This window comes from Fundulus heteroclitus, chromosome 3 (assembly GCF_011125445.2).
Source record: "Fundulus heteroclitus isolate FHET01 chromosome 3, MU-UCD_Fhet_4.1, whole genome shotgun sequence".
Lineage (NCBI taxonomy): Eukaryota > Metazoa > Chordata > Actinopteri > Cyprinodontiformes > Fundulidae > Fundulus > Fundulus heteroclitus.
The window spans coordinates 25,658,416-25,712,291 of NC_046363.1; the positions used below are offsets into that span (position 1 = coordinate 25,658,416).

The following is a 53,876-nucleotide window of genomic DNA, read 5'->3' on the forward strand; positions in this document are numbered from 1 at the left end:
GAGAAAATATTAAATGGGAGAAAAGGTAATAAAAATAGAGTAGAGGAAAAAGAGTACAAGATAACATCCTCGGAGTCTGTTTCTACACCTGCAGAGAGATATATAAAAACAACAGCAAAAACCAACCAATAAAGTATTACAGGTACAAACAACTAATGCCTTGATAACATCACTGAAAAATATGCAGTATTATCTAATTCAAGGTGTATTTAGTGACAGCCAAAGCTAATGATAGGGGTTTTCTGTATCAAAGTGACTATGTCTGTGTGAATATGCCCCCCCGTGGGGCGCCGACAGAGCCATGGAGCCCAGGCACCGTGATGCAGCCACCAGGAGTGAGTCAGCACACACCCAGACCTGGACACAGAGGACCACCAACGCACCAGCGGGTCAAGGCACCAGCCAAAAAAGGGGAGCAGGACAGGAGAGGGGGCAGTCCAAAACCCAAAAAAGACAAACAGAAGACCAGGTACACATTTCCACCCTAGTGCTCCCACATGCAAACACTCTTAACAACTAGGGATTGGTATTGAAAACCGGTTCCTGTTCAGAACCGGGTCCATGTGTTCTAATTCCATGGCACCGTTTGGCAGCTCGCTTAACAATTCTCTTATCGATTCCAGGCAGCACCAGAGCCGAGGGCTCTGGGCAGCACGACTTACGTCACGTTTTTTACGCAAGTTACGCACACGGCATTCAGTAAGCAAGTACGATGTGACCAGGCGTAAGTCTAGAAAAGCAAAACAAAAAATGGCGCCCCATAGACCAATTCACGCGTGACGTCATGAGCTACATCCGCGCTACATCCGTGTCCCGCTGGTAGGCTAAAACAGTACTGTTCTCACCTACCACCATGACAAAACGGGTGAATTAGAGCATACTTTTAGTTAGTTTATTTTTGGAATTTAAACAATGCCTACGACTTGCTGTGCTCCCGGTTGCACACAAAGGCATTCCAAGTCTTCGGATCTACGTTTCTTTCGTTTACCGAAGGATGAAGAAAGACGAAAGAAATGGATAATTTCAATGAAAAGGATGCAGGCAGACAATCCCAATCGACTGTGGGAGCCATCATACCACGACAGAATTTGCAGTCTACACTTTATCTCCGGTAAATACAACTTAATTTTGGACTAGTCATTGTTCTACTTAAATAATTATATAAATAAAAAAATAGGATATATACTTAAGACGTAAAAGTTTGTTTCGTAATAATATATGTACATGTACAATGTAGGCAAACCCTCTGGCATGAGTCTGTGAAAAGGATTAATAAGACAAAAACACCAAAATAATCCTTTGTGAACAATGTTTTTTTTTAACCTACCGGTGGCGGGTCTTCCTCTTTGCTGTGGCGCTGTCTGTGTCCGACTCCGCTTTTGTATGTTACACAAACATGTCTGAACATGTCCCGATATAAAATAATTGTAGCCGTCAAGTGATTTCATGGCTTTCATGCTCTCTCGTGTGTACTGGCCTGGCGTGTTGAAAAGGTAGCTGTATATGTTGCCGTACGGAACACTTGGCCAGCATTTCACAGACTCGATCCATCCCTGTTAAATTAGTATTACTTTAAATTTAAATGCTTAATACCATGTCTATCTTTGTTTAAGAGGTTGGTTTAAGAGAATCGATAAGGAATCGAATTGTTGCACAGAATCAATAAGAGAATTGTAATGGTGAAAATCTTATCAATTCCCAACCCTATTAACAACACATGAAAAAATAAAAAGGAACGCTGTTCACACATTTGCACTCACCACACACTTTCTATACTCCCAGATCCAGGGACCGGCACCCCAGAGGGATATCCAGACCCCAGAGCCGGGAAGTGATCCCCATCATCAGGCTGGGGGTAGGGAGACACCCCAAACCCAACATATCCGACCTACCCGGTTCATACTACAGCCTCAGCCCGACGACCCAGGATCCCATTCACCCGGAGATGGGATGGTTGCCAACCTGAGCCCATCCTATTAACCCGGAGGCGCTGCCTCCCCCACCCCCTACCCTCCATACTTAAGACTCACACCCTATTCTGGGGAAGAGCAGGTTTCTCATCTTCCAACACCAAAGCCCCTAAGGGCAAATTTAACGGGTTTTTTTGTCCTTCAAAAACAAATGTCAGAGCTGTTTTTCAAAGCAATTATTCTTTACTTTCACAGTGTTCCTGTCTGAATCAGATGAGGTAAAAAGATAAAAAAGAAGTCAAAACTTATGTTGCTACACATATATTCTGCTCCTATTGTTTGTGACAATTTCCATCTCGCTCTTTTTTTTGCAAACGCACTGCTCTAACCACTAATACACCACTCCCCACAATACTGGAAAAAGGGTGACAGAGTGATTAATTTCAGTTTTCTGAAGAAAGGTTACAGAAAAGTGTTATTCCCACCTCCACATTACTTTCTAGCAGTTTAGTTTTTCATGACTAGTGGTTGAAATTTATATTTTTATATTGGGTAGAGTTGCACATATTCACTTGGTTTCTGTTGTTTTTAAAGGGTCCTGTCTGGCAGTGTAGCATTAAGAATTGATGTCTCAATGCCAAAGAGAGCCTAACAGATTTTACTTTCACAAGTGGAGCATTACTGCTGTCGCAATAGTGCTCCACTTGATATATATGCAAAAAAGCTTTTGTCAGATATTATGTTGGGATTATTTTAAGATCACTGGACACAGAAACGTCAAGGTAAAAAGAAAAGGAAGAGAAAAACATGAGAGAAAATATTAAATGGGAGAAAAGGTAATAAAAATAGAGTAGAGGAAAAAGAGTACAAGATAACATCCTCGGAGTCTGTTTCTACACCTGCAGAGAGATATATAAAAACAACAGCAAAAACCAACCAATAAAGTATTACAGGTACAAACAACTAATGCCTTGATAACATCACTGAAAAATATGCAGTATTATCTAATTCAAGGTGTATTTAGTGACAGCCAAAGCTAATGATAGGGGTTTTCTGTATCAAAGTGACTATGTCTGTATGAATATGCCCCCCCGTGGGGCGCCGACAGAGCCATGGAGCCCAGGCACCAAGATGCAGCCACCAGGAGTGAGTCAGCACACACCCAGACCTGGACACAGAGGACCACCAACGCACCAGCGGGTCAAGGCACCAGCCAAAAAAGGGGAGCAGGACAGGAGAGGGGGCAGTCCAAAACCCAAAAAAGACAAACAGAAGACCAGGTACACATTTCCACCCTAGTGCTCCCACATGCAAACACTCTTAACAACTAGGGATTGGTATTGAAAACCGGTTCCTGTTCAGAACCGGGTCCATGTGTTCTAATTCCATGGCACCGTTTGGCAGCTCGCTTAACAATTCTCTTATCGATTCCAGGCAGCACCAGAGCCGAGGTCTCTGGGCAGCACGACTTACGTCACGTTTTTTACGCAAGTTACGCACACGGCATTCAGTAAGCAAGTACGATGTGACCAGGCGTAAGTCTAGAAAAGCAAAACAAAAAATGGCGCCCCATAGACCAATTCACGCGTGACATCATGAGCTACATCCGCGCTACATCCGTGTCCCGCTGGTAGGCTAAAACAGTACTGTTCTCACCTACCACCATGACAAAACGGGTGAATTAGAGCATACTTTTAGTTAGTTTATTTTTGGAATTTAAACAATGCCTACGACTTGCTGTGCTCCCGGTTGCACACAAAGGCATTCCAAGTCTTCGGATCTACGTTTCTTTCGTTTACCGAAGGATGAAGAAAGACGAAAGAAATGGATAATTTCAATGAAAAGGATGCAGGCAGACAATCCCAATCGACTGTGGGAGCCATCATACCACGACAGAATTTGCAGTCTACACTTCATCTCCGGTAAATACAACTTAATTTTGGACTAGTTATTGTTCTACTTACATAATTATATAAATAAAAAAATAGGATATATACTTAAGACGTAAAAGTTTGTTTCGTAATAATATATGTACATGTACAATGTAGGCAAACCCTCTGGCATGAGTCTGTGAAAAGGATTAATAAGACAAAAACACCAAAATAATCCTTTGTGAACAATGTTTTTTTTTAACCTACCGGTGGCGGGTCTTCCTCTTTGCTGTGGCGCTGTCTGTGTCCGACTCCGCTTTCGTATGTTACACAAACATGTCTGAACATGTCCCGATATAAAATAATTGTAGCCGTCAAGTGATTTCATGGCTTTCATGCTCTCTCGTGTGTACTGGCCTGGCGTGTTGAAAAGGTAGCTGTATATGTTGCCGTACGGAACACTTGGCCAGCATTTCACAGACTCGATCCATCCCTGTTAAATTAGTATTACTTTAAATTTAAACGCTTAATACCATGTCTATCTTTGTTTAAGAGGTTGGTTTAAGAGAATCGATAAGGAATCGAATTGTTTCACAGAATCAATAAGAGAATTGGAATGGTGAAAATCTTATCAATTCCCAACCCTATTAACAACACATGAAAAAATAAAAAGGAACGCTGTTCACACATTTGCACTCACCACACACTTTCTATACTCCCAGATCCAGGGACCGGCACCCCAGAGGGATATCCAGACCCCAGAGCCGGGAAGTGATCCCCATCATGAGGCTGGGGGTAGGGAGACACCCCAAACCCAACATATCCGACCTACCCGGTTCATACTACAGCCTCAGCCCGACGACCCAGGATCCCATTCACCCGGAGATGGGATGGTTGCCAACCTGAGCCCATCCTATTAACCCGGAGGCGCTGCCTCCCCCACCCCCTACCCTCCATACTTCAGACTCACACCCTATTCTGGGGAAGAGCAGGTTTCTCATCTTCCAACACCAAAGCCCCTAAGGGCAAATTTAACGGTTTTTTTTGTCCTTCAAAAACAAATGTCAGAGCTGTTTTTCAAAGCAATTATTCTTTACTTTCACAGTGTTCCTGTCTGAATCAGATGAGGTAAAAAGATAAAAAAGAAGTCAAAACTTATGTTGCTACACATATATTCTGCTCCTATTGTTTGTGACAATTTCCATCTCGCTCTTTTTTTTGCAAACGCACTGCTCTAACCACTAATACACCACTCCCCACAATACTGGAAAAAGGGTGACAGAGTGATTAATTTCAGTTTTCTGAAGAAAGGTTACAGAAAAGTGTTATTCCCACCTCCACATTACTTTCTAGCAGTTTAGTTTTTCATGACTAGTGGTTGAAATTTATATTTTTATATTGGGTAGAGTTGCACATATTCACTTGGTTTCTGTTGTTTTTAAAGGGTCCTGTCTGGCAGTGTAGCATTAAGAATTGATGTCTCAATGCCAAAGAGAGCCTAACAGATTTTACTTTCACAAGTGGAGCATTACTGCTGTCGCAATAGTGCTCCACTTGATATATATGCAAAAAAGCTTTTGTCAGATATTATGTTGGGATTATTTTAAGATCACTGGACACAGAAACGTCAAGGTAAAAAGAAAAGGAAGAGAAAAACATGAGAGAAAATATTAAATGGGAGAAAAGGTAATAAAAATAGAGTAGAGGAAAAAGAGTACAAGATAACATCCTCGGAGTCTGTTTCTACACCTGCAGAGAGATATATAAAAACAACAGCAAAAACCAACCAATAAAGTATTACAGGTACAAACAACTAATGCCTTGATAACATCACTGAAAAATATGCAGTATTATCTAATTCAAGGTGTATTTAGTGACAGCCAAAGCTAATGATAGGGGTTTTCTGTATCAAAGTGACTATGTCTGTATGAATATGCCCCCCCGTGGGGCGCCGACAGAGCCATGGAGCCCAGGCACCAAGATGCAGCCACCAGGAGTGAGTCAGCACACACCCAGACCTGGACACAGAGGACCACCAACGCACCAGCGGGTCAAGGCACCAGCCAAAAAAGGGGAGCAGGACAGGAGAGGGGGCAGTCCAAAACCCAAAAAAGACAAACAGAAGACCAGGTACACATTTCCACCCTAGTGCTCCCACATGCAAACACTCTTAACAACTAGGGATTGGTATTGAAAACCGGTTCCTGTTCAGAACCGGGTCCATGTGTTCTAATTCCATGGCACCGTTTGGCAGCTCGCTTAACAATTCTCTTATCGATTCCAGGCAGCACCAGAGCCGAGGGCTCTGGGCAGCACGACTTACGTCACGTTTTTTACGCAAGTTACGCACACGGCATTCAGTAAGCAAGTACGATGTGACCAGGCGTAAGTCTAAAAAAGCAAAACAAAAAATGGCGCCCCATAGACCAATTCACGCGTGACATCATGAGCTACATCCGCGCTACATCCGTGTCCCGCTGGTAGGCTAAAACAGTACTGTTCTCACCTACCACCATGACAAAACGGGTGAATTAGAGCATACTTTTAGTTAGTTTATTTTTGGAATTTAAACAATGCCTACGACTTGCTGTGCTCCCGGTTGCACACAAAGGCATTCCAAGTCTTCGGATCTACGTTTCTTTCGTTTACCGAAGGATGAAGAAAGACGAAAGAAATGGATAATTTCAATGAAAAGGATGCAGGCAGACAATCCCAATCGACTGTGGGAGCCATCATACCACGACAGAATTTGCAGTCTACACTTCATCTCCGGTAAATACAACTTAATTTTGGACTAGTCATTGTTCTACTTAAATAATTATATAAATAAAAAAATAGGATATATACTTAAGACGTAAAAGTTTGTTTCGTAATAATATATGTACATGTACAATGTAGGCAAACCCTCTGGCATGAGTCTGTGAAAAGGATTAATAAGACAAAAACACCAAAATAATCCTTTGTGAACAATGTTTTTTTTAACCTACCGGTGGCGGGTCTTCCTCTTTGCTGTGGCGCTGTCTGTGTCCGACTCCGCTTTCGTATGTTACACAAACATGTCTGAACATGTCCCGATATAAAATAATTGTAGCCGTCAAGTGATTTCATGGCTTTCATGCTCTCTCGTGTGTACTGGCCTGGCGTGTTGATAAGGTAGCTGTATATGTTGCCGTACGGAACACTTGGCCAGCATTTCACAGACTCGATCCATCCCTGTTAAATTAGTATTACTTTAAATTTAAATGCTTAATACCATGTCTATCTTTGTTTAAGAGGTTGGTTTAAGAGAATCGATAAGGAATCGAATTGTTTCACAGAATCAATAAGAGAATTGGAATGGTGAAAATCTTATCAATTCCCAACCCTATTAACAACACATGAAAAAATAAAAAGGAACGCTGTTCACACATTTGCACTCACCACACACTTTCTATACTCCCAGATCCAGGGACCGGCACCCCAGAGGGATATCCAGACCCCAGAGCCGGGAAGTGATCCCCATCATCAGGCTGGGGGGGGGGGGGGGGGGAGACACCCCAAACCCAACATATCCGACCTACCCGGTTCATACTACAGCCTCAGCCCGACGACCCAGGATCCCATTCACCCGGAGATGGGATGGTTGCCAACCTGAGCCCATCCTATTAACCCGGAGGCGCTGCCTCCCCCACCCCCTACCCTCCATACTTCAGACTCACACCCTATTCTGGGGAAGAGCAGGTTTCTCATCTTCCAACACCAAAGCCCCTAAGGGCAAATTTAACGGGTTTTTTTGTCCTTCAAAAACAAATGTCAGAGCTGTTTTTCAAAGCAATTATTCTTTACTTTCACAGTGTTCCTGTCTGAATCAGATGAGGTAAAAAGATAAAAAAGAAGTCAAAACTTATGTTGCTACACATATATTCTGCTCCTATTGTTTGTGACAATTTCCATCTCGCTCTTTTTTTTGCAAACGCACTGCTCTAACCACTAATCCACCAATCCCCACAATACTTGAAAAAGGGTGACAGAGTGATTAATTTCAGTTTTCTGAAGAAAGGTTACAGAAAAGTGTTATTCCCACCTCCACATTACTTTCTAGCAGTTTAGTTTTTCATGACTAGTGGTTGAAATTTATATTTTTATATTGGGTAGAGTTGCACATATTCACTTGGTTTCTGTTGTTTTTAAAGGGTCCTGTCTGGCAGTGTAGCATTAAGAATTGATGTCTCAATGCCAAAGAGAGCCTAACAGATTTTACTTTCACAAGTGGAGCATTACTGCTGTCGCAATAGTGCTCCACTTGATATATATGCAAAAAAGCTTTTGTCAGATATTATGTTGGGATTATTTTAAGATCACTGGACACAGAAACGTCAAGGTAAAAAGAAAAGGAAGAGAAAAACATGAGAGAAAATATTAAATGGGAGAAAAGGTAATAAAAATAGAGTAGAGGAAAAAGAGTACAAGATAACATCCTCGGAGTCTGTTTCTACACCTGCAGAGAGATATATAAAAACAACAGCAAAAACCAACCAATAAAGTATTACAGGTACAAACAACTAATGCCTTGATAACATCACTGAAAAATATGCAGTATTATCTAATTCAAGGTGTATTTAGTGACAGCCAAAGCTAATGATAGGGGTTTTCTGTATCAAAGTGACTATGTCTGTGTGAATATGCCCCCCCGTGGGGCGCCGACAGAGCCAGGCACCGTGATGCAGCCACCAGGAGTGAGTCAGCACACACCCAGACCTGGACACAGAGGACCACCAACGCACCAGCGGGTCAAGGCACCAGCCAAAAAAGGGGAGCAGGACAGGAGAGGGGGCAGTCCAAAACCCAAAAAAGACAAACAGAAGACCAGGTACACATTTCCACCCTAGTGCTCCCACATGCAAACACTCTTAACAACTAGGGATTGGTATTGAAAACCGGTTCCTGTTCAGAACCGGGTCCATGTGTTCTAATTCCATGGCACCGTTTGGCAGCTCGCTTAACAATTCTCTTATCGATTCCAGGCAGCACCAGAGCCGAGGTCTCTGGGCAGCACGACTTACGTCACGTTTTTTACGCAAGTTACGCACACGGCATTCAGTAAGCAAGTACGATGTGACCAGGCGTAAGTCTAGAAAAGCAAAACAAAAAATGGCGCCCCATAGACCAATTCACGCGTGACGTCATGAGCTACATCCGCGCTACATCCGTGTCCCGCTGGTAGGCTAAAACAGTACTGTTCTCACCTACCACCATGACAAAACGGGTGAATTAGAGCATACTTTTAGTTAGTTTATTTTTGGAATTTAAACAATGCCTACGACTTGCTGTGCTCCCGGTTGCACACAAAGGCATTCCAAGTCTTCGGATCTACGTTTCTTTCGTTTACCGAAGGATGAAGAAAGACGAAAGAAATGGATAATTTCAATGAAAAGGATGCAGGCAGACAATCCCAATCGACTGTGGGAGCCATCATACCACGACAGAATTTGCAGTCTACACTTCATCTCCGGTAAATACAACTTAATTTTGGACTAGTCATTGTTCTACTTAAATAATTATATAAATAAAAAAATAGGATATATACTTAAGACGTAAAAGTTTGTTTCGTAATAATATATGTACATGTACAATGTAGGCAAACCCTCTGGCATGAGTCTGTGAAAAGGATTAATAAGACAAAAACACCAAAATAATCCTTTGTGAACAATGTTTTTTTTAACCTACCGGTGGCGGGTCTTCCTCTTTGCTGTGGCGCTGTCTGTGTCCGACTCCGCTTTCGTATGTTACACAAACATGTCTGAACATGTCCCGATATAAAATAATTGTAGCCGTCAAGTGATTTCATGGCTTTCATGCTCTCTCGTGTGTACTGGCCTGGCGTGTTGATAAGGTAGCTGTATATGTTGCCGTACGGAACACTTGGCCAGCATTTCACAGACTCGATCCATCCCTGTTAAATTAGTATTACTTTAAATTTAAATGCTTAATACCATGTCTATCTTTGTTTAAGAGGTTGGTTTAAGAGAATCGATAAGGAATCGAATTGTTTCACAGAATCAATAAGAGAATTGGAATGGTGAAAATCTTATCAATTCCCAACCCTATTAACAACACATGAAAAAATAAAAAGGAACGCTGTTCACACATTTGCACTCACCACACACTTTCTATACTCCCAGATCCAGGGACCGGCACCCCAGAGGGATATCCAGACCCCAGAGCCGGGAAGTGATCCCCATCATCAGGCTGGGGGGGGGGGGGGGGGGGGGGGAGACACCCCAAACCCAACATATCCGACCTACAGCCTCAGCCCGACGACCCAGGATCCCATTCACCCGGAGATGGGATGGTTGCCAACCTGAGCCCATCCTATTAACCCGGAGGCGCTGCCTCCCCCACCCCCTACCCTCCATACTTCAGACTCACACCCTATTCTGGGGAAGAGCAGGTTTCTCATCTTCCAACACCAAAGCCCCTAAGGGCAAATTTAACGGGTTTTTTTGTCCTTCAAAAACAAATGTCAGAGCTGTTTTTCAAAGCAATTATTCTTTACTTTCACAGTGTTCCTGTCTGAATCAGATGAGGTAAAAAGATAAAAAAGAAGTCAAAACTTATGTTGCTACACATATATTCTGCTCCTATTGTTTGTGACAATTTCCATCTCTTTTTTTTTTCAACGGTCTAGAACTATAACAGCGTTTCAGACATGGACTTGAGAATAGCCATGCCAGTTAAGGCTACGCTCTCTGTTAGAGTTCGTATAAACTTTGCAACAGACCAAGTTTACCAGGTAAACACTCACACGTGCTTTTACTGCCATGTTTTCTTGTTCATTGTCTCTGTCCCATGTCATCTGCTCTTCCTTTCCCAGGCTGTGGTGATGAAGCTCGGACCAAACTGTAGCTGTTCCCTTCCTCACCTATTGTTAGGTCAAATTGTCCATGACAATTGTTCTACTTCTGCCTCTTCGCAAGGGAAAAATCTCCCTTTCAAAGCAGAGTCATTCTGGCTGGTTTCATGAAACGAGTCAGAATTTAGATATATGGGTAGGAAAAAAAGCTAACTCAAACTGTACACATATTGCTGTAACTCCACTAAATGTCTTCTACATGATTGTGTAATGTTTGTTTCAGCAAAGATTACTTCAGTGTATATAGTGTGCAGATTTTAATGCTCAGACTCGTTTCTATTAGTAGGTGGGGGGTTGGAGGGAGTACTGTACTTGGAGATAAGGCGTGTCAAAGTCTGCTTTAAAAGGGCTGCATCTGTGCCCTTCTATCACATCCATCTCTTCTCCACAAGCTTGACAACATCTCCAAAAAAACTGGTAAGAATAGAAAATGCTTCAAGATTCTAGAAAAAAATATATTTTTTTGGAAAAAATGTGTTATCTTTAACAACTTGTTTACCCTTGTTACAGTTTATAATGGCTCAGGAGTACACCGGTTTTATCCTCTTTACATTGGCTACCTGTCAAAATTAGAATTGATTTTAAAATTTTAGTTTTGACTTTTAGAGCTTTTAATAGACAGGCCCCCCAATACATCTCAGACATTTTAATCTCTTATTCTTGATGCTGCGCTCTCCTGTCCTCGGGCCAAAACCTTCTGAAGGCGCCCAAGACCCAGTTTAAAAGTCGAGGGGACCTGTCCTTCCCAGCTGTAACCCCCAGACTGTGGAATGCCTGACCTTAGTGTGGCCGACTCTGTCGAATCCTTTAAAAAGCAGCAGCAGAAACTTTTATTTAGACAAACGTTTACTTAAACATACATAGTTTTGATGTTATCCTAGTAAGCTGCTCTTGTGACATTTCTATTTGGTATTTATTACACTCTGTAACGCACTTTGTGATTTTTATCTGTGGATGGTGTTATATAAATAAAGTTGACTTACTTACTTACTAATATTTATTACTCTTTAGTGGGCTGAGTTTTATTATATTACAGTATGTGCAGCCTGAAAAAAGACTAACGTTATATGCAAATTCATTGGAGGACACAGTCAAAACTAACCCTGTCAGGGCTGTTTATTACAGTTTATGATGCCCCAAGATCTTTAGCTAAAAAGCTGCATGTATCTCAGGGAAACAACTAACATTTGTTAAGGACAACAAATAAAATCTTTAAATAAGGCAAAGTTAAGCCCAAATCTAACCTCAAAGAAAACCTCTCATTTTCATCTCGTTTTCAGTTGTGATAGGCAGTGTCATTATGTATGGATAAAAACTGTTTCAGAAAAAAGTGGTAAATTTGAAAAGAAAGACAAACTTAAACAAGCAAACAGGACCTTTTTATTGGAGTTTTAATAAAACCACACTGCAACACATTTAACAGTAGAAACCTGTAAATTAGTTGCACTTCAACAAGTGTGCCGCTGTATTGCTCATCTGGTTAAGAAAGTTTTCTAACCAAAAGGTCATGCATTTGAGTCCTTGCTTATACCATAACATTAAAATCCTTGACCATTTCTGCTAGAACTAGATTTGGATTGCGAATGAATGAAAACCACATATAGATAATGTGATAGTCTTTGGGTCTGTGTTCCATCAGGGGGAAAGAATGAGCTAAATCCCTCAATAATCTCCTTTTTCAGCCACCATGTCTGGGATTGATGATGCAATCAAGACTCTGAAGAAAATCTTTCATAAGTACGCTCAAAGAGATGGAAAGAAAACCACCATTTCCAAGCGGGAGGTTGCTAGACTCCTTAAAACTGAGTGTCCTGGATTTCTAATAACGGTAAGTTAAAAAAAAAAGTATGCACTTTGCAGTATAGGGTCATATTTCTTTCAATTTGCTCAGTAATGAAAACAATTATTTCATCCAACAGAGGACTAAGGCCGAAGTGACTGAGCATTTCAAGGAGATGGATGAGGATGGCGATGGTGTTGTTGATTTTGCCGAGTACATGAAATTTGTTGGTAAACTTGCTGAATTCAGTAAATGTTTTGACCTGGTTTGAAAGCTCTGCTTTCTTCTCTATTTTCCTATTAATGATTATTCTTCAGTGTGAGATAAAGCAGAAAGCTGTGACATGCAGAATGTCTGCAGTTACCCATAACTGTATAACATTGTGAAAAAATGGGAAATTAAATATTATTGGCACTTCAATATGCTTTTCTGTGTGGTTCAATGCTCTTCATATGTTATATATTCAGAATAAAGAAATATATACAGAAATAAATAAATGCCCCCTCCCTGGGCTGCCACTTTACCGTGGTAGAGGGGTTTGAGTGTTCCAATGACCCTAGGAGCTATGCTGTCATCAGCTTTATGCCCCTTGTAGGGTCACCCAAGGCAGACAGGTCCTAGGTAAGGGACCAGAAAAAGGGCAGCCCAAAACCCTCTTAAGATCAGTACGGACGTCGTGCTCCCTTGCCCGGACACGGGAGGTGGGGCACGTTGGCAAGCGCCTGGTGGCCGGGCTTTTGCCCATGGAGCCCTTCCAATGGGCTCACCAGCTGTCGGAGGGGCCAAAGGGGTCGGGTGCATTGTACAACGGGTGGCAGTCGAGGGCGGGACCTTGGCGTTCCAATCCTCTGCTGCAGAAGCTGGCTCTTGGGATGTGGAATGTCACCTCTCTGGTGGGGAAGGAGCCTGAGCTAGTGTCAGGTCTAAGCACCTAAAACAACATCATACAACAAAGGGAAAAAGAAGGCACAAAGACATTTAGTTTGGTTATACTCGTGAGGAGAGTAGCAGAGACCGCACAGTTACAATCTCCAAACTACTCTGCCGTTCTCAGCGTTCTCCTCTCGATTTTATTAAGTTTGGAGCGTTTCCCTAGTTACATGACTGAGGCTGTACTGAAGGGTGGGGAAAGCAAGATAGTTTCCAGCCTTAGTTGTCAACAGAGATACACAGCTAAGCAATCACATTCAGTTAGCACATAATCTTGTAGCTGAGTCTTCTTGTTTGCTGAAGCGAGTGTCTTCTGTTTCTTTGCACAGACATGATTAAGCTATCATGTGAGTAATATGATTATATCAGAAGCTTACATTACTACATCATAACAAGATAAATCGGTTAATGAAGTATAAACATTAATCCAAACATTTCCCCCCCGTTTATGGTGTATAATGTCAGATAAAAAATACCATTACAAATGTCATCACGTACACTCGGAGGGGTTGTGAGTTTGCACCTGATCGATAAATAAAGTTTCTATGTTACAATTGTCTTCTTCTTCCTGGTCGTCTGCATAGTCAATGGGAGCCAAAAGAGGATACTGTTCCTGCGGAGGAACAATTGCATTTGTTATTAACTGCTTAGTCCTGGCCAAGATAGCGGCAAAAGATTACATTACAATTGAAATGTAATGACTCTTTCTATGAAATAGAAAGAGTCATTAGTCCCACGTCCGTCCGTCTGCGCCTGCCTCCACATTCCCGTGCATCCAGACCCATCCAAACAGTTCTCTCTGGAGATTGATACCTCGGACTCCGGTGTAGGAGCTGTTCTCTCTCAACGCTCTAATACTGACCAAAAGCTACACCCTTGAGCCTATTTTTCCCGACGTTTAACCCCTGCTGAACGCAATTATGATGTTGGCGACAGAGAGCTGCTGGCCATAAAATTAGCCTTAGAAGAATGGACGCATTGGAGGGAACCGAACAACCTGTCCAGATCTGGACCGACCATAAGAACCTGGCCTATCTGCAAGCCGCAAAACGCCTGAACTCGAGACAAGCCCGTTGGTTCCTATTCTTCTCACGTTTTAACCTCTCAGTTTTCTATCGCCCCGGTACTAAGAACATCAAACCTGACGCCCTCTCTCGCATGTATTCTCCCGAGGAGTTCCCCAAGGAACCTGCACCCATCCTCCCTCCCTCCTGCACAGTCGGTTCCCTTCATTGGGAAATCGAAGACCTCATCTCCCAGGCTGCACGGTCTGAACCTGACCCCGGAAACGGACCCCTTGGCAAGACCTATGTTCCCAGCTCCGTTCATCCCCAAGTACTACATTGGTTCCACTTTGCTCACTCCGGCTCGAGAAGAACCTCCACCTTGATCACCTGACGTTTCTGGTGGCTGTCCCTGTACAAAGATGTTTGCGAGTACGTCCTCGCCTGCTCCACTTGCGCCCAAAATAAATCCTCAAACCGGCCCCCTGCAGGCCTTCTCCAGCCACTCCCCCTTCCTCAGCGCCCCTGGTCACACATTGCCTTAGACTTCGTCACAAGTCTTCCCTCCTCCCGAGGTATGACCACCATCCTGACAATTGTAGATCCTTTTTCTAAGGCCTGTCACCTGATTCCCCTATGAAAGCTCCCATCAGTCTTTCAAACCGCTCAACTTCTGGTTCGACATGTGTTTCATCTCCATGGCATCCCCCAAGAGATCCGCGGCCCCCAGTTCACCTCCCGCGTCTGGAAGGAGTTCTCCACTGCTCTCGGCGCAAAGTGCGCTCTCACCTCTGGTTATCACCCGCAGTCTAACGGGCAGACAGAGCGCCTGAATCAGGAGCTTAAGTCCTCGCTTTGCTGCCTCACTTCTACCAATCCGGGGAAAAGCCCCCGCTTTTTCCCGCAGACGAGAAACAGATCACGGTCACGTCTGTAGCCCACCACATTTGCCGATGCAAGCAGATTTGGGACCAGACCATTCACTCCCTCCGCTGCTCTACGGAGTAGATTCACCGATTTGCTGACCGGCGACGTGTACCAGCCCCCCATTACCATCCCGGTCAGCGGGTCAGGCTTTCCTTTAAGGACCTCCCTCACAGATCCACTTCCCGGAAACTGGTCCTCCCTATGTCATCGACTCCATCGTTAGCCGCTCTGCCGTCCGCCTTCGTCTGTCCCCAGGTTCCCGTATTCACCCGACCTTCCATGTCTCCCAGCTCAAGCCTGTTCGCTCCAGCCCCTTATGCCCCCCACCGAACCTCCTCCTCCTTCCACGGATCGTGACAGGCGCCCGGGTTCCCCGGTCCGACGGATCGTGGACTCCTGTCGTCAAGGTCGTGGCTGGCAGTACCTCGTCGACTTGGAAGGCTGCGGTCCCGAGGACCGGACCTGGGTGCCTGGATCATCCATCCCCGATCCTTCCCTCATCTCCAACTTCTGGTCCTCTCGTCCCTCCTCCTCTGGGCCGCCGGGTGGCGACCGTTGAGGGGGAGGGGGGTTGTGTCAGGGTTTCCGATCAGGGTGCAATCCTTTTCCTCCCTCTCCCCTCACAGGTGGCCTTGATGAGCGGGGAGGCGTGCTGTGGCAGGTGTTCGTTGTTAAGCGGCGCTGGGTTGGACTACTTAAGCGGATGCCTGCCAGCACAAAACCGCCAGAGTGTTGACTTAGTGTGGTATTTTACATCCTTATGTAAGCGGTTTTTGCTTCACTCCGCTGTAACAGGTGACCAAAATAAATCTCTCAACTCTGCGTTGTCTTGTTTGGTTATGCAAGACAAGATGTTGTTTGGAATCCTACAAAACAAAACCATGTTACACCTTCTTATGTTTCTTAAATTCAAATAAAATGCATCAAAGTAAATGTTGTTTTTTGTGTTTGGAAATCAAAAATCATAAGAATGTTTAGTTTTGATGTATTTAATGAAAAGAAAAAAGCACTAGATTATTGATCTGAGCCAAATTGGCCAATTATAATCTCACAAATTAAAGCTCCTTCCTGTGTATTTGGAGTCCTGCAATACTTAGCGTTTTAATTTAACTTGTCGCTTATGTAGTAGGTGAACTGGACATGCCATTTTTCTTGGATTAAACATAGTTTCATATAGATTAAGTCATTAAAGAGGGTTATAAAGTGTCTTAATATTTAATCATATCATATTTAGGCATTTTAAAATGTCTCAAATATGGACAGATTTCTCACGCTAGGTCAAAAGTCAAGTTAGAGCAATGTTATGTGTCAAATCCATACTTGTTCATCAGAATCAGCTTTATTTGCCAGGTATGTACAACAAATGTACTTTCAGGTATGTACTTTCACATCCATGGGATGGTAGCCAACCTGAGCCCATCCCAATAACCCGGAGGCGCTGCCTCCCCCACCACTACCCTCGTTACTTAAAACCCACACCCTATTCTGGGGAAGAGCAGGTTTCTCTGCCTATGGGCAAATTTAACTGTTTTGTTTTTTGTCCTTCAAAAACGAATTTCAGAGCATGGGAAAGCTTGGTCAAAAGTCAAGTTTCTGTCCATATTTGTTCATTAGAATCAGCTTTATTTGCCAGGTATGTACAACAAATTTGACTCTGGATTGTACAATCCTCAAGATGTGCTTATTTATACAATCATTTACTTCTTCTTCCATCCACTTTCTTTCAGAAATGTACCGACATGAAATGATGCTGTGATGTATAATTCTAGCTGAGGAAGTCTTATCATGTATTGAAAAAAAACACAAACCCCATGATACAGCTAAACTTGAGTCAAAAAATAATTTATACCCAGATATTTAGCCTTAAGGATGCTGCTCTCAACACTGACTTCCTGGCTTCAATGTGGGTACTTGGATAGTTAAAATCAGAGCAATCTTTTTACTTTATCATCTGTTAGCTGCTACATTTTGGTGAAGCAAATATGTAAGGAGGACTGACTTGTTGTTAGTAACCATTTTGGAAGTTGGGTAACATACATTATAGGAATCACTTGTCTTGGCTAAAAAGCACCAATTTAAATTTCCAAAGTTATATTTATTTTATATTACTTCCTTGTTCTAGTTAGTAGCTTAAAAGTAAGCAATGAAGTTTAGAATATAAATATAAAAGAGAAAATCTCAGGACTGAGTGGGAGCTAGTTATTTAGGCCTGTTTTTATAATCCTTGCAGAACTTAAATTTAAATTGTAACATATTTAAAAAGTCATAAATTTGTCTCAGTGAAAACTGTAGAAACCTTGATTCAATGCGTAAGAAAACACTCTGGGTATCTGTTTTGTACAACAAAAATAATATTCATAACTTCCTGCAGTCTTGATTTGTATTACATCAGATTCGGCACATCAAACTTACTGTGGTGGTTGCTCCTTTAGTCTCAGAAAAAATGTTCAGACATATATTTTGCTAACTTGTTTACGTTACACAGTCAAATAAACGCACTGCACAAAAAAACAGTTGAACAATACATCAAGCCCCTCTGAGGTTGTCTTTACCTCAACTGGTTTAAATCCTACTTAAAGAACAGGGAATCTTTTGTATCAGTAGGTAACTGTACATCAAAGATGACAAAAATCACATGTGGGGTTCCCCAAGGGTCCATTCTGGGTCCCCTCCTCTTCAATATCTACATGCTCCCTCTTGCTCAGATAATAAAAAATAACAACATCAGCTACCATAGCTATGCAGACGACAGACAGCTTTACATCATCATGTCACCAGGTGGCAATGAACCAGTTCAGGCACTGAGTAAATGCCTAGAAGAAATCAATGCATGGATGTGTCAAAATTTTCTTCAATTGAATAAAAACAAAACAGAAGTAATAATATTTGGACCAATAGAGGAGAGATCAAAAGTTTGCACACAGCTTCAGTCGCTTCAGCTAAAAACCACTAATCTGGCCCGAAACCTGGGTGTAGTGATGGACTCAGACCTGAACCTCCAAAACCACCTAAAGACAATTACAAGGTCGGCTTTCTATCACCTGAAGAACATTTCCAGGATTAAAGGACTAATGTCTCAGAAGGATCTGGAAAAACTAATCCATGCGTTAATTTTTTGGCAAATTGATTACTGCTATGGTGTTTTCACAGGTCTGCCTAAAAAGTGGATCAGACAGCTGCAGCTGATCCAGAACGCTGCTGCCCGCGTCCTCACTAATACTAAGAAAGTAGAGCACATCACCCCAGTTCTAATGTCCTTACACTGGCTCCCTGTATCTCAGAGAATAGACTTTAAAATACTTCTGTTAGTCTATAAATCCCTGAATGGCTTAGCACCTAAATGCATCACAGACTTGTTATCAGCGTATAAACCCTCCAGACCACTCAGGTCTTCTGGCTCCAGCCTACTCTGCATACCCAGAACCAGAACTAAACACGGAGAAGCAGCATTTAGTTCCTATGCTCCACTTATCTGGAACAAACTTCCAGAAAACTGTAAAAGTGCGGAAAGCCTGAGTTCTTTTAAATCAGGATTAAAAACACATTTGTTTAGGATTGCCTTTGACTGTTCTAATTAAACTGTTCTACTGAAACATTATTAGTTCAACTTTTTTAGTCCAGCTGTTTTTAATGTTCTATTTTGTTTCTACATTTTATTCCTACTTGCTTTTATTCTGTTTTATTTTCCTATATTTTAATCATGTAAAGCACTTTGCATTGTCTTTGTACTGAATTGTGCTATATAAATTTGCCTTGCCTTGCCTTGCCTTAACAGTCAAGTCTTAAAAGTGTGGGAAATAGCAAGAAGTGATGCTGAGACATTGTATAGGAGACACTATGGCTGATCTCAGTGAAGTAAACTATAGGGGAAGGCTGTTCCAGCTCAGTCATTAAAACTGCTTTTACATTCCAGCCAAACCATGAAAAGAAGAATATTGCATTTTTTTGTCATTGCAATTGCACATTCCAACAAAATTTGGTTTCTGTATTTAACCCATCCTTTAGGGAACAGTGAGTTTTACATTACAGCGCCCAGGGCAGGGAGCAATCTGGGGGTAATGGTCTTGCTCAGGGACCCATGGTAGCAGCCTGAGGGGATCAATCTGGGTACTTTCAACCTTCTCAGGGTGCAAACGCACTGCTCTAACCACTAATCCACCACTCCCCACAATACTTGAAAAAGGGTGACAGAGTGATTAATTTCAGTTTTCTGAAGAAAGGTTACAGAAAAGTGTTATTCCCACCTCCACATTACTTTCTAGCAGTTTAGTTTTTCATGACTAGTGGTTGAAATTTATATTTTTATATTGGGTAGAGTTGCACATATTCACTTGGTTTCTGTTGTTTTTAAAGGGTCCTGTCTGGCAGTGTAGCATTAAGAATTGATGTCTCAATGCCAAAGAGAGCCTAACAGATTTTACTTTCACAAGTGGAGCATTACTGCTGTCGCAATAGTGCTCCACTTGATATATATGCAAAAAAGCTTTTGTCAGATATTATGTTGGGATTATTTTAAGATCACTGGACACAGAAACGTCAAGGTAAAAAGAAAAGGAAGAGAAAAACATGAGAGAAAATATTAAATGGGAGAAAAGGTAATAAAAATAGAGTAGAGGAAAAAGAGTACAAGATAACATCCTCGGAGTCTGTTTCTACACCTGCAGAGAGATATATAAAAACAACAGCAAAAACCAACCAATAAAGTATTACAGGTACAAACAACTAATGCCTTGATAACATCACTGAAAAATATGCAGTATTATCTAATTCAAGGTGTATTTAGTGACAGCCAAAGCTAATGATAGGGGTTTTCTGTATCAAAGTGACTATGTCTGTATGAATATGCCCCCCCGTGGGGCGCCGACAGAGCCATGGAGCCCAGGCACCAAGATGCAGCCACCAGGAGTGAGTCAGCACACACCCAGACCTGGACACAGAGGACCACCAACGCACCAGCGGGTCAAGGCACCAGCCAAAAAAGGGGAGCAGGACAGGAGAGGGGGCAGTCCAAAACCCAAAAAAGACAAACAGAAGACCAGGTACACATTTCCACCCTAGTGCTCCCACATGCAAACACTCTTAACAACTAGGGATTGGTATTGAAAACCGGTTCCTGTTCAGAACCGGGTCCATGTGTTCTAATTCCATGGCACCGTTTGGCAGCTCGCTTAACAATTCTCTTATCGATTCCAGGCAGCACCAGAGCCGAGGGCTCTGGGCAGCACGACTTACGTCACGTTTTTTACGCAAGTTACGCACACGGCATTCAGTAAGCAAGTACGATGTGACCAGGCGTAAGTCTAGAAAAGCAAAACAAAAAATGGCGCCCCATAGACCAATTCACGCGTGACATCATGAGCTACATCCGCGCTACATCCGTGTCCCGCTGGTAGGCTAAAACAGTACTGTTCTCACCTACCACCATGACAAAACGGGTGAATTAGAGCATACTTTTAGTTAGTTTATTTTTGGAATTTAAACAATGCCTACGACTTGCTGTGCTCCCGGTTGCACACAAAGGCATTCCAAGTCTTCGGATCTACGTTTCTTTCGTTTACCGAAGGATGAAGAAAGACGAAAGAAATTGATAATTTCAATGAAAAGGATGCAGGCAGACAATCCCAATCGACTGTGGGAGCCATCATACCACGACAGAATTTGCAGTCTACACTTCATCTCCGGTAAATACAACTTAATTTTGGACTAGTCATTGTTCTACTTAAATAATTATATAAATAAAAAAATAGGATATATACTTAAGACGTAAAAGTTTGTTTCGTAATAATATATGTACATGTACAATGTAGGCAAACCCTCTGGCATGAGTCTGTGAAAAGGATTAATAAGACAAAAACACCAAAATAATCCTTTGTGAACAATGTTTTTTTTTAACCTACCGGTGGCGGGTCTTCCTCTTTGCTGTGGCGCTGTCTGTGTCCGACTCCGCTTTCGTATGTTACACAAACATGTCTGAACATGTCCCGATATAAAATAATTGTAGCCGTCAAGTGATTTCATGGCTTTCATGCTCTCTCGTGTGTACTGGCCTGGCGTGTTGAAAAGGTAGCTGTATATGTTGCCGTACGGAACACTTGGCCAGCATTTCACAGACTCGATGCATCCCTGTTAAATTAGTATTACTTTAAATTTAAATGCTTAATACCATGTCTATCTTTGTTTAAGAGGTTGGTTTAAGAGAATCGATAAGGAATCGAATTGTTTCACAGAATCAATAAGAGAATTGGAATGGTGAAAATCTTATCAATTCCCAACCCTATTAACAACACATGAAAAAATAAAAAGGAACGCTGTTCACACATTTGCACTCACCACACACTTTGTATACTCCCAGATCCAGGGACCGGCACCCCAGAGGGATATCCAGACCCCAGAGCCGGGAAGTGATCCCCATCATCAGGCTGGGGGGGGGGGGGGGGGGGGGGGGGGAGACACCCCAAACCCAACATATCCGACCTACCCGGTTCATACTACAGCCTCAGCCCGACGACCCAGGATCCCATTCACCCGGAGATGGGATGGTTGCCAACCTGAGCCCATCCTATTAACCCGGAGGCGCTGCCTCCCCCACCCCCTACCCTCCATACTTCAGACTCACACCCTATTCTGGGGAAGAGCAGGTTTCTCATCTTCCAACACCAAAGCCCCTAAGGGCAAATTTAACGGTTTTTTTTGTCCTTCAAAAACAAATGTCAGAGCTGTTTTTCAAAGCAATTATTCTTTACTTTCACAGTGTTCCTGTCTGAATCAGATGAGGTAAAAAGATAAAAAAGAAGTCAAAACTTATGTTGCTACACATATATTCTGCTCCTATTGTTTGTGACAATTTCCATCTCGCTCTTTTTTTTGCAAACGCACTGCTCTAACCACTAATCCACCACTCCCCACAATACTGGAAAAAGGGTGACAGAGTGATTAATTTCAGTTTTCTGAAGAAAGGTTACAGAAAAGTGTTATTCCCACCTCCACATTACTTTCTAGCAGTTTAGTTTTTCATGACTAGTGGTTGAAATTTATATTTTTATATTGGGTAGAGTTGCACATATTCACTTGGTTTCTGTTGTTTTTAAAGGGTCCTGTCTGGCAGTGTAGCATTAAGAATTGATGTCTCAATGCCAAAGAGAGCCTAACAGATTTTACTTTCACAAGTGGAGCATTACTGCTGTCGCAATAGTGCTCCACTTGATATATATGCAAAAAAGCTTTTGTCAGATATTATGTTGGGATTATTTTAAGATCACTGGACACAGAAACGTCAAGGTAAAAAGAAAAGGAAGAGAAAAACATGAGAGAAAATATTAAATGGGAGAAAAGGTCATAAAAAGTAGAGTAGCGGAAAAAGAGTACAAGATAACATCCTCGGAGTCTGTTTCTACACCTGCAGAGAGATATATAAAAACAACAGCAAAAACCAACCAATAAAGTATTACAGGTACAAACAACTAATGCCTTGATAACATCACTGAAAAATATGCAGTATTATCTAATTCAAGGTGTATTTAGTGACAGCCAAAGCTAATGATAGGGGTTTTCTGTATCAAAGTGACTATGTCTGTGTGAATATGCCCCCCCGTGGGGCGCCGACAGAGCCATGGAGCCCAGGCACCGTGATGCAGCCACCAGGAGTGAGTCAGCACACACCCAGACCTGGACACAGAGGACCACCAACGCACCAGCGGGTCAAGGCACCAGCCAAAAAAGGGGAGCAGGACAGGAGAGGGGGCAGTCCAAAACCCAAAAAAGACAAACAGAAGACCAGGTACACATTTCCACCTTAGTGCTCCCACATGCAAACACTCTTAACAACTAGGGTTTGTTATTGAAAACCGGTTCCTGTTCAGAACCGGGTCCATGTGTTCTAATTCCATGGCACCGTTTGGCAGCTCGCTTAACAATTATCCCGGAGGCGCTGCCTCCCCCACCCCCTACCCTCCATACTTCAGACTCACACCCTATTCTGGGGAAGAGCAGGTTTCTCATCTTCCAACACCAAAGCCCCTAAGGGCAAATTTAACGGGTTTTTTTGTCCTTCAAAAACAAATGTCAGAGCTGTTTTTCAAAGCAATTATTCTTTACTTTCACAGTGTTCCTGTCTGAATCAGATGAGGTAAAAAGATAAAAAAGAAGTCAAAACTTATGTTGCTACACATATATTCTGCTCCTATTGTTTGTGACAATTTCCATCTCTTTTTTTTTTTCAACGGTCTAGAACTATAACAGCGTTTCAGACATGGACTTGAGAATAGCCATGCCAGTTAAGGCTACGCTCTCTGTTAGAGTTCGTATAAACTTTGCAACAGACCAAGTTTACCAGGTAAACACTCACACGTGCTTTTACTGCCATGTTTTCTTGTTCATTGTCTCTGTCCCATGTCATCTGCTCTTCCTTTCCCAGGCTGTGGTGATGAAGCTCGGACCAAACTGTAGCTGTTCCCTTCCTCACCTATTGTTAGGTCAAATTGTCCATGACAATAGGGTGTTTTCACTGACGTCACTGTCCAACTTCCGGTCCGCCATATTGGGTGGCACACTTCCTTATCTCTAGTTGTCTTACACGTATTATCGTATCGCGAATGGATAAGTACGCCAGCACGCTAGAGCGACCAGATAAGGACGTATATCTGAGGAAATGTTCCGTGATCGACCATATGGACCCGTATGCCCTCCACGGTGCCTTGTTTAGCCGTAATCCAGATGCATTACCTGGTGTTCGGTGAAAACCCTCTGCACACTCTTGAGGAAATGAGAGCTTACAAGGGTCTAGAGGCTCACAACCAGTTCACATCTGGTTATGTACATCAAGGAAATCGCCATCATACGTGGACGGGTGAGTTTTAATAAGATGGTAAAAATGTAAACAATCCGACGCAAATGTGTCGCATGCTTCTGCGGTGGCTGGCGGCCGGCGGCAGGCGGTGCGCGAAGGCGCTTGGCTGCAAGGCCGATCGACGCCGCTCGCGGCTTTAATTATTTAAGCAGAACAATGACCAGTGCAAAATTAAGTTGTATTTACCGTATTGGCGCCGGTAGGAGCTGCAGATCATAAAGCCAGCAAACAGTGGGAACACAGCAACTCGTTCAAAGGTAAGCTGCGCTCGGACGGGCTCTGGCCCATGCTAGTTTAGTAGCTGCTAACCGTTAGCGCTAACAACCACTCGCGCATGTAATGTACTTTTAACTTGCTGCTATGTGTTTCAAACGTTTAGAACACACTCTCATTGACATCGGGATACTGTGGAAAGTTATGTTCGGTCGACTTACAGCCGCGATCCAAGCGAGCCGACGACTCTTTGTTATCACTAACAGTTGTTCTCCGTGGTTGCGCCTCCAGGCAGGAAAGCAGTGGAAAATTAATCTGTTTCTATGTTTTTCCCATGGCGATCATGTGTTGCGCTGTTACAGCCCACAATACAGCAACGGTTTACCATGGTTGAAATCAAGTTAAGGTGAAATTAATCAAATTAAAACACGGCTGAGAGAGGGAGTATAGTATGCGGTAGTAATAGGCAGTAGAGGCGGCGGAGGCAGTCAACATGACAGCCGCGGAAAGTAATAAGTCATAACGCCCAAGCCCTGGCACAAACTGTACACATATTGCTGTAACTCCACTAAATGTCTTCTACATGATTGTGTAATGTCTGTTTCAGCAAAGATTACTTCAGTGTATATAGTGTGCAGATTTTAATGCTCAGACTCGTTTCTATTAGTAGGTGGGGGGTTGGAGGGAGTACTGTACTTGGAGATAAGGCGTGTCAAAGTCTGCTATAAAAGGGCTGCATCTGTGCCCTTCTATCACATCCATCTCTTCTCCACAAGCTTGACGACATCTCCAAAAAAACTGGTAAGAATAGAAAATGCTTCAAGATTCTAGAAAAAAAGATATTTTTTTGGAAAAAATGTGTTATCTTTAACAACTTGTTTACCCTTGTTACAGTTTATAATGGCTCAGGAGTACACCGGTTTTATCCTCTTTACATTGGCTACCTGTCAAAATTAGAATTGATTTTAAAATTTTAGTTTTGACTTTTAGAGCTTTTAATAGACAGGCCCCCCAATACATCTCAGACATTTTAATCTCTTATTCTTGATGCTGCGCTCTCCTGTCCTCGGGCCAAAACCTTCTGAAGGCGCCCAAGACCCAGTTTAAAAGTCGAGGGGACCTGTCCTTCCCAGCTGTAACCCCCAGACTGTGGAATGCCTGACCTTAGTGTGGCCGACTCTGTCGAATCCTTTAAAAAGCAGCAGCAGAAACTTTTATTTAGACAAACGTTTACTTAAACATACATAGTTTTGATGTTATCCTAGTAAGCTGCTCTTGTGACATTTCTATTTGGTATTTATTACACTCTGTAACGCACTTTGTGATTTTTATCTGTGGATGGTGTTATATAAATAAAGTTGACTTACTTACTTACTAATATTTATTACTCTTTAGTGGGCTGAGTTTTATTATATTACAGTATGTGCAGCCTGAAAAAAGACTAACGTTATATGCAAATTCATTGGAGGACACAGTCAAAACTAACCCTGTCAGGGCTGTTTATTACAGTTTATGATGCCCCAAGATCTTTAGCTAAAAAGCTGCATGTATCTCAGGGAAACAACTAACATTTGTTAAGGACAACAAATAAAATCTTTAAATAAGGCAAAGTTAAGCCCAAATCTAACCTCAAAGAAAACCTCTCATTTTCATCTCGTTTTCAGTTGTGATAGGCAGTGTCATTATGTATGGATAAAAACTGTTTCAGAAAAAAGTGGTAAATTTGAAAAGAAAGACAAACTTAAACAAGCAAACAGGACCTTTTTATTGGAGTTTTAATAAAACCACACTGCAACACATTTAACAGTAGAAACCTGTAAATTAGTTGCACTTCAACAAGTGTGCCGCTGTATTGCTCATCTGGTTAAGAAAGTTTTCTAACCAAAAGGTCATGCATTTGAGTCCTTGCTTATACCATAACATTAAAATCCTTGACCATTTCTGCTAGAACTAGATTTGGATTGCGAATGAATGAAAACCACATATAGATAATGTGATAGTCTTTGGGTCTGTGTTCCATCAGGGGGAAAGAATGAGCTAAATCCCTCAATAATCTCCTTTTTCAGCCACCATGTCTGGGATTGATGATGCAATCAAGACTCTGAAGAAAATCTTTCATAAGTACGCTCAAAGAGATGGAAAGAAAACCACCATTTCCAAGCGGGAGGTTGCTAGACTCCTTAAAACTGAGTGTCCTGGATTTCTAATAACGGTAAGTTAAAAAAAAAAGTATGCACTTTGCAGTATAGGGTCATATTTCTTTCAATTTGCTCAGTAATGAAAACAATTATTTCATCCAACAGAGGACTAAGGCCGAAGTGACTGAGCATTTCAAGGAGATGGATGAGGATGGCGATGGTGTTGTTGATTTTGCCGAGTACATGAAATTTGTTGGTAAACTTGCTGAATTCAGTAAATGTTTTGACCTGGTTTGAAAGCTCTGCTTTCTTCTCTATTTTCCTATTAATGATTATTCTTCAGTGTGAGATAAAGCAGAAAGCTGTGACATGCAGAATGTCTGCAGTTACCCATAACTGTATAACATTGTGAAAAAATGGGAAATTAAATATTATTGGCACTTCAATATGCTTTTCTGTGTGGTTCAATGCTCTTCATATGTTATATATTCAGAATAAAGAAATATATACAGAAATAAATAAATGCCCCCTCCCTGGGCTGCCACTTTACCGTGGTAGAGGGGTTTGAGTGTTCCAATGACCCTAGGAGCTATGCTGTCATCAGCTTTATGCCCCTTGTAGGGTCACCCAAGGCAGACAGGTCCTAGGTAAGGGACCAGAAAAAGGGCAGCCCAAAACCCTCTTAAGATCAGTACGGACGTCGTGCTCCCTTGCCCGGACACGGGAGGTGGGGCACGTTGGCAAGCGCCTGGTGGCCGGGCTTTTGCCCATGGAGCCCTTCCAATGGGCTCACCAGCTGTCGGAGGGGCCAAAGGGGTCGGGTGCATTGTACAACGGGTGGCAGTCGAGGGCGGGACCTTGGCGTTCCAATCCTCTGCTGCAGAAGCTGGCTCTTGGGATGTGGAATGTCACCTCTCTGGTGGGGAAGGAGCCTGAGCTAGTGTCAGGTCTAAGCACCTAAAACAACATCATACAACAAAGGGAAAAAGAAGGCACAAAGACATTTAGTTTGGTTATACTCGTGAGGAGAGTAGCAGAGACCGCACAGTTACAATCTCCAAACTACTCTGCCGTTCTCAGCGTTCTCCTCTCGATTTTATTAAGTTTGGAGCGTTTCCCTAGTTACATGACTGAGGCTGTACTGAAGGGTGGGGAAAGCAAGATAGTTTCCAGCCTTAGTTGTCAACAGAGATACACAGCTAAGCAATCACATTCAGTTAGCACATAATCTTGTAGCTGAGTCTTCTTGTTTGCTGAAGCGAGTGTCTTCTGTTTCTTTGCACAGACATGATTAAGCTATCATGTGAGTAATATGATTATATCAGAAGCTTACATTACTACATCATAACAAGATAAATCGGTTAATGAAGTATAAACATTAATCCAAACATTTCCCCCCCGTTTATGGTGTATAATGTCAGATAAAAAATACCATTACAAATGTCATCACGTACACTCGGAGGGGTTGTGAGTTTGCACCTGATCGATAAATAAAGTTTCTATGTTACAATTGTCTTCTTCTTCCTGGTCGTCTGCATAGTCAATGGGAGCCAAAAGAGGATACTGTTCCTGCGGAGGAACAATTGCATTTGTTATTAACTGCTGCGTTAAACCTCGAAGACATGGAATGCAGCAGCACCCACAAAGGGTCAAGGTGGCGGCAAACACAGCTGTGGACACAAGTACTGATGAAATAAGGGTGTGGTATTTTCCGAAAACATCCAACCATGAGTCCCACATGGACGTGTCCACGCCGGAATGCTCCTTCATTTTACCATTCAGTGACCGTAGGCCTTCGGGGGCGACAGTGAGACTGCCGTCTGAGGCTGTGTTGTTTGGAATAAAAGTACATCTCTTTGATCACCAAAAACTGCACAGACTCCTCCTTTTTCTGCCAGTAACATGTCTAGAGCAGCATTTTCAAAGTGGGGGCCGCGGCCCCCCGGTGGGCCAGGGGGGCGCCAGGGTGGCCGCGGGAAGATGCAGAAAAATAAGAAAAATTAAAATTATACATGAAATAATTTTATTGAATAAAAATAATTAAAACATTCCTGTCTGGGTATAACTGCATTAGGAAAATTATTCACATAAATCTTACAAATAATATTTTTAAATAACGCATCTCCTTCTAATTGGTTGGCATAGCCATGACCATGACGCACTCGTAAACAAACCTGACTAGCCTTGCGCCGACATTACCTTCTTGAAAATAATAGTGCTAAACAGATAGCAGGCAAACGTGTTAACATGGACAAGTTTTTGAAAACTACCAATCCACAAACATCTGATCAAACACAGAGGAGCTGCAACTGGCCAAAAAAGCTGAGGAAGTATGAAATGGACTATATTAACTATGGATTTACAGTCACACACAAAAATGGACAGGAGTGCCCTAAATGTGTGCTATGCCTCGAAATTCTTTCAAACGAGTGCTTAAAACCGTGCAAACTTAAACGGCATTTACAACAGAGACATCCAGCGGAGGCTGAAAAGTCAGTGGAAAATTTAAAATGCAAGGAGGAACAAATAACGAAGCAGACGACAACATTTCTGCAGCAAGCTAACGTCCCCGAGAGAGCACTGAGAGCATCCTATGCGGCATCGTACCACATAGCGTGGGCAAAGAAGCCCCACACCGACGGAGAAGGTTTCTTACTTCCAGCAAGCAAAGACATGGTTCGGGAAATGCTTGGTGAGGACGCGGCAAAGAAAATGGATGCTATACCACTTTTGGACAACACGGTGTGTCGGCGAATAAGTGACATGGCAGGGGACGTTTCTAATCAACTTTTGGACCAGGTAAGAGCAAGTGACTATTTCGCATTGCAACTGGACGAAAGCACTGATGTGGCCAATGCCGCGCAACTGCTCGTCTATGTTAGGTACCTTCAAGGAGAAAAGTTTGCAGAGGAAATACTGTTCTGCAAAGCGCTTGAATGTAGGGCCACGGGGAGGGAGATTTTTGGTGTCTTGGACGACTATATGAGGACAAATAGACTTGATTGGTCCCGTTCTGTTACAGTATGTTCGGATGGGGCTGCAGCTATGACAGGGAGACACAGCGGAGTGACTGTGCTAATAAAACAGAAAGCCCCACACGTAATTTTTACACACTGTATGCTCCATCGCAAAGCCCTTGTGGCTAAACGCATCGATGATGAGCTTAACCAAGTACTGCAGGAGACCGTGCAGGTGGTTAACTTTATTAAAAGTCGCCCCGTGAAGAACCGACTCGTTGGCATTCTGTGTGACAAAATGGGAGCTCCGTTTAAAGGATTGCTGCTTCATTCAAATGTACGCTGGCTTTCTCGAGGGGCAGTTTTGAACCGTGTTTATACGAGACGGACAGAGATCGCTGAATTCCTTGTGTCTGAAAAATATCAGCTGGCAAGCTGTTTCACAGATGCACCATGGCTTCTCAAGCTTGCATATTTGGCAGACATATTTCACTATCTAAATGTACTGAACCAAAGCATGCAAGGACGTGAAACATACATACTGCATCTGCAAGACAAAGTACGTGCGTTTTCCATGAAAACGCACAGAAATGTTCCCACAACTACACCAAGAGTTGTCATCTGGTGGTGATTTGGACACCATTTCCCCTTTGATACAGTCACACTTGGAACACCTCCAGGGATATTTCAGAGACTATTTCCCTGACCTTGACAACTCTCAGCTAAACTGGGTCAGGACCCCCTTTGCCAATGATGTTGGCTTTTCTCTGGACTTAAAAGCCCAGGAGGAACTGATTGAGATGTCCACCTCATGGGACTTAAAAGTCAAATTTGAAACCCTTTCTCTCCCAAACTTCTGGCTGTATGTAAGACAAGAGTTTCCCACCCTAGCTGAAAGGGCTCTGAAATGTCTCCTTCCATTTGCAACCACTTACGTGTGTGAGTCTGGCTTTTCAACTTTAAAAGTACTGAAAACTATTATTAAAATTAAAATGGTGGGCCTATGTTATTGTTATATGTTATTCATTAAAGTAATACATTAAAGGTAGCTTACACATGAGTGTTTACGCATGTTTCGTATGGGGGGGGGGGGGGGGCTCAGCTGAAAATGTACTGGTGTAGGGGGTCCTTGGCATGGTAAAGTTTGGGAATCCCTGGTCTAGAGCAATTCTATTCTGAAAAGCCATGAGTGAAGTCGCAGCCAGTTGTCCATGTACTGCTTTAAAACCACTCTGCGTCCAATTTCCTAGTCGTTGCACATTGTAATGAATGTATTTTATTCTGTCCACATTCTTGTTGATAGTACACCACCAGCACAATGCTGATTCAAACCCTGAGGCGACTTGATCTACAAATTTGTATTTGTCTGGTACTCCTCGTGGGACCCCTATGGCATGTATATATGTGGGGTTGCCAGCTGCTTGCCACGAGATGTCTCTCTTTGCTCTAAAACGCCACTTTTGTGGTAAAGCCCTTGCTACTTGCATCATTAGTTCCGTGACAGTCATGGGGTATACTTTAACAGGTAACAGGAGAGAGACTAAACCACATGTTCCTAATACATTTCTATGCAATTTATCAAACAACCTGTCATCTCCACACCACCACCAGACGTCCGCTCTAGAAACAGGGGAAAAATGGCGACTGACTGTGACTATAGTTTTACACCATGTTGAGGTCAAATTTCCAAACTTCTGTCCAGTATTGGTCATATTAATGCAGGTGAAATTACTAGAAGCGATATCTGTTCGAAAACAAGGGTTTTTGTTTTTGTGCTGTAGCCAAAGGGTAAATTCTGTCCCACTGTGAACAGTTGGTAGTTGGAACAGTTTTGTTCATTACCTCTGGTAAACATTCAGCATCCATTACTGCTGAAACAACTTGGAGTAGCGGCCTGGGACCCATACACACTAAGCAGCTCTGTTCAGACATGTCAGCAGCTTGCTCTACCATTAACAGCCAGTTGTTTGTTTGTCCTGAGACTCCTGTTGTGACCTGAAACCATTCATTGGTAGTAAGGAGGCTGTTTATTATTAAGGGTATCATCTCTGAATCTGTTTTGGGTCCTCGTGTGAGTGTTCCTTCTTCCGAGATTTTGTTATTCATTTCGTTTACATTCAAGGCAGTTACATTAGGACAAAATTCTGAATGAACTCAAGGGTCCTGTTCGTGTTCTCTTCAAATACAAAGCATTAATACAGGACAAGGAGGATTTATGTATTGACCGGAGGATTCAGGTTTTTCTGGCAGTGGTTTACTAGTTGTATTGAATGTTGCATTGTCATTCTTCTTTTCCATATTTTAACTCTATTTTAGTGGCCATATGATCTTTCTGGCCATCGACCAGTGGTTGCAAAAACATTTCCCCAATAATGTCCTGACTGTTTTAGGCCGGTACTGTCCAAGTACCAATCATACCCTTTCCAGGAATCTCCGCTGTAGCCTCCTATCTTTATTTTGCTGGTGTCCTGTACCAAAACTGCCTGAAATCTTGTGTTGTTATAACAGAAATATTTTCTATTTTCTGTTTTTAAACATGGGTTCGGGAAGGTTGTTGATAATTCGGGTAATTTGTCATAACAGTCTATTGTGGTTTCTACCAGATTGAAGAAAAACGCACGCGATTAGCAGTAAAAGGGTATTCATTTTGCCTCTTTAGTGTAATACAACTTAATGTGTCATTCAAGCTGAATTCCTCTACTTGGTTCCGTATCCTCTTTTTCTTCACTGAGTTTCGGATCTTCCCGACTCTAGATGTCTGATTTCACCCTATTATCGGACTGTTAAGTACTTCCCCTATCGGAGCTTTCAGCCTGAATGACCTTTTTACAATGAGATAAATGGATCCAGGTGGACCTTTCTGCTATTTTTACTGCTGTAGGGGTGGTAAGGAGCACTTGAAAAGGTCCTTCCCACTTGGGTAAATGCCAGTGTTTCCTCTTAATGCTTTTGATCAGCACCCAGTCCCCTGGTTCCACTAACTGGATCTCCTGTTGAGACATGCAAACTCATCCGTGCTGTGCAGTTTCTGTTTTTCCAACATTTTTCACATATAATCTACTAAATCAGTTTCTTCTTTCAGTTCCTATTCATTCTTAAAATATGGCAGCCTGTATTGCCAGCCAAACAATGTCTCATAGGGAGTTAAACCTGCTGATGTTGTAATATTATAGTGTAGCTTGACCAGGTCTAGACACTGAGTCCATGGTATTCCTGTTTCTTCCATGCACTTTTTAGTCTGTTTTTCAATGTCCAAAAGTCCTGCGCTTTGAGGGTGATATGAACAATGATTCTTTAAGTCTATGTGAAAGAACTGTCATATCTTTTTGATCACCTGGTTTACAAAATGAGTGCCATTGTCACTGTAAATTTTTTCTGGTATACCATATCTAGGTATAATGTCTTTGCACAAAGCTTTAGCTACTGTTACTGCATCTGGGTGCTTTGCTGGAAACAGTTCTATCCATTTAGAAAAGGCATCTATTATCACTAGACAATACTTTTTTTCCCTTCACTCTGATTTAATTCAATGAGGTCCATGTGAATTATTTGAAATGGGTAGCTGGGAGATGGAAACTTGCCTCAGTTCACAGTGTGAACTGTTGAAAATGCATACTGACTGTCTGTGTAAATAGTAGCTTGTTTTCCTTTCATTAATTTGCAAGCCTCTGTGAGGGCTACCAGTTCTGCATCTTGTGCAGAGTAGTTTGATGGCAGTTTTTCTGCTTTTAAGACTTTTGTTGCTGTAACAACAGCATAACCTGTCTGTGTTTTACCATAGTTGTCTTTTCTTGATGAGCCATCTATGAAAAGAGTTTGTCCCTCCGTTAAGGGTTGATCTTTTAGATCTGGTCTGGATTTAGTCAACTGTTCAGCTATTTGTTGACAGTCATGCTTGCTGCCGTCTTCCTGGAGCGGCATAAGTGTTGCTGGGTTCAAATGTCACTTTTAATGTTAGTGGGTAAAAAATAACAAGTGTTGCACTTGTTTCCACAGCTATGGAGGCCGCAATTACTGCACGTACACATGGTGATAAGGCGCAGGCCACACTGTCTAGTTCAGATGAAAAGTAAACAATTGGCTTCATTTTTGCACCGTGTGTTATGGGAGTTTTGGGTGGAATCCTAAACAATAGTAACTGAGTTCCCATCTTTACTAAATGACGAGACGGTGGTAATAACGTTCCAGCACTTTTATTGAGAAACAGAGCAGAGATTCACATAGATGGAAAGTAATCGCACCCCACGGTTCCGCTGCAGTCTCTGTCTGCCCTGTCTCTCCCTGCCTGGCTTTTCGGGCTTCCCCTAATACTGCACTGTGGCCTTGGTTTGAGACATAACAAAGACAGTCTATCGTAAACAATCAGTATCCCTCAGCAGCTGCAGTATTTGGCCTTGCAATCAGAAAACAGTGGATCTTATACACAGACATCAGGTCTCCAGGCCTCCTCTGTCCGAGTGGTGTGAGGCCATAGTGACTTCAGAATAATAATTCTTATAACACCGTGCTGCTGTACTAAAACAGAGGTCATGTAATGGCCTTTGCAGTCTACCATTTGAATAAACGGTTTATTGTAATCCAGCAACGGTAGAGCGGTGCTGGAAACTAAGGCCTGTTTTAGATCACAAAGGCTTTTTCTGCTTCTGCCGTCCAGTTTAATTGTGCTGACATTTTCAAGTTTTGTTCAAACATTAGTTTTTGTAGAGGCCCTGCTATTTCCGCGTAATTTGGGATCCAGTTTCTGCAGTAGTTTTCTGTCACTGTTTGTTTTTAAAAAGTGACACTTGTGAGGGAAAATGCATTCTGTTAAACCTCTTTAGTTTTTCTGGCAAGATTATTCCTGCTACCGCGGTGCTTTGAGCATCCGAGTAGAAGTAATCCACTGTTATTATTGCCAGTGTACACTTTTCAACTTGTTTTTCATAACCTGGGTCCGATCCTGGGCTGTTTTTGTACCAGAGAGTGACATGCAGATCTGTTTCTGTCATTTCATCTTGTATTTTGCTAATAGCTTGTTTCCCTTCCTGTTTCAGGGCTGAGGCTGACTTATGTGGAATTGTGTTTGGGATGTCTAGAGTGTAGTAATAGTGAGGATTTCCCGAACCTTTTTGCACAAGTACGTCTTTATGTTGTCTTTTTACCATAATCCTTTCATTTGCTGTGGGCACCAGGGCCAATCCTAATTGATACAACCCATCTCTTCCCAAGAGATTAATTGGGCAGCTGGGAATGTATAAGATTTGCATTTGACATTTTTTTCCTTCGGGGTCGTCCAGATTTACCGGAGTGGTAACTGGGGCCCTATTAGTGGTTCCACTTGCATTTCAAACCAGAATGGTTTTATCACTGAATTTACAGAATGGTATTTGTTCTCTGCAGGTGGTTCTGCATGCTCCGGTGTCTCTTAAAAATGTCATTTCTTTCCCGTTTACCAGTAAGTTGATTTCTGGTTTAATTCCCCCAACCAAAAATAGTTCATACAGATTTAGCATTACTTGTTCCTCTGGGGGTTCTTTTGCATTATCTCTTCATCGGTTAGTCATGCTAAATGGTTTCTCCCTTGTTTTGGATTAGGACTCTTTGGATGTGTAACACTTTCGTGTGGTAATTACAGAATAATAACGAAAACAGCACTTAAATATATCCCATGGACCAGAATTATTCAACCAAGTTCGTCTACTGGAGCAAAAGATGCATTACAGTATGTTAGGAAAGTAAAAAGACCACAGACCAGGGAATAAGTTTAAACTGCCGGCTTATTATTGAAACAACTTACACGCAAGACACTGGACAACACTTAACACAATTTCAAATTACCTTAACCCCTTTTGTTAAGTAATTAGGTTTTAACCTTTCAAATCAACCTCTGACTTTTGACTTCATATCAGATTTCAGTATCAGATTTTATTATCAGGCTCTAGTATCAGGTTGCAACCTTTTTAGTTTGGTTTAGTTCAAATTAGTTCTTAGTTCTGTTCAGTTAAGATTTTGATCTATTAATTAACTCAGGCTGATCTAATTCACATCAGTGAAGTTTACCTTTTCAGTTTGAGGATTCATGTAGTAAATGTTCCCATTTACATTTATGCAAAAAGTAAATAGCATAACAAACAAATACCATTTAAAAAATTTTTCACTAAAAAAAATACAAAGGTTATCAAACTAAATTGATTCAGCAAAAGACTGAATAAATTGGTACAAGACCAAAAGAAAAGAGAGTCCTCTTCTCTATCTGCTTTTCTTTTTGCAATAAGCAACTCAGGGTCCACCAAGAGTCCGCTGCAGCTTTGCAAAAAGTGGATGAATCCTACCAGTTCGGAAGCAATCTGCGCCGTCCAATAGAGGCGCTATTACTCTGGTAGTTGCACAGCACAGTTCAGAAGATCACAGGGTGGCTCGCCATCTTGCTTCAACCTCGTGGTTTCCAAGTCGTGTCAGTTGAATAATTCTCCAACCCACTCTAAATGGCCTATTGTAACAACATAAAATGTGCATAAATACCAACATAAATAACCAGGTAGCTTTAAATAAACATTGTCCAACTCCCGTCTCAAATGCGGTTCTTAAAATTACGGTGGCCCTGAGGTGCAAAGCGCTACAACTTTAAGGAAAGCACTCCAACATTAATGAAAGCGCTACAACAATAAGGAAAGCACTCCAACATTAACAAAAATATTACAACATTAACAAAAGCACTTCAACATTAACGAAAGCACTCCAACAATAACAAAAGCGTACAACATTTAGGAAAGCGCTGCAACATTTAGGAAAGCGCTACAACATTAACAAACCGGAAGAGGTACGTCCCAGTGGGAGACCTAAGAAATCGCTGATTGGACTACAGCTCGTTTTTACTTTTGAACCGAAAGTATTTCTGGCTTTACTGTGTTTTTTAAAACCATGAATGTTCTCGGTGATCCAAACCATAAGATGCAGTCTAAAACGCCACTTAGTCTGTTTATAAGTTTCGCTTTTATTAATTAAGCTTTTTTTTAACTACGTGCGCTGTGTTTCTGTACCTCAACGCTCTGGTCTGCTCCTCTCCCCTCCCTCCCCTCGGACCCAGGGGCTTTTATCAGCGGCAGCCTTATCACTACGTTTAATGTCTTTCCACTCCTACCAAAATGTCCTAATTAAAATCAATAGGAGAGTCCGTAGCTGTGTTTCATGCTATTTTCTTTTTAACGACACAGAACCAGTGGCGCTTCGGTGGGCGTGCTGCCTTGGCTTGAATTCAGGTGCGCAAAATTACGTTACATATAATTTAGGTGTGCACTTTTAAGGGTCATTTCAACAAGCTTGTAACATCGGAGCTTCAGTTCAGACCCAATATTCATTCTCTTCCCTCTAAAGGAGCCCTATACAGTCTTTATTTATGCATTTCCCCCACTGTTATCCCTCGCGCGCAGCGCACCAGGGTAAAATAAAGCAGCTGCGGATCATGCGTAAAGACCCCCCGAAACAGATTTTATGTTATCGTAGTTGATAATGAAACTACAGCTTATCATTAATCTATCCATGTTGGTCTCATTTGTGAATGAGGCGGAGTTTGATCAAGCCTAAAAGGTCCTACATTTTCCCGTCAGCTGTAACCCTTAAAGCATACAGGGCTGCGTCGTTCACGCTGCGTCTTTACGCATGATCCGCAGCTGCTCTATTTCACCCTGGTGCGCTGCGCGCGAGGGGTAACAGTGGGGGAAAGCATAAATAAAGACTGTATAGGGCTCCTTTAGAGGGAAGAGAATGAATATTGGGTCTGAACTGAAGCTCCTGATGTTACAAGCTTGTTGAAATGACCCTTAAAAGTGCACACCTAAATTATATGTAACGTAATTTTGCGCACCTGAATTCAAGCCAAGGCAGCACGCCCACCGAAGCGCCACTGGTTCTGTGTCGTTAAAAAGAAAATAGCATGAAACACAGCTACGGACTCTCCTATTGATTTTAATTAGGACATTTTGGTAGGAGTGGAGAGACATTAAACGTAGTGATAAGGCTGCCGCTGATAAAAGCCCCTGGGTCCGAGGGGAGGGAGGGGAGAGGAGCAGACCAGAGCGTTGAGGTACAGAAACACAGCGCACGTAGTTAAAAAAAAGCTTAATTAATAAAAGCGAAACTTATAAACAGACTAAGTGGCATTTTAGACTGCATCTTATGGTTTGGATCACCGAGAACATTCATGGTTTTAAAAAACACAGTAAAGCCAGAAATACTTTCGGTTCAAAAGTAAAAACGAGCTGTAGTCCAATCAGCGATTTCTTAGGTCTCCCACTGGGACGTACCTCTTCCGGTTTGTTAATGTTGTAGCGCTTTCCTAAATGTTGCAGCGCTTTCGTTATTGTTGGAGTGCTTTCGTTAATGTTGAAGTGCTTTTGTTAATGTTGTAATATTTTTGTTAATGTTGGAGTGCTTTCCTTATTGTTGTAGCGCTTTCCTAAATGTTGTAGCGCTTTCCTTAAAGTTGGGGTGCTTTCCTTAAAGTTGTAGCGCTTTGCACCTCAGGGCCACCGTATAAAATGGCTGCCGAACATCATGTGCTGTGTCTCAATTCGGCGGCTGCGTCCTTCGAAGGACCCAGCCTACTCAGCCTTAGGAGGACGCAGCCATCGGAGGATGCTCCGGAGGATCCTCAGCCGTTGGTAAATGGGACGGTCTAGCCTTTGGAGCACTTCCTGGTTGCGACACGACGTCATCACGTCTACCCCAAGCCCGGCGAAAACAGCACCAGCGCCGATAAACGACGCAAAAAAATGGATATTGAATTATTTTTTTTATTTACTTGTTATTGGAGGAGGAGAGTCGGTTTAGCTGGCTTCGGCAGCAGTAAAACCGGCGACGAATTTTTCTCAGGCTGGAGGAGCGCAGTGGAGAGGTAACATTTACCTGCTATTATTTTCACCCACAGGGGCCTGCTACTGATCATAATATACCAGTTATTAAACAAACGCTTGTCAGCAGATTGATGAATATGTTTAAATATAAAATGTTATATTTATTTGTAAGACTTGATATAGGCTTATGTTTGTAACTTTAGTAATTTGAATTGAATAGTTAAATGTGTACAAACCCTGTAAATAACTGACTTAAATCACTACTTTCACTATCACTAATGTTGTGTTGAGAAGCCAAACTAATATTGAGAAATAAATCATTATTTGTCTAAATTGTTATCCCCTTACTGCCTGATTTTATTTGTAATTATATAACGAAAAAATAATACAGGAAATATAAATCTAAATATAAAAACGTAAAAAAAAAAAAAAGTTAAATAGGGGATCTAGATGAAGTAAAATAAGTAAAGGCCAGAATTGTTTGGTCACAAATTAGCAACACCAGGCGTTAAGGGGTTAACATTCACTAGAATTATATCAGCTAAAATGACATTGCTATCATCTAATCCTGTTGTTCTTAATCTTCATGTCTCTATCCAGACAAGGCTGATGTACCGCTGCATCAACTTAAATGCACAACATCTGCCTGGGAGCCGGTGACATCATGGCCCCAGACGATGAAGTGCAGGACGACATGCCAGAGGATGAGGAGGGGGAGAACGTGTTGGAGGCAGTCAGTGGTGCTCCCTGGCGGGACCAGCTGTCTGCCGAGGTGTCTGCCCTGGAGGAGGGTCTACCCGACCACGATTACATGTAGATGGCAAGTATAATCACTTTTTAGCTTTTCTCATGTAAGGGTTATGAAAACAGTTGTAGTAAAGTCATTTTCTGCGTCGTCTTAAACATTTTTAGGAACATGGCAGCCGTCGATTGGGTCAGCCCTGCAAACCCTGATGGACGATGTGGTGAACAGTGGAGAGAGGCATCCCCCACCCCCCAGATGATGTCCCACTCGCAGTCAGAAGACTCCAAGGTCATCTGTGTGGCATCCCATCCAGTCCAGCAGCACCACCAGGGACTCCTGCTCAGTCAAAATTGTATATATATATATATATATATATATATATATATATATATATTCTTTAGTAATATTTATTTTATATCTTCTGTAAATAGTTAAAATGTTTTTAATAGTTTATTGTAAATACTTGTTTCCCTAAAAATAAATTGATGTTATCACTGAGAAGTTGTTCTAAGTTTACTTAAATTGTAAAGAAGTGATGAAACAGATGATGTAAAAGGTTAAAAGACTTTAAGAACACACAGACAACAATAACTTTTATAAACAATTTAATAATTTAATTTAACAATAACAGCAACACAGAACCTGAGGATAAACCATGGCCAGGTGGCAACAGTAGGCTTCCCACTGACCCCTTGCCCTGTCCCTGGATCTTTGCATTCCTAAAGTAGAGGAAAACAATTTGTGTCAACAGATGCAATTTTCTGTAGTGTTTCTTTGAAGCTAGAAAAAAGGAGTGTTTATATATATATATATATATATATATATATATATATATATATATATATATATATATATATATATATATATATATATATATATATATATATGTGTGTATGTGTGTGTGTGTGTGTGTGTGTGTGTGTGTGTATTTCATTACATTAGCCAAACCTGAACATACTTTGTATTTTTTTTCCAAGTTGTCCCACTTTTTCTTGGCCTGTTGTGGCTCAATTTCACCCTCCAGGCCCGTTTTTTGCAGGATTGTTCTAAACAAGAGAAATGAGAAGAGATAAACACACAAGGAAAGGATCCCTACTATCACAACTATAAGATTTAAAAAAAAAAAAGTAACATCTGGGCATCATTTGATGAGATCAAAAGATTATATTTGTACGTTGGTGTTTGAACAGGACTTCTTTGAACTTGTTTGACTTTTACATATAAATGCAACATGTATATGGAATTATGTCTCAACACTTACCTCCATCCGACTGTGGCAGTATTTTTGGCCCTGGTAAAGAGGTGGTTATTTTGCCCACGGAGTTTTATCAACTCCTCTGTATGCTCCCTGTTGCCTATAACAAAATGACATGTAAAGCATATTTCTGTTATGTCAACAGGAAAAATGACTGTTCTGTATAATTACGCTGGTATTGTTCTTCAAGTGAATTATACTTTAAACCTTATTATATTGTACTGTAAATTAACTATACGTTATTAAGTATTCAAACAAAACGTTTGCAGTATTGACAGCCCAGCACAGCTGGACTGATGTTATTTCTTCAGCTGCATTAAGCTTTGACAGTTCTAATCATTTGTAATAAACTGCATGAGAATAAATTGATCGGATTTGTGAGGGACATGGCTATCAGCACAGTTACAATAAGATGTAGGTTAAAATAAAAAATTGTGACATTTTTATTCAGTCTTTTAATGTTGCTAAAAGTCTCGTATCAACAGATTAGCTCTAAACTTTAGCTATAGCTGGTCCTACAAATTCCGGTGGCTCCGTTACCGTCATGTATTTTAATAATGTTCAGTTAAAAAAAATAAAAACAAACTACTTACATAGCTGTACTCAGCACTACTGCCAGCGCTGCTGCTGCTTTCCTTTAGTCTTGATGAAAATCCGCCTTCTTTCTTCTTCTTAAACTACTAAAAAAAAGCGAGCAAAGCACCTTGGGAAATCTTATGGCAGGCAAGGCCAGTAAGGATGGTCGCGGTGCATCCTCAGAATTCGGGGAAAAGGAGGACGCATTTGAAGGCTGCATTTTAAGCGTCCTCAGAATTTTTGCCAAATGGGACAGCCTCCGCGCATCGTTGTGACGTCACCGGCCTTAAAATGCGTCCTTCGAAGGACGCAGCCGCCGAATTGAGACACAGCAATAGTGTAGTGATGCACTGTGATGTTCAGTTTTAGCTTATAAGTTATTTGCAGCATGTGCTTCAAGTTTTACCATACATTAACTTAAAATCACTACCTCGGCTTTACATATTCACAAAATCATAAATACATTACACATATCTTTTTTTTCCTTTTTAAAGAAAGAAAGAAAAACGTTTTTTTCTCGTTTTTTCTTCTTCTTCCACTCACCAAGTCCCGTTTTCCAACGTACTAATCGTCTCCACACAGGTACAGATCGAGTACGGAAAATATCTTCTCCACAAAATCCACCAAAATTGGCTTCTAACCACTTAAGGTTCTTCACCTTCCTCTCTCAACGTTTTTTCTTCTTCTTCTTCTTTATGGTTTTTTCTGGCGGTTGGCACGCAACGAAACGGTGCATTACCGCCACCAACTGGTTTGGAGTGTGGATCAGAATGACTTATACTACCTAAAATAAATTAAACCAACCTACCAAAATAAAACAAACACCCAAAAAAATAAAAAAAAATAAATAAATAAAATAAAAATTAAATCCTATCAATTAAATTACTTAGTCTAAGATAATGAAACATAATCCCATAACACTCATCTCTTGAATTACTTCTAAGCATTTCTATTAAATCAAATTTTATTCTTTTCCTTTTTAAATTTTTAACCATTTCCCTTCTTTCTTCTTCATATTTCTTACAGTATATCATAATATGCTCAACTGTTTCTTGTTCCCCACAATACTCACATCTTCCAGTGTTATGCTTCCCTATTTTGAATAATGTTCCATTTAATCCAGTGTGCCCAAATCTAAGTCTTGATATGATTGTTTCTTCCCTTCTGCTCCTCCCTGCACAACTCATTTCTCCCACTCTCCTCTGAATCATGTACAGCCACCGTCCTTTCCTCTCTTCCTCCCATTGCTTTTGCCACCTTTCCTTCATCTTCTGTTTAATAATGCTCTTTACTTCCATCTTACTAACTTTAATTGAGATATCAATGTTTTCTCTAATTGTAGCCTCCTTTGCAACCTTATCTGCCTTTTCATTTCCTTTTATTCCCATATGTGCTGGTACCCACAAAAATATAACTGTAATTCCCATCATTTGAATTCTGAACAATGTTTGCTGGATTTCTATTAAAATATCTGGTCTACTATCTGAATGACTTCTCTGTAAACTGATTAATGATGAAGATGAATCTGAACAAATTATTACTCTCATTGGTCTTATTTCCTCTACCCATTGTACTGCCAACAGAATTGCTACCATTTCTCCTGTGTATACTGATATGTTATCACTAATCCTCTTTCCTATTGTAATTTTAAACTCTGGAACAATAACTGATACTCCTATCTTATTAACTAAACTTTTTGATGCATCTGTGTATATCTGAATGAAACTATAATAACTGTTAATATATTTCTGTATTGTATCTGAATTCAAAATAAACTCCCTATCTTTGTTTTTCTTTTTTAATAATTTCAAATCTACTTTTGCTTCAGGTACTATCCAAGGTGGAACTGCTGGCATTGGTACTGTCGGACTGAAAATTAAATCAACTAATTCTAACTCTGTTGCTTTTTGTTTAACTGTCCATCCAAAGCTATTTTTCTCCCTTTTCTCCATTTCCCAACAAGACTTTAAAGTGCTTTGTGCTGGATGATTATCACTATGACCTTTTAAATTAGCCCAATAATTTAAAGACAACTGAGTTCTTCTCAGCTCTAATGGCATTTCTCCCATTTCCACCTGGAGTGCTGCTGTTGGAGTTGTTTTAAATGCCCCTGTACATAATCTCAAAGCCTGAAACTGGATGTTGTCTAACTTTTTTAAAGATGAACTCGATGCAGATCCATACACCACACAACCATAATCCAATACTGACCTAATTAATCCGCAGTAAATGGCCTTCAATGCTTTTCTATCAGCTCCCCAATCAATTCCCACCAAACATCTCATAACATTTAACACCTTCCTACAGTTGTCCTGTATTTTCTGTATATGTACACTCCATGTTATCCCCTCGTCAAACCATAACCCCAAAAACTTAAAGTGTTTTACTCTTTCTAATTCTTGATTATACATTTTTAGTTTTATCTCTGTACTAATTCTTTTCTTTGTAAAAAACATTGTCTTTGTCTTATCTACTGAGAATTTGAAACCCCATTTATATGACCACTGTTCTATTTCTGTTATTGCATCCTGTAACTTTTTAATAATAAATTTCAAATTTTTCCCCCTCTTCCAAATTGCCCCATCATCCGCAAAAAGAGAAAACCCCATCCCATTCCCTATTTCCTTGAAAACATCATTAATTAATATAGAGAATAATAAAGGACTCACTATACTCCCTTGAGGTGTTCCGTTCTCTACCCTATATTTCCTCGAATAATTCTTCCCTATTCTAACTTGTATTAATCTCCCTTGTAAAAAATCCTTAATCCATCTAAATATTCGTCCTTTAATTCCTAATTGACACAGTCTAATTAACAATCCTTCTCTCCACATCATATCATACGCCTTCTCTATGTCAAAGAAGACAGCCACCACACTTTCTTTGTTAACCTGTGCTTTTCTAATTTCATGTTCTAAACATACAGCTGGATCCATTGTATTTCTCCCTTTCCTAAAACCACTTTGGTATTTAGCTATATATCCTTTCTTTTCCATATAATATGTTAGCCTTTCATTTATCATTTTCTCCATTATCTTACATATGTTAGATGTTAAAGCAATTGGTCTATAATTTCCTGGATTAGTAGTATCTTTTCCTGGTTTGCGTATTGGCACCACCACAGCCTCCTTCCAGCTCTGTGGCAGTTTCCCATCCTCCCATACTTTATTATATAATTCTAGTAATACTTCCTTTGATTTTTCATTGAGTTGATTTATCATTACATAACAAATTTGATCCTTTCCTGGTGCTGACGTCTTAGATTTCTGGATAGCACGTTTTAGTTCTGTCATTGTAAAAGGTTTGTTTAATAAATCATTATAATTTTCTTCTTGTTGTAACTCTTCATTCTCCCTTACAGTTTTTTCTCTCCCTCTTTTTCCTTCTTTACTAATATTATCTGAGCTGTGAATTTTTACAAAAGTTTTAGCCAGCATCTCTGCCTTCTCCTCATCTCTCACTGCTATTATTTGTCCATCTTTTAAAACTGGGTATCCATACTCTCGTTTTATACCATTCATTCTTTTTATCATACCCCAAACTTTACCAATCTCTGTCTCTCTTCCTACTGAACAACAAAACTTCCTCCAGTATTCTTTCTTTGCACTTTTTATAATTCTCCTTACATTTGCTTGAGATTTTTTATAATTAATAAAATTCTCAAAACAATGATTTCTTTTTACCAATTTAAAAGCTTTATTACGAGATTTTATCGCTTTTTCACATCCCTTTGTCCACCATGGAACAATCTTATTTTTACGCTTTCCTTCCTTCTTTTTTATTGACTTTTCTGCAGCCTGTAGAATAACTTTACAAATTAAAATATTTAAATTTTCAACATCTTCATCTCAACGTTTTTTTTCTTCACCTTCCTCTCTCAAAGATTTTCTTTTAGCCCGCTCCGCAAAAACCACAAGCTTCCAGCCAAGAAAAAAAACCTTTGAACAATCCGATTGGTGGTTGTTGGTCACCTGGGTCACGCAGCAACGTGCCCTTCAAAATAAAGATCCAAATGCATTTTAAACACAAAATAACTCATGAAATAACATACTGAATAAAATAAAATATTACAGATGTTTTTAATGAATTGTTAACCACATTAACATATTTATTGATTGATTTTCTTTTAACTAATTTATTGATTTTGATAACTAAGTAAACCTGGGTTACAGATGTGTCCCACCTGTCCACATTCCCAATATTTATCTGATAAGTAAGGACGACCGTGGAATCTTCCTCTCCCTCCTCGGCCTCTGCCTCTGTTATCACGATGGGCTCTATGTCCTTGATAAAACACTTCTTCTTCTGGGAGGAATGTTTCTGACTTTGTTTTAGTTTTTTGTCGTTTTTTATCTTTAATTACTTTTTCTGCATGGAGTGCATGATTAATGTACTCTTCCGGTTTACCAGACGCCATGTCTATGTAATGTCGATTTACCCATTGTTGTATTGCGTTACTTGAACCTGCATGCAAAGCGTTCTTTAACTGCTGCTGATAGGGACTTTGGGTGTTTTGATCCTCATTCAGACCTGAATGCATTTTGAACACAGCGGTCATCCTTACTCGGTATTCAACAAAACCTTCATCTGGTTTTTGTTTGGTTTTTCCTATTTTTATTTTAACATGACCTTTCCCTACGGGCCCCGTTTCATTATCTTCCTGCCTACAAAACATTGTCCTGCCTTCCTCCTTCTTCTTCTTATATTTTTTTGCCCTTCTTCTCTTGATTTTGCTACTTTTTCCCACCAGCCTAGGTCCTCCCAACCTTCTTTTGCCATTTTATTTTTGTCATTTTTGCAGTGTTTTGTTATTTTATCTTTTAATTCTGCAATCTTTTGGGAGTTGAGGCGTCCCTCAAACCCGTATTTCTTTCTATTTAAATTTTTATTTTTGTCAGGATCTCTATTTTGTACAAATTTCCAGTCACTGCTGGTTAATCCTTCTCTTATTTTGCTCGAGTTTTTCCCCATTTTGAGTCAATTTGGTCCAGTGTCAACACCTAGGGTGTTCTAAACACTGGTGTTTGTTTACCAGCAGGACAATACTAAAAACTATTGTGGTAATTTCTGCTTCAACCTTTTCAGGTCAGAAATTCTTTTCCTGTTGTTTTAGTATGGAGGAATAGAACATAGTGGTTATATTGTTCCCAATCACACTCTCAGTCACACTTTTAAGGACTATTTACTTGAACTAGTTCCACTTCTTTTATAGACGAAAAATATCCTACTTTTACCACAGAGAGTTTCGGGGGCCTGTTCCCCTGGTAGGAGTTATTTAGCTCTATACTATTGCCTAAACAGGGTCTAGAATCCCTCAGGTCTTTTTCTTTTATAGATGTAAAATATCCTACTTTTACCACAGACAGTTTCGGGGGCCTGCTCCCCTGGTAGGAACTTATTTTACTCTATTTTCACTCCGGTTTTTGTTTTAATGAAAACCTACTTACAGAATTTACAGGACTTCCCCGTCCTCCTTTGTGCCTTAATCCCTCGGATCACGTCAACCTTCAGAATCCTAAGGGATGGAAGGAAACCCGATGCCGTTAAAGGGTCTGAAGGACTCTTCAGTCCTGCTGTGGCCACAGTCTTTCTGGATTTCACCCTTGTCCACCAGTATCTTCAGGTATGTTGGCATCCGGCTCGAAGGACCAAGTTAATGTCAGGTCTAAGCACCTAAAACATCATACAACAAAGGGAAAAAGAAGGCACAAAGACATTTAGTTTGGTTTTACTCGCGAGGAGAGTAGCAGAGACCGCACAGTTACAATCTCCAAACTACTCTGCCGGTCTCAGCATTCTCCTCTCGATTTTATTAAGTTTGGGGCGTTTCCCTAGTTACATGACTGAGGCTGTACTGAAGGGTGGGGAAAGCAAGATAGTTCACAGCCTTAGTTGTCAACAGAGATACACAGCTGAGCAATCATGTTCAGTCAGCAAATAATCTTGTTGCTGAGTGTTCTTGTTTCTGGAAGCGAAGAAACAGAGTGTCTTCTGTTTCTTTGCACAGACATGATTAAGCTATCATGTGAGTAATATGATTATATCAGAAGCTTACATTACTACATCATAACAAGATAAATGGGTTAATGAAGTATAAACTTTAATCCCAACAGCTAGTGCGCAAGGTTTAGAGGTTCCAACTAGAGATATTCGGACTCACCTCAATGCATGGCTCTGGCTCTGGAACCAGTCTCCTTGAGAGGGGTTGGACATTCTTCCACTCTGGAGTTGCCCCTGGTGAGAGGCGCCGAGCTGGAGTGGGCATACTTGTTGCCCCTCATCCCGGTGCCCGTATATTGGGGTTCACCCAGGTGAACGAGAGGGCAGAGTCCCCCGTGAGACAGAGGTTTAACTCCCACCTCCGGGAGAGCTTTGAACACGTCCCAAGGGAGGCGGGGGACATTAAGTCTGAGTGGACCATGTTCTGCTGCTCTATGGTTGAGGCGGCTAGTCGGAGCTGTGGCCGCTAGGTTGTCTTGCATGTCGCGGTGGCAACCCTCGAACACGCTAGTGGACACCGGCGGTGAGGGAAGCCGTCAAGCTAAAAAAGGAGTCCTATTGGGCTTTATTGGCCAGTGGGACTGCAGAAGCAGCTGATATGTACCGGCAGTCAAAGCGGCAGGCGGCTCGGCTGGTCGCCGAGGCAAAAACTTGGGCGTTGGAAGAGTTTGGAGAGGCCATGAAGAAAGACTTCCGGACGGCTTCGAAGCGATTCTGGTCCACTGTCTGGCATCTCAGGAGGTGGAAGCAGTGCAGTACCAACACTGTTTATAGTGGGGGTGGTGTGCTGCTGACCTCGACTCGGGATGTCGTGCGTCGGTGGGCAGAATACTTTGAAGACCTCCTTAATTCCACCAACACGTCTTCCATTGTGGAAGCAGAGCCTGAAGAGTCTGGGTCGGGTTTTCCCATCTCTGGTGCTGAGGTCGCAGAGGTTGTTAAAAAGCTCCTCGGTGGCAAGGCCCCGGGGGTGGATGAGATTCGCCCTGAGTACCTTAAGGCTCTGGATGTTGTGGGGCTGTGTTGGTTAACGCGGCTCTGCAGCATTGCGTGGACATCGGGGACAGTTCCCCGATGTCCACGCAGGACCCTCAGACAGGGCTGGTGCATCCCAAGGACAAAACTCCCAAACCTAAGATGAGCGAAGTGGTTTATGCAGTTCAGTGCAGTGAGGAATGTTCCGATCTTTATATTGGAGAAACCAAACAACCTCTTCACAGACACATGGCTCAACACAGGAGAGTTACCTCCTCAGGACAAGTCTATGTTGTCCACCTACACCTTAAGGACAAAGGACACTCTTTTGAGGATCAAAATGTTCATATTTTGGACAAAGAAGACAGATGGTTTGAAAGGGGTGTGAAGGAAGCCATCTATGTAAAGAGAGAAAAAACAGCCTTAAACAGAGGAGGAGGACTTAGGTTCCAACTCTCAAAAACCTATAATACAGCCATAGGATTAATTCCAGCCAATCATCACCTCAATTCTCACCATCACACGGGTGATCAAAACATTGTTCCTGCAAGCCAGACCAATAAAGACCCTAACGACTCCTCGTTACAATGGAGTGGACCAGTTTCGTTTCAATCTGCTGGCTTAATGGCTTTAACGACCAAACACCTCTAAAATCGGTGGTGTGGTGAGCCCGGTCATATTCCCTGTTACTCACAAATTAAGGAATAATTTGGACATTAAATGTATTACATAAACTAGATAACATAAGAGCTCTGTAATGGTATGTTTTAATTGATCATTTTCTCTTTACTGAATTATATGGTTGATTAATTGTCTTTTCTTTTTTAAAGGATCAAGCACTTATGTATTAAATAAATGAAATAATGACTGTTTTAGTGCAGACAGTCTGAAGAGAAAATAGATTTGAACATGGTCAGTTTAGAGGATATGGAGCAATATAGGGGTCCTCCAGAGAGAGCAGCTGCTGTCCACAGGAAATGTGCCGGGGAGAAAGAGGAAGTGGAACCAGACGGTTTGGTTCAATAAACTGCTGCTGGGGTGAAGGCGATGAGATGATTAGGGACTTTTTGCTGTTGTTCAGTAAAGGGGGATGTTTAAAAGTTTTTGCAACCTCCCAACGGCTCTCTCAACACATAAAAGAAAGGTGATTTGGGTGCTCAGTGCTCAGATCTCGTCTCAAGAAGACATGCTGTCAAGAAGAACTGCTGTGGTTTTGACCTGGTTCATGAGAAGAGCCTAGATGTCCCAAAGATGAGAGTTGCACCCGTGATATGTCAGTTCTAAAGCTGAACCAACTTGTAGAGCTGAAGAAACGGACCTCAGACACGGACATCAAAGCAGGGGCTCAAGGCGTGAGTCTTTGTGAATGGGACATTAATGGGACATCAGGGTTGCCATCAAGAGAAGGGAAGTTTTTCACCTGAACAACTCCGTTACACAGAAATCAAAGACACTTTGTGATTCCATTGTTTCCCGGAGGAATTTGCTTATGCGAGGCGGACAGACTCGCGGAGCGGGGGGGTGGGGGGGGGGAGGGGTGGGTGGACGACACGTTTTCCGCGGACCGACTCGCGGAGCGGGGGTATCCATGTGTTTTTTCCCTGCCATTCACGCACGCGCGAAAGAAACAACAACAAACCGCGTGTTAGCGTCACTTTTTTTTTTTTTTTTTTTGGAATGTTGCCGTGGCGGTAGCGCCAAGATAGCGCTGCAGGAAACCCTGGATTCCTTCTGAGGTTCGGGTCAGTTTGCTCCTCCAAATTTAAAAGCCTCTCCTAAGGCTGCATCAGTAAGCAGCCTTAGATAAGAGATAGGAAGTTGATTAAATTTTAATTTGTTAAATTGCTTAATGCTGTTGCTAATTCCCTGCTAAAGCATACTAATTAAAGAAGCATATCAAATTTTATTAGAAGTTGTAGACATTCAATTATTGAGTCAACATTTTTCTGAGTTCTTCTATGAGTGTAAAACAGACATGGTCTATGGTTCTAGAAATATTTAGGAGGTCTTAAAAGGTTGCCTGTAGCCCAAACTTTAAACAACACCCTTAGGGACTTTTGAGTTTCTAAAAATATTACCGATCCAGAAACAAGTGCCGTTGCATAAAAGTAGGAGCCACCATTAACTAGGACAGTGGTCAGGAAATAGGTACTAGGTTGTCTAACTTGTCCACTGAAACAGGGTGTGGTCCTAGGACGGAGGTGGTTAGTAGATCGGTCGAGTCCTACTTATCTAGCTGAAAAGGTCTCACAGGAATTCTAAACAGGGTAATACTCGTTAGATTCAGAGGTCTTTAGAACCCCAGCTAGTCTGAGCTTTAACCCAAAATGGAGAAGGATGTTCAGGGGGTTTAGCTCTAAGCCGACACCAGGGGTGTCGGCTTAGAGCTAAACCCCCTGAACCAACACAACCAATAACTATAGAGATAGCTCAGGGTAACATGAGCCACTCTAACTATAAGCTTTGTCAAAAAGGAAAGTTTTAAGATTGGTCTTAAAAGTAGACAGGGTGTCTGCTTCACGGACCAAAACATGGAGTTGGTTCCACAGAAGAGGAGCCTGATAGCTAAAGGATCTGCCTCCCATTCTACTTTTAAAGACTCTAGGAACCACCAGCCGACCTGCAGTCTGAGAGTGAAGTGCTCTGTTAGGAACATACGGGGTAATCAGAGCTCTGATTTATGATGGAGCTTGATTATTAATGGCTTTATACGTGAGAAGGAGAATTTTAAATTCTATTCTTGATTTAACAGGAAGCCAATGAAGGGAAGCTAAAATTGGAGAAATATGATCCATCTTGTTGATATTCAACAGATATCATATTTCATATATAAGCATAAAATAAACCAAAATACAGCATATAAATGTAAGCAGTAATTAAATTATACAATAAGACATAGTTGTAAATTTCTCTGTTAACGAGCTTATTTATTTGTTTATCTTTTTAATAATGAACTCATGTATTTATTTTTCATTATAATTGCCAACTTTATTAATTACTTAGTTCTTAAATGTATTTATTACTGTCTAAGTTGATGAGTCTGCAAACAGAGAGGAGGTGGATCGGCTGGTCCACTGGTGCTCCCAGAACCACCTGGAGCTAAACCCAGCAAAGACTGTGGAGATGATGGTGGATTTCAGGAGAACCCCCCAACTCTGCCAGCCTGCTGTGCTCCTTGGTCTTCATCATACCGTTTGTTCACTAATGTTCTCCAACAAACCTCTGACGCCTTCACACTACAGCTGCATTTATAATGAGAATAATTTACACTAAGACTCTATTCAATAATTTGGGGACTTTTCAAGTCAGCTGGTTGCACCGGATTGTATGTAGTAGTATCAGAGTAAAGGGGGATGAATGCAAAAGCACATTAATCTTTTGGATGTTTAATTTAATTATTTAAAAACCACCTTTTCCCTTCTCTTCCAAATGTTTGCAATACTTTGGTTTATTGCTTTAATTTCCAATAGAATACATTTATGTTTGTGGTTGTAATATAACAAAATGTGGAAGTTCAAGAGGAATGCCAAGGACAGTGCTGCTTGAATTTTTCACTAAGAAACATCTTCTTCAATACGGCCCCCTTGTGACTGTTTTTCAATGACTGCATTGCATCAAATGCACTGGTGGCCTCCTCAAATAGTTGGTCGCAAAGTTTAAGTTTATGCCATGCAAAAATCAATAATACACAATTAACAACATATATCTTGTGAGAATTTGGTTTATATAAGTTTACCTTGTCCTGACCATCATTTTTATGGCAGATTGATTGTTGTGGTGAAAAAGAGCTTTTTAGCCACTGTCCATGGGGTCTATGTTATCTGGTTCTCTGGAACTTTACAGTTGGATGACAAATGTATATTAAGTCATTTCAGAATATGAAAGTATAGTTTAGTTTCAAAATGCTCTATAATCCACATACAAATGTCAAGCAATCTGAACGAGTGAAATGATACAAATACATCAGAAAATTATAAAAAAAATGTAGTTGTTTTTTTTTAACATAAAAACCTTCTTGTCAAGCAGTAACTACCGTTTTGACCCCCAGTTATCTTCCTCTGTGTAGAAATATCTACAAGTTTATAAATCATATACATTTGTTTATCATATTAAATACATTTTTAACTATATTTATATATATTAGGTAAAACAGTTGTTAATACAACTTACAATAGATATAAACACAACAAACATGAACAGTTAAAATAAAAAGTGCACAAAGTGAAATACACTGCCTGGCCAAAAAAAACAAAAAAAAAAAAACGTCACCACCTGGATTTAACTAAGCAAATACGTACAAACTTCCCATTGGATAATTACTGCATGGGCGATTATGTTTCAGCTGGCAACAAGTTATTTAATCCCAACTGGTGCAATGAGTTCCTTCTCATTTGTTAACCAACCATGTCAAACGACACATTCAATTCAATGAAATTTTATTTATATAGCGCCAATTCATGAAACATGTCATCTCAAGGCACTTTACAAAGTCAAATTCAATCATATTTTACAGATTGGGTCAGATTATACAGATTGGTCAAAAATGTCATATATAAGGAAACCAGTTGATAGCATCAAAGTCCCGACAAGCAGCATTCACTCCTGGAGAAGCGTAGAGCCACAGGGAGAGTCGTCTGCTTTGTCCATGGCTTTGCAGCATTCCCTCATACTGAGCAAGCTTAAAGCAACAGCGGAAAGAAAAACTCCCCATTAATGGGAAGGAAAAACCTCCTGCAGAACCGGGGTCAGTATGAACGGCCATCTGCCTCGACCGACTGGGTGTTACAGAGGACAGAGCAGAGACACAACAAGACAGACAAAAAAGCACAGAAGCACACATTGATCCAGTAATCTGTTCTACATTAGATCGTAATAGCGGGTGATCTGTCTTTCCTAGATGATGTCACAGCTAATGAAACGCCAGACCAGGAGTACCTACTATGAAGAAAAAAGAGAGAAAACAAAAAGTTAAAAGCTGAAATGACAGTCATTTCAATGCAATGCAATGCAAAACTGGAGAACAGTAGACTGGAGAACAGTAGAAATCAGTAGAGTGAGAAAAATAGGCCCTGATGTCCTCCAGTAGCCTAAGCCTATAGCAGCATAACTATAAAAGTAGCTCAGGGTAAAATGAACCACTCTAACTATAAGCTTTGTCAAAAAGGAAAGTTTTAAGATTAGACTTCAAAGTATACATGTTAGGTGTCTGCCTAAGGGCTTTATACGTTAGAAGAAGAATTTTAAATGATATTCTTGATTTAACAGGAAGCCAATGAAGGGAAGCTAAAATTGGAGAGATATGATCCCTCTTGTTGATTTTCATCAGAACTCTTGCTGCAGCATTTTGGATCAGCTGAAGACTTTGAACTGCATTTTGTGGACTTCCTGACAGTACAGAATTACAATAGTCCAACCTTGAAGTAACAAATGCATGGACTAGTTTTTCAGCATCACCCCTGGACAGAATATTTTTAATTTTGGCAATATTCCTGAGGTGAAAAAAGGAAATCCTGGAAACCTGTTTAATATGGGATTTAAATGACATGTCTTGGTCAAAAATAACACGAAGATTTTTTACTTTATTACTAGAGGCCAAGTTAATGCCATCCAAATTAAGTGATTGATTAAGAAGTTTATTTTTTGAGGATCAGGTCCTACGATTACAACTTCTGTCTTGTCAGAATTTAAGTGCAGGAAATTTAAAGTCATCCAGCTTTTGATGTCATCAAGACATGACTGCAGTCGAAGTAATTGATTGGATTCATCAGGATTTATGGATAAATATAGCTGAGTGTCATCAGCATAACAGTGGAAATTAATCCCACGCTGTCTGATAATTTTGCCAATCGGAAGCATATATATAGTAAAGAGAATTGGTTCAAGGACTGAACCCTGTGGTACTCCACAAGTGACCCTAGAGTTGTAAGAAGATTTATTATTAACATGAACAAACTGGAATCTGTCTGACAGATAAGATTTAAACCAGCCTAATGCTTTCCCCTTAATCCCTACAGTATGTTCAAGTCT

At 41.2% G+C, this 53,876-nt stretch overlaps 5 long non-coding RNA genes across 7 annotated transcripts; 4 read left to right on the top strand and 1 right to left on the bottom strand.

Annotated features, from left to right (window-relative positions):
* The first annotated feature begins 10,257 nt into the window (after positions 1 to 10,257).
* On the top strand, positions 10,258 to 10,998 carry LOC118557835. Its single transcript, XR_004928060.1, has 3 exons — positions 10,258 to 10,347; positions 10,449 to 10,553; positions 10,957 to 10,998. It is a non-coding gene; the product is annotated as an uncharacterized LOC118557835 (long non-coding RNA).
* A 61-nt stretch (positions 10,999 to 11,059) lies between these two features.
* LOC118557837 lies at positions 11,060 to 12,873 on the top strand. Its single transcript, XR_004928061.1, has 3 exons — positions 11,060 to 11,090; positions 12,356 to 12,501; positions 12,593 to 12,873. It is a non-coding gene; the product is annotated as an uncharacterized LOC118557837 (long non-coding RNA).
* A 10,268-nt stretch (positions 12,874 to 23,141) lies between these two features.
* Positions 23,142 to 26,956, top strand: LOC118561962. 2 transcript variants are annotated; one of them, XR_004930405.1, is made up of 6 exons: positions 23,289 to 23,303; positions 23,417 to 23,439; positions 23,542 to 23,646; positions 25,040 to 25,173; positions 26,439 to 26,584; positions 26,676 to 26,956. It is a non-coding gene; the product is annotated as an uncharacterized LOC118561962 (long non-coding RNA). The 2 variants fall into 2 exon arrangements; XR_004930399.1 differs by having other exon boundaries at positions 23,142 to 23,439.
* Positions 26,957 to 38,079: 11,123 nt separating this feature from the next.
* Positions 38,080 to 39,020, top strand: LOC118561978. The gene is made up of 2 exons (XR_004930414.1): positions 38,080 to 38,339; positions 38,899 to 39,020. It is a non-coding gene; the product is annotated as an uncharacterized LOC118561978 (long non-coding RNA).
* Positions 39,021 to 39,631: 611 nt separating this feature from the next.
* On the bottom strand, positions 39,632 to 41,130 carry LOC118561972. Of its 2 annotated transcripts, XR_004930408.1 has the most exons (4): positions 40,892 to 41,130; positions 40,305 to 40,398; positions 40,002 to 40,089; positions 39,632 to 39,762 (listed from the first exon to the last, which is right to left on the bottom strand). It is a non-coding gene; the product is annotated as an uncharacterized LOC118561972 (long non-coding RNA). The 2 variants fall into 2 exon arrangements; XR_004930410.1 differs by lacking the exon at positions 40,002 to 40,089.
* Positions 41,131 to 53,876: the final 12,746 nt, after the last annotated feature.